Source organism: Myotis myotis, unplaced genomic scaffold, assembly GCF_014108235.1.
Source record: "Myotis myotis isolate mMyoMyo1 unplaced genomic scaffold, mMyoMyo1.p scaffold_m19_p_3, whole genome shotgun sequence".
In the NCBI taxonomy this organism is placed as follows: Eukaryota; Metazoa; Chordata; class Mammalia; order Chiroptera; family Vespertilionidae; genus Myotis; species Myotis myotis.
In genome coordinates, this window is record NW_023416335.1 from 159,593,463 (window position 1) to 159,665,551 (window position 72,089).

The window sequence follows — 72,089 nt, forward strand, 5'->3', positions numbered from 1 at the left end:
TAATTACTTCCAGAACATAGAAGCAGAGAGAAGAACAGAGTGATTTTGGTGGACCCTTTTCTGTGTGGAGAAAGTTCAGAAAACCTTTGGTTAGTTAAACCACCACTGGGTTCTCCCCTGGGACTCTATCCACACACTCTCTCTCCCCACATTGGAGCCTTTGATACAGGAAGGAAACAAACTCCCTTGAACTTTCCCATCAGCAATTTAAAGGACCAGACTCAGTGAAAAATGGGTGTTTTCAAACCCCAGGGTCTGTGGAAGGAGAAAGCTGAGAACTGAAATGGAAGCAGATGATGCACGGAGCCTGAGGTCCAGCTGCTCAGCTCAGAGCATAAGCGGTGAGCAGCAACTTCCCTCTCATGGGACAGCCTCTCTGGGCAGCTGTCCTGGCTCCGCCCCAGGTCTGACTGGGCAACCTGCCAGCTCAGCTCTCACTTCTGTAGCTTCAGAACTCATACCCAACCCAGTTCATCTGTTTGATGGACACACACATGTTCTGAAACTATTCTATCAGTGTTATCAGGTTATGTGTCTAGAGGATAATATTACTCAAAAGCAATTTTATTTGACTTTTCAATGGACAAGAGTTTTTTCCTAAAGCATTCTTTATTATATTGATAATGATTTCTTACCAAAGAGCTGTCATTTCATATTTTCATTTTCCATAACAAAGCGCACATAGTTACAAGAGAGGAGAGAAAAACAGTGTGTGTGCATATTACAGATTTCTAGAAGCAAGAAAATATTAGAGGTTATTTCTCTGTTTGTCAGAAGAGGAAACTGATACCCAGGGAAATTAAATAGCTATCGTATTGCGAGTGTTCAAGTCGGAAGGCTTGTTTGGTATAACGGTTTTATTTTTAACCAGGGGTGGGAGGGAGTGAACAAAGTCTTAAAACCTTCTAAAATCCTGGACCGCATTTACACAAAAAGGACAATTGGTTAAGTTTTCAGGATGCATGTGGAATATATGATCAGAGAACTTTGCAAGGTCTGCAATAAAAAGCATTTAATGTTTTCCAGGGATGGAAAAGGGTAGATGAGGGAGACAGCGGGAGAAAGAGAGAGAGACCCTACCAGGAAGAAGGCAAACACAGAATAGCCTGGGCTTCCTTCTCCTCCGAGGAATCATACATCAGCCTTGACTTTCAGCAACTACTTATAAAAAAGAAAACAATTCTTTTTAAAAAATAAATCAATCAATCAAAATGGAAGTTTTTTAACTAACAAAAATAATCTCTAAAAATTTGCTTGTGAAATGGCTTCTTTACTGACTGAGGCCATTTTGATATACAGCGTGCTGGGGGGAAACTGAAAGCATTGTCTTAAAGAGCCTTTTAACAGCCTTTTGCATTCCTCTCTCTACAGCTTTGGCCCTGCCTTTGGGTAGATTATCCCCATTTCACAGACAAGGAAGCGGAGGCCTGAGGTGTTAATGTGCCTACAACTACAGAGCCAACTACAGAGCCAACTGGTGCCAGAGTCTGACTTCAAAGTCTACTCTGTAGAAATATCTTCTGATATTCTCCTGGCTACAAAGTCTCCCATGAACACACCTGTGCTTATAAAATGTTCGCATTCGGGCCAGACCAATTGTTTCTTATGCTGAACAGTCCCGTGCCTCCGAAGACATTCTGCATCTCTGGCCCTCGGACACAAAATGGCAGGAGCAGCTTTCTACCACTGAAAACTAAAATGCCCTCCCGTATTGACAAACTCCCTCCAGGAGTGGTACCCTCCCTAACCCCAACACATTTAAAATAGCTGTTAAGGGAAATACTGAATTTCAGAAACTTAGGGTTTAAAAAATATTTAAACATGCCATTAGTTTAGTGTTTCTAATCAACTTGTACATAAAATAATAGTGATAAAGAGAACAAGAAAGGGCTAGGTTTGGTTTTGGTTTTTTCACTTGTTGACTTTTAGGTAATTCTCCTCCCTCCACCCCCCACCCCAGAAAAAAAGCATATATTTAGAACCTACTGTATAGTGGGAAATATGTCAGACATTTTCGTCCCTACATGAAAGTGTGTGTGTGTGTGTGTGTGTGTGTGTGTGTTAGAGAATGAGACAGAGAGAATGATTTTTTTAAATTTTGTTTTATTGCTTAAAGTATTACAAAGAGTATTACATATGTCTCCCCCCTCCCCCCGACATTCCCCTGGCCTCCCCTAGAGAATGATTTTTTTTACTTATATTATCCTTGAAAGAAATAATGTTTAGAAAACTTAACTTGCCAAACAGGAATTTTAATTAGGCTTCTTTCCACCATACCAAAGCTATAGCGTGGATGTCCAATGAAATTAGCAACTAGAAATGGAATTTGGGCACATGGTAAAAAGAAATCCAAGTGTAATTATAACCAAAAAATTAGAAAGAAAAGAATTAACATATAAAAATCAGTCACATTAAGCACATTAGAGCTGTGCCTTGTATAATAAATATTGTGATAAATATTTGCAGATAAATGATACAGGGAAGGAAACAGAGTGGGATGAGGAAAGAGAGATAGGGAAAACCTGGAATGGTGCAATATCAAACAAAGAAGAAATCCCACTAGCAGATATTGGAGAAATGGGGAGAAAGACAGTCAGTCCTGCTGAATTAGTCAGGGTGGAAGTGACTGAGGACTGGGGGGAACGTTTTGGAGTTTAATAAGGCTTCTTTGACTTGAAAGCCAATAAACTGAAGACATCTCCAGGGTATGATGGATTTTTTTTTAATCCAAATTTTAAAGGAGAAGGCAATCGTGTGTTTTTTAAGAGAAAAACTTTGAAGTCATTTGAACATAAAAACAAAGTGCTAAGAAGTCAACCCAGAAAAAAAGTGGCTTGTGACGGTATGCAGTATTTGAAAACAAGCTTCTGGGAAATTCACCAAAATGTGAAAGAGTTATGAAAACATCCATTTGGGCAAAGCGCCCTCTCAAGTGTGTGATAGGGCTGCACGCATCTTCTCTGAGATAAATGTGAGAGAATTTTCCAGAGATAGAGATCTAGCGTCATTTTCAGACACCTTCCCTCCTGGGGACAGAAAGCTTTATCTGCAGCAGTGGGATTCTAGTGATGTGGTAGGAAGACTTTCCTGTGCATACATCATTAAAGGGGCTGTACCTTTCCCTTAATAGGAAAAGATCTGCCGTTTGAGGGGCACCAAGGCAGCCCTCTGACGAGAAGGGCTCACTAGTGGCGAGCTCAATACTTTGTCAGATACTTTGCTCTTCAGTCAGCCTCCTGAGCTAGAGCAAAGGATGTGGCTGGGGTAGGAGGCGGGGACTGTGCATTTGTGTGTATATGTGCCTGTGTGTTTTCTCATTTCCGCTTCCCCTTTCAAGCTTGCAACTGCCGTTTAATGAGGACAGAGAGAAAAGTGCAATATGCAATATGATACTTTCTCACTGTCCTCACTGCAATCCCCATGCCTGGGAAAGGGTTGGCCCAGCTTTCATGACTGCTTTGCCTCAAATTCTGCTCTCTACCAGCAAACAGGTGAGTGCAATTTCCACTTTATTTAAGACTATGCTGATGTAGGATGATGCTGGGAGACAGCAGAAAACAGGTCAAAGAAACATCAGGCTGTGAAGAAAAGAGGAAAGTCAGGAGAAAATCTCCCGCACCTCTGACTCCAACCTTTAAAAAACTCATCATTGTGCCTCTTGGAACAGGGAGTCCCTTTACACTCTTTTTTTCCTTCCCATTACTAGAGAGGTACTCTTTCTGGGGTCACAAAGCATGGGTTCCTTTGATGGCCTGAATTAATATTTAGGAATGTTTCACCTTTCTCACCTGAGAAGTTTATCTCTGTGTCTTGCTGTACTCACTTTTGCTGTAAATTCAATGTGATTCTAACTTTGAAAGATTCTCCAGGTGAAAAGTTTCTTAGCTTCATTTCAGGTCCCATTCTAGCATCCATAACTCTGACTAAATCAATTTTGTTTTTTGTGGGTATGAACTTTCTTCAGAAATCATGGAACAAAGCTGTTGAGGAGATAAACTCAAGCAAGGTACACTGGGGTTACCCAGGAAGTTACACAATTGGACAGCACCAGACCAAATTAACTGGACCGCTCAAGATAGATAACTACCCGTCAGGGTTGGCTTTCAGCTGTACATGTCAGAGATGGGTCAATGAATATATTGACTACTTAATGGCCTACATAATCCCGGGCGGAGAAGGGTGGATTCTGCACTTTCCCAATATCCTTGTCTTAGTGGTATCCAGGCTGAGCATGTCACCACCTACATGAGTTTTGGGGAGGGTAGAAGAGTGGAAAGATCCACTATGCTGGGGTTTCCCCCATGCCCCTGCTGTGCTACTGAGCTCCCCAGTGTGTGGAAGAGAAGGGGTAGGTCCCCAAAACAGAACAAGGACAAGATAAAAGAGCCCCACAGGAGTGATCTGATAAGACCATGAGGATTCGGAAGAGATCCCCAGGGAAGGAACAGTGACTCCATCTACCACCAATGGCCTTGGGTAGAGAGGCCCAGGGACATTCCAGATAGTACATGGCAGTGCCGAGGACAGGAGGTCGGAGGTTGGAGGTCAGAAGCTTTCAACTTGTGTGTTCAAACTTCAAACTTAACCATGTTAGGCTTGAGTGATTAGAGAAAAAGATCTGGTGGGATTTTCCTGTAATATGAAGTATTACTAGGAAGAGTGCATTCTCTATTTCTACATATTATCAGAGATAACAAGCTAAAGATACAACATAGGGGACAGAAAGAGATCTAACAAATGATTTCTTATTCACGGGCACTCCAGGGCATTTAGAAGTTTTTTAGAACAATCCTAAGAACACTTGCTCACAACTCCTTTGGCCCTCTGAATGTTAGATGGAATCCAGTGAGGAAGCATTAGGCAGTGGCCATAGAGACCCAACAGTCATTTTTAGTTTCAGATTTATGATTCTTATTCTAATAGAAAATAGAGAGAAAGTTCGGTCCCAGCTCAGATCGTGACTCACAAGGTCCACTCTGAGCTGCAGTAAAGGAAAAAGATCAGACATTTATTTCCATTTGATAACTAACAACTCTTTGCCACTTGAAGGACAAGACCAAAGTGGGTATCCGGATACCCACTGTACTCCGTGCCCTAGCCATGTCCAGGCCTAATGCAGAAAAGCTTAAACACAGATTTTAAGGAGAAGAGACATTTCAGATATTGTTGGGGAAAAGAGGGAAGAATAAAAATTAATGCATGAGGGAAAGAGCTTCATTACCAAGGAAATAGGACTGAAGAATTCAAGATATGAATTCACAGAATGCAATGATCAATAAATCTGCTCATTCTCCCTTGTCTCTAGACCAGTGGTTCTCAACCTTCCTAATGCCGTGACCCTTTAATACAGTTCCTCATGTTGTGGTGACCCCAATCATAAAATTATTTTCGTTGCTACTTCATAACTGTAATTTTGCTACTGTTATGAATTGTAATGTAAATATCTGATATGCAGGATGTGTTTTCATTGTTACAAATTGAACATAATTAAAGCATAGTGCTAATCACAAAAACAACACGTAATTATATATGTGTTTTCCGATGGTCTTAAGCGACACCTGTGAAAGGGTCGTTCGACCCCCAAAGGGGTCGCAACCCACAGGTTGAGAACCGCTGCTCTAGACTAAGCTGCCTGTTAACCAGTCCAAATGGATTGATGTTTCTTTTTTTTAGTATTAGGGGGAGTTAATTAAATTTATTGGAGTGACATTGGCTAATAAGATAATATAGGTTTCAAGTGTACACTTTTATGATACATAATCTGTATATTATATTGTGTGCCCACCACCCAACATCAAACCATCTTCTGCCACCACATATTAGACTCCCTTTACCCTTTACTACTCCCCATCCCCTTTCCTCTGGTAACCACCACACTGTTGTCTGTGTCTATGAGATTTGTTTGTTTGTTTTTTTGGTTTGATGTTGGGTGGTGGGCACACAATATAAAATGTTTATTTTTTGCTTTCAATTTTATATCGCACATTGAGTGAAATCATATGGTTCATAATTTTTTCTGTCTGACTTATTTCCCTTAACATGGTATTCTCAAGATTCATCCATGTTGTTGCAAATGGCAGTATTTCATTTATTCTTATGGCTGAGTAGTTAGTATTCCTTTGTATATATATATATATATATCACATCTTCTTTAGCCAATCAACTATTGAAGGCTATGTCTTGATGACCATAAATAATACTGCATTGAACATAGGGCTGCATATATATTTGCAAACAAATGTCTCCTAATTTTGTGAGTAGGTACCCAGAAAAGGGGTTGCTGGGTCATATGGTAACTATATTCTTAATTTTTTGAAGAGCTTCTGTATGTGTTCTATAGTGGCTGTACCAGTTTACATTCCCACCAGCAGTGTAAGAGGGTTCCTTTTTCCCCACAACCTCTCCAACACTTGTTATCTTATTCTTGATGTCTTTAAAATCTATCCAGATGAATAAAATTTCATGTTTCCCAACACTGAGAGCACAGGATTACTTTCTTCCAAACGTACAACTGTAATATTTCCTGTAGCAGTTTGCAAGCCTTTTATAAAACTCATCCACCTTGTGGAAGTAGAAGTAAGAAAAATGCCAAGTAACATCTCATTTTTTCCCTGAAATAGATTGAACTGCTCTCTTAGACCATGAAAGTTCCAGAATACTCAAATGCTATTCTCGGTAAATTTTGTTCTGATGATCTTACAAACTGCAGTGGCATGAAAGAGGATTTGAAATTAGAAAAATATTTCCTATCTATGAAGCATGTAAGAGGACGTTGCAGTTGGGGTATATAGAATGGGGGGTAGTCAATCTGGCTTGAGGTAGAGTTTGTTCCATCCACAAACCGAAATGTTGGCTGTGCTGGGATTTCTGACAGCCCTTTGCCACGGTGGTGATATGTGTGTTGGTTGTGAATGTGGATAAGACGCAGAAAGTCTTATGGGCCCCATCATGGAAACTCCGTTTCCTTTTTCTCCCCTCCCACGCTTGTTTTCATTCTCAGTCCCAATTCACAGACACTGCTTGCGGTGTAGGAACAATACAGACAGAAGAAAAGTGAGGTCTGTCTGATACATGTCCCTGGGAGGAGGCCCAGAGTGATAAACAAAAACCTGGGGCAGGGTCTTAGAAACCAAGAATGGCAGGAGGAAGGCTATTGATATAGAGGAAGAAAGCATGCACCTGGAACTCAGAACTTGTAAGTCCCATTTATAACCATTAATATTCTACATGACTTCAGATAAGCCTCTCTCTTAATCTCTCTCTATATATATCTCTTTTTCTTTCTCTTTTAGTTTCCTCAACTGAAAAATGAGTGACAAGGATTAGATGATCTTTCTTTGGACATTAAGTAAGAATGAAGGACTGGGTCATTGCATACTTTTCATCTGTGCTTAACAGCAGCATCCCTTTCTTACCATCTGGATTTTTCACCCATACTGTATCCTGCTGCCTACTCTTTCCTTATTTTCTTATGCCTTAAAATGTTCCAACCTTAGTAAATGGTTTAGGCTAAGGGAAGATTAATAATAATAATAGCTACCATTTATTAAGCACCTCCTTTATACATCAGGGACTTAATATACTGGGTTGGGAAAAGTAGGCTTACAGTTGTGAGTATGCAAAACAGAATGTATTCTTATATTATTATTTATTAACTATTATATTATTTTCTATACAAACAGCTTCCCCACCCTGTATATTATTCAATTTTAACCCCCAGTAAACCAACATTTGATACATTATCTTTTTTACATATGAAAAAAGTTAGGTTTAGAGGGGATAAGTAATTTTACCAAGGATACATGCAGTAGGTAGACAGAACTGTGATTCCAAACAAAACTTATTCTGATTCCATGGCTCATACTCTTTTTATGGTTTTCCTTCTCAAGGGTTGACCATCACTTCTGAGCCTTTTTTAAATCCTCATCTAAACATATGTTTATTGATTTTTTTTAGAGAGAGAGAGAAAGAGAGAGAGAAAGAGGGAGGGAGAGAGAGAAACATCTATGTGAGAGAGGAAACAATGATTGGTTGCCTCCCATATGTGCCCCCACCAGGGATTGAACACACAACCTAGGTATATGCCCTGACTGGAAATCAAACCTGCAACCTTTCAGTGTGTGGGATGATGCTCCAACCAACTGAGCCACCTGGCCAAGGTTTTTCCTGGGCCTTTTGAAAATATTCCCATGATGAGATAACTGTACACATAGCTGATACGTATTTGGCAGGTTCAAATTGGTAGGCCCATACTAGTTGTTAAATATTAAAATATGTCCACACCAAATTATGACATTGTTCCAGGCCCTCTGAGTGTCCATGACCAATCCTTGCTATCCCAGCCCTTCCCACAAGATTCCGAGACTGGCAGCAAAAACTCAGTGCCACACCAGCCCTGACTCAGCCCCAGGGCAGTGACTGGTGTCAACTCTGATTGATCTATGTCATCCCATCATCATTGTTAAATGCTCTGAATGCCTCAAAAATGTCTCCTCTCAACTAGAACCTAGTTGGGCCCTTGCTGTTAATCTACTCCATAAGGCTGAGGAAGGCAACATTGCTTCATAATTATCTAGTTGGAGTCAAAAAGGGATATTATGCTATTAACCAAACAAAGGAACACCTCACTCACCAAGACTGTCACAAACCCAAGTATAAATTACTTTTGGTTTATGCTGCCTCTTCTATACAAAGCTGTAGAATGAAGAGTTTGTGTAACATGAAATGGAGATATTACTAAAATAGTTTGTCCTTTCCTTTATGCCAAATGCATTTACCACTGACACCTAAATAGTGATCTTAGGGTTTTGTTGTTATTATTATTATTATTATTATTATTATTATTATATTGTTAGTGGAAAGACTGTATCTCAAGTCAGACCAACCTGAATTTAATTCTCAACACTATAAGATCCTAAATATATGACCTTGGACAAGTCACATATCTTTTCGAGCTTCAGATAAAAATGATTAGTTCAAATGTGATTGTCAAGATTAAGTGAGATAGTTCGTGGGGAGATTTTATGAATAAAGATAAGGTACTCAATACATCTTGTTATGTGTTATGAGTTATTATGAGTACCTTTTGCTTGTTAGTATGTAGAGAAACTCTGGCTACATTCTTGAGAAAACAAAGACTAGAAGTATGTGCTGTTCTCAGTGTAGTAATAATAATATCCATAATTGTTTTCTCTGCTACTGATAGACCACTTCTGGTTATGATTTTTGTTCAATATTCATTACCAAGCTCTTAAACCACTCCCTAATATTAAACCACTAGAGGTTTTTTTTTCCTCTTGTTTAACTTCAACCCTGTCTGCTACAAATTCTGCTTTTTAATATAACATCCTCAGAACAGAGAATTCTCTCCTATTCTGCTTGGTTGTGATCATATTTCCGAACACTTGGCAGATTGTGGAGAAATATTTGGGGAGTGAGCCTTTCAAGAAATGTAAGGAAGAGGAAAGGACAAAGGGCTGATAATAATAGCAGTGGACAATAGTAAGACTTTGGGGTGATTCAGGCAAGTAGCTAGAGAAGCAGTGTAGACTTTTGTTGTTTTCTTTTGCAGGGGGTGGTTATTAGGAATGTCAGAGAAAAGATATCACAAGCTTCAGATTTCCATCCTCATAGAAAATAGATTAAATATATCATTATAACATAAACCAGCATTGAGACGATTGTAGAAAGAAATTTTGACCAAGAAATGAAAACTTAGAGAAATGGGAAATTCTAGGAAACATTTTTAAGATAGAAAAATTTGATACTTTAAGCTTATAAATTCAGTCACACTAGTGTGACCGTTATATTACATTAACAAAGGATTGACTTGACTATGCCCCCAGCCTTTTTCCTCTTTACTACAAGGTATACAAAATATATACATTAGGAGTTGAGACCATAGGGAAAATCAGGAATACCTGTCCAATGAAATATAAGAATAATTTTCAGCACCAGTGTGATTCTTGTTCATATGTAGGTATAGCATTTCCTGAGCTCCTTTTGTTGCAAAGACTGTGAGATGCCCTAAAATAAGATTTAGGGAACAGACCACAAGAAGAGGTGGATAATGAAGAAAAAGGTAACCACTTATCTCTTGTTTATTATAATACTAGAGGCCCAGTGCATGAAATTCGTGCATGGGTAGGGTCCCTAGTGGCTGCCGCTGCTGGCCAGGACCTCCCTTTCCCCAGCTGCCTGCCACTGCTGCCACTGGCTGGGGCCACCCTATTAGGCTTTTATTGTATAGGATGTGTGCTAGTTGTTAGAAATGGATAATTGAAAGCAGATGGCTTGAATAGGACTTCCAAGGGTAGACAAAATTTGTTTGGAAAGAGAGAAAGATGGATGAAGCTATATAAGCTAAAGCAGAAAAGTTTAAGTACTGGAGGTCAGTGAGCAACACCTGACTGAATCACACATGTTTGAATTCCTTCTTAGCCTCCCTCATCAGGCTCACAACTTTCCTGGGTCAGTGAAAGTTGGAAATCCAGAAACCCCATAAGTTAGTGTTCATTTTAAAGGAAAGTTGCCAAATGGAAAGTAAATTCAGGGGCTACTGGACTATTTTTTAATTCTTATGGGGGAAACTATACAAATGCACTTTTTTATAGGTATCATTCCTACAAATATTTCAAATTCAACTAGAATAAATCATAAACATTGGTATTGGTGGCAATACAAAACTTCAAGTCCCACCAACTTAATTTACTTTTTAAGTATGTTTTTATTTATGTTTAGAGAGGAAGGGAGCGAGATAGAGATATAGAAACATCAATGAGAGAGAAACATCGTCAATCCACTGCCTCCTGCAAGCCTCCCAATGGGAATCAAGGCTGCACTCAAGCATGTGCCCTGGCCGGGAATTGAACCAGTGACCTCTCGATTCCTGGGTTGCTCAACTGCTGAGCCACGCATGCTGGGCCCACCAATTTATTCTTTAGAAGCTAAAACCAATGCACGAATAGAATGATTCAGCAACCTCATCCAGAGACATGTTTGTTGCAGCGGCAGTGCACCAATTGCAAGGAACGTTTCACAGACAAGCAAAATTGGCAAACAAGAGTAAGGCTCTTGGCTTCAAGTTCTGGATGGCAGAGTAGGAAGATCCTGAGCTCACCTCCTCTCATTGACACCAAAACTATAATTACATATAGAATAGCTATCTCTGAAAATGACTTGAAGACTAGCAGAACAGGTTTTCTACAACTATGGACATTAAAAAAAAAGCCGCATTGAGACAGGTAGGAGGGATAGAGACAGTCTAGTCAGGACCCATGTGGTGACTGATCAGTGGAAGGAATAGCACAACTCCAGAGGTTGTCCCCAAAGAGTGAAGGGTCTGAGCATTAGCATGGGGAACCTCACCAGGAAGAGGATCCCCCATAGCATATGGCTTTGAAAACCAGCAGGGCTTACATCTGGGAGAGCCAAAAGGTGGTAGGAAACCCAAGTTGTGCTCTTTCTGAGTCCTGGCACAGAAAGAGCAGTTTGAAAAGCGCTTAGTTTATGCATGAAGGTGATATATTGGCCAATTTTAGGGTGTGTGCTGGAACAAGGATCTGTTGAAACTTTCTCCTCAGTCAAAAGGGGCCACTATTTCCTCTTTTTTTTATTCTCCTTCCACCTAACTGGTCTGACACTGGCCGGCAACATTTCTGATACTCTCCATTAAACTTGCTAGCACTATTCACCTCACACTGACATTTCCCTGAGGACTTATCCAGGCTGTCATCTCTCCAAAGCAGTTCCTTCCCTGCCACACCCAATGGGTAGCCCACTGGGCACCAGCACAACAGCAGTATATCTGCACTAGCATGTCTGGACCTCAGAGCCAGCCACACAGAAGGCTTGCCCTGCACACCAGTGTGCCCATAACAGTAGTGACCAGACCTCACAGCCAGCAGGCCAGGGACCAGCCTCCCCTGCCAGTGTTTCCATAGAAGCTGTGGCCCAACCAAAATAGGAAGCCACACTAATCCATTCAAGGAGCATCTCTGGAGCACCTGGCTCTGGTGACAAGGGGGATTCCACCACTGAGTCCCTCAGGACACCTTCTAAATAAGACCACACTTTCAAAACCAGGTGATGTAGCTAGCCTACCTAATACATAAAACAAACAGTCAAAGTGAGGAGAGAAAAGAATATGTTCCAAACAAAAGGGAAAAAAAAATACAAACCCCAGAAAAAGAGAACTAAATGAAACTGAGGAAAGCTGTCTACCAGAGAAAGAGTTCAAAGTAGTAGTAATAAAGATGCCCACCAAATTTTGCAGACAAGTGGATAAACCCAAGTGATAACTTCAACAAAGAGTTAAAAATTATTTTTTTAAAAAGGACCTATCATAACTGAAGAATGTAACAACTGAAATGAAAAATATACTGGATAGAATCAACAGCAGATCAGCCAAACCAGAAGTATGGATCAACAATCAGGAATACAGGATACTGGGAATCACCCAATTGAAAGATCAAAAAGAAAGAAGAATTTAAAAGGATAAAGATAGTATATGGGACCTCTGGGACAGCATTAAATGTTCTAACATTTGAATCATACGGATCCAAGAAGGAGAAGAGAGAGAGAAATGGATTGAAAAAACTATTTAAAGAAATAATGGCCAAAAACTTTCCCAACCTGGAGATAGAATCAGGCATCCAAGTTCAGGAAGCACAGAGAATCCCAAACAAGATAAACCCAAAGAGATCCATACCAAGACACATTATAATTAAATTGTTAAAAGTTAAAGATAAAAAGAGGATCTTAAAAGCAGCAAGAGAATAACAACTAGTTACATTTTAAGGGAATGCCCATAAGACTATCAGCTGACTTTTCAACAGAAACTTTGCAAGCCAGATGGGAGTAGCCCGATGTATTTAACATAATGAAAGGGAACAACTTATAATCAGGAATACTAGCAAAGTTATCATTCAGAATTGAAGAAGAGATCAAGATTTTCTCAGACTAGCAAAAACTAAAGGAATTTATCATCACTAAACTGGCATTACAAGAAATGTTAAAGGGAATTCTTTAAGTGGAAAAGAAAAGGCTGAAGCTAGAAATAAGAAAATATATGAAAGAAAAAAATAATCTCACAAGTAAAGGCAAACATATAGAAAAGGTAGTAGACCAACCACTTATAAATATAATATGGAAACAACTAAAATTGCAATAAGTACCTATCTATCAATAATTACTTTAAATGTAAATGGACTAAGTGCTCCATTCGAAAAACATAGGCTAACTGAATGGATAAAAAACAAGACCCTTACATATGCTGCCTATATAAGACTCATATCAGGTTGAAAGACACACACAAACTGAAAGTAAAGGGATGGAAAAAGATATTTCATGAAAATGGAAATTTAAAAAAAGCTGAGATAGCAATACTTATATCTGACAAAACAGACTAAAATAAAGGTTATAACAAGAGACAAAGAAGGACCCACCAATTCTACTTCTGGGTGCTTATCTAAAGAAAAACAAAACCTAATTTAAAAAGATATAAGCACCCCTACATTCACTGAAGCATTATTTACAATAGCCATAATATGGAAGCAACATAGGTGTTCATCAGTAGATGAATGGACAAAGAATAATTGTATGTATGTACACGTAGTGGAATATTATTCAGCCATGACAAAGAATGAAATCTTGCCACTGCAACAATATGGATATACCTAGAGGTTATTATACTATGTGAAATAAGTCAGAGAAAGACAAATACTGTATCATTTTATTTATAATGTGAAATCTAAAAAACTAAACAACTGAATAAACAAAATATAGATACAGAAAAACTGATAGTTGCTAGAGAGTGGGGGGATAGGCAAAAACGTAAAAGAGATTAAGAGGAAAAATTTATAGTTATAACATAAGTCACGGAGATGTGAAGTACAGCAGAGGGAATTCAGTCAATAATATCACAATAATTTTGTATGATGACAGGTGGATACTGGACTTTTCATGGTGATCACATTGTAAGGTATATAAATGCCAAATCACTATGTAATACACCTGAAACAAATATAATATTGGATGTCAACTATACTTTAATTAAAAAGAGCTTTACATTCCAGAATGAAAAAGAAAATCTAATTGACTTGCCAGAAGTCAATTAATTGCACACAATGATTGAAAGGATACCCAAGTTTCCTGATTCCTAGTCAGTGCTCTTCACATTGCACCAAACTCCATTGTACATATAGGTGTATGTTTTTGTATGACCTGTTTGGAGAAAATATCTCCATTCCCCTCTCTCTATTACAAGGGGCCACAAGGCCTTCAAAGGTGCCATCTTGATAGTGTGTGCAGCCCCATGTTTCATTTCTTTCTAACACTCTCACTGCTGATGTACTTGTCTGATAATCATTTGCTGCTTCCTCCAGATTCCCACAAAGAATACCCCCTTTCTTATCTCCCAGTAGTACTGCTTCCTGCTGTTACCACTAACGAGACAATTCTATTTCTCCCTGTCTCATAATATCATTGCACTTAGAGTGTTTCCATATATCACCCCCATGAACAGGTCTCTACAACCCAAGTGTGGCAGAAATTGAGGAAAATTAGCTAATTAAATTCCCTAGTCCCATGCCCAGTTTGCCACAGTTGAAAAGATTAGCATAGATATACCTTGCATATTTTATTTCAGACTTAAGACCATTGTTGCTTTTTTCAAGAGAAGAAATTATTCAATTCTCACCCAAATTGCTTAGAAAATTCTATCATTCTCAATAGGCAGTAGAGTCCTTAAGGTGCCCAGACTTCTTGTTGTCCTAACTATAGTATTTATTTATAAACCTTTCTTTGGAACTCTTAAGCATTGAGGGTTCTCTTTCCAAAGGAATTTTCCTGTAGGTGTTTACATTAAGTAAAACTTTTCTGCATAGGACAGAGAAACAAATCAAAATAGTTAAGAAAATAACAACTTCTGTTCACAATTATAGGAACTTCAAGAGTAGAAACAAGTCATAGAATAACCCTCACATTCATCTTTTTCTCTAACTTGTAGCCCAAAACATTTTTGCATGCTTAGTAAACACATAATTACAAGCTTATTGTCCACAGTTTTGAAGCTGATCTCCCTTCATGTATCTATGATAATTCTATAAGATGCTGGGCTCCTTTGGGGAATAATCACCTACTAAAATTATTCACTCATTTAGAGAATAAGTATTTATTAAGCAACTGCTATGAGTTAGATTCTGCTTTAGACTTTAGGGACATAACAGTGAAAAACCCAGACAAAAGTCTCTGTCCTCATGGAGCTTATGTCCTAATCAGAGGAGTAAACAATAAATTAGCTTAACAAATAAAATGTAAGTATTTTAGTGATAACAATGAAGAAGAAAATCAAGCAAAAAAAAAACTCAGTGAAAAGTGATTATTGTAGGCTCTGCAAACCAGGCCTGACTCTACAAACTGAGAAAGTTGTTTAAGAGCTGAGTTTTGCAGGTTAAGTTTGCCAAAGTTGAAGGACAGGAGTGGGGGAAGGAGTGAAGAACATGAGAAAAACCTAAGATTAATAAAAATATATATGTATAAGCATTTTCAGGGGGTAGAGGAGAAATTAGCTTATATGAGTATGATGAAGTTTCAAACATGTGGGAAGAATATAGAGTAGATTCATATCACAGAGGATGTTGAAACTCAAGTTGAGGCCTCCATCTACCATCTCAATTAGTGAGATTCTGACACTACGCTAAGCTAGAGTGTCCTGATTGAGAAACTGAGACCAAAAAGAGGGATTGAATTTTCCAATGCCATACCATTAGCAAATGGCAGAATATAAAGTGTGGATGTCAATATTCCTCCCTTCCTCCCCTTCTTTCTTTCTTTCTTTCTTTCTTTCTTTCTTTCTTTCTTTCTTTCTTTCTTTCTTTCTTTCACTTTTTTCTTTCTCCCTTCCTGCCCTCCTGCCTTCCTGCCTTCCTTTTAAATTCTCTTAACCATCAAAAGGTTTCTTCTTGTAAGCTAAAGAGGTCTTGTGATTTAGGTGAAGTTCATTCGCTGTGGGAATTAAAGACATTAGGCAAGTCTGGGCTCACTGACAGCAACCCATTCAACATTTTGGAGGTGCAGACCAACTAGGTAAATAAACTCTGATATGGCTTTTTCGATTCTTTCTCGTGACAGTTTCAGCATCTTTTCATCACTTCACAGCAGCTCTGACCAAAGGACAAATTATCTCTGCTACCCTCTTTGTGGTTTCCCTGTGTCAAAAGCATAATTAAATCATTTAATTCCCCCTAAAAGGCACAGGCAGTGGACAAAAGGACAGGTGCCCAGAGTTAACAAAGTTTCATAATTCCAACTGTTGTTGCTCTTTGGAAAAAAATAATCTTGGGTTAGACCCGAAGTAAAAGAATTTAGATCAGGAATTCTTTTTCTCTGCATAGGTTTTGTCTGTAACAAACAGAGGCTTTCAAAGCAATTTTATAGTCCTAGGAAAGTATTTTATGTTCTGGTTATTCTCTTCAGAAATAGCTATTTCACTGCCTAAATCGTTAAATGCCTCACTAATGATTTTGTTTTTAAATGTCTGGAAACTGGCAGTCTCCTTATTTTTTTCTTTTATTTCTTTCCCTTTACTCCAACAGTTAACAGTGTAGCTATGATAGTGAAGGTGTTATGACAGCTCCAGGGAATACAGGGACAAAGCAGTAGAGGACAATGGCTCCCCTTCCACTGATTTACTATTTTGAGTGTGGCAGGTAGGAGGAGGCAGGAGGACAGAGCATAAGCCAATAAATGTTCTTTCACCTTGAGTCCTTTTAAGCTCTATTTGGACAATTAAATGATTCCTCTCTTCTTTCTTCTTCTTTGAATAAATGGCTAGCGCTATCAGAATGAATCTTTTGGAAGAATACAGAGGAGTTGGTTAGGCAGTGCTAAAAGAAATATAAATACACTAGAGGCCCGGTGCACGGATTCATGCACCAGTGGGGTCCTTCAGCCTGGCCTGCACCCTCTGGTAATCCTGGACCCCCCGGGGGATGTAGTAGTGCGTGAAGTGGCAGGCAGCCAGGGAGGAGCCTGAACCCAGGCCAGGCATTGCACCACTCCTGCTCATCCTGGCCCTGCTGCGCCTGCTGCCACCTGGTAGCAAGCTGCTGGGGAGGTTGAAGAGGCTTGTGCCGGCGCTGCTGTGGCGCTTGCTAGCCGTGAGCCCAGCATCTGGCGCCTGTAGGTCAGCTGAGCAGCACTCCTGCTGTGGGAGCACACTGACCACCAGGGGGCAGCTCCTGTATTGAGTGTCTGCTCCCTGGTGGTCAGTGCACATCATAGCAACTGGTCAAGTGGTCGACCAGTCAAATGGTCAACCGGTCGCTAAGGGTTTCATATATATAGATTGATGAACTAGGGAATTAACTTATAGCTATGGAGAAACCCAAGTTCACAAAGTCAAAAGTGATGACCCTGAAGGTGGTGACTGCTAATTGCTTGAGGCAAGCTCTCCTTATTGTTTTTATTGAGAGATTCTCCCCCACAGAGAAATCCTATGTGGACCCCCTAATATCTAAAAGAGGAAACAAAACAAAGCAAACCCAGAATGACTGCAGTTAGGGTGGCGTCCTGTTTGTGAGACCTTAGAAAAGCTGTTCAACCTTTGAGATCTGAGACTTCTTCATACACCTTTATGAGGATTAAGTAAAGTGAATTTTATACATTAAAAATCTATATTTTAATGTCAGTGGAAGATTCTGAGGCAAAATCCTTAAGGATTAAAGAAAAAATGTTTTTCTGATACACAATTTCAGCTAACGTGAGAAGTAGCAATTCTTTAAGCAGGAAGAGCTTTTTTTAAAATATTTTATTGATTTTTTACAGAGAGGAAGGGAGAGAGATAGAGAGTTAGAAACATCCATCGATGAGAGAGAAACATTGATCAGCTGCTTCCTGCACATCTCCTACTGGGGATATGCCAGCAACCCAGGTACATGCCCTTGACCAGAATCGAACCTGGGACCTTCCAGTCTGCAGGCTGACGCTCTATTCACTGAACCAAACCGGTTTCAGCAGGAAGAGCTTTTTTAATGCCCCTTAAATCATATGATGTTTGAAGTTTCTAGACTTGCTGATTTGAAAGATTGCCCTGGGGTTTGGATTGTTCAGAGCATTTTTCTTTTCTTTTCTTTTCTTTTCTTTTCTTTTCTTTTCTTTTCTTTTCTTTTCTTTTCTTTTCTTTTCTTTTTTCTTTTTGAAAATGGAGGAAGGGCTAGACATCTCCTTCCTCCTCCCAAATGGGCAGAGGGGTCATGTCCTTTGTGCGGATCTGGGAAGATGGGAGGTCGGGAGATACCCTGGAGTGGTGGTTTCTGGGCAGAGGATGAGGGAGTACCACTGTGCTTCAACCCTCAGGGCAGCATCACTGTGACAGGAGACCCTGAAGTCTAAACCAGGGCCATGGAGGGCTCTGTGCTGAGCCCCACATCCTGGGAGAAAAGACGAGCCTGGCTCCGTCAGAGCCGTCACTGGCAGACCCAGGTCCTGGAAGAGGAGGCTGCAGCTGCCCTGCAGGATGTCCCAGATCCAGAACCTTCCAGCCTGGATGATGTTTTCCAGGAAGGTAAGAAGCAGTCAGACATCAAACAGACTTCCACATTGTCTTTGGTAGGAAAAACGTGACAACAGGCACAGACCTACAGTGTGGGCAGTGGGTCCCTTGTTTAGGCTAGTTCCTCAGGGAGGCTCAATTTGACTGGCTTAAATAAGTTTAAAAGAAGAAAGGTAAAGTAATACAAAATATGAATTATGGGAAATGGAGGCAGGCATGAGATTAGGAAACAGGAAGAGGCACAGTTTTGCATCATCCTGAGAAGCTGCCTGTAGGACCTGAGGTTAGGGTTCTCTGAAAATGGTTTGGAGTGTTTATTTTGTCTGTGTAACAAGGTTACACAACCTGAATGCCTGGACTCTGGCCACAACTCTGTCACTAACAAGCTATGTGACCTTTATCAAGTCACTCACTTCTCTAAGACTTACTTGAATAATTTAAATAGTAATAGTACCTTTCCTATATGCCTCTCAGAGCTTCTTTGAGGTTCAAATGACACTACAGCCATAGAAGAGAGAAAATCTTATATAAGTAACCCCATTCTTGTTTATTTAGTAGAAAACACAATTGCAATATTGTGCTCTTTTTGTTTTATTTAAATTTTTTTAAGGGGAAGGATCCACCCTTATTCCCAAACCTTGGGGGAAAGAGAGTAGTGGGCTTGATATACTGAGCATTTTCCAGATTCCTGAGAGGAAAGGGATGGGGTGGGGGGAGGCAGAGAGAAGAAATATCCATTTTTATACATGGGTATATTCCTCTCATATATTTAAGAAAAAGTTTTTATGGGGAAAAAAAAAATCATGATTTTGCTTATATAAGCCAAATTGAGAATGGGGTGAGTTGTAGGGGGGAAGTCTAATTTCCTTCCGTTCTCACAGTGATCTGATGTCTGTCTTTCCTAGGGAATCCAATCACTAAGATTGAGGACTGGCTGCAGGACTGTGGGTAAGTGCTGGAGATACAATGGGATTGAACACAGCTGATGGGTGGCTATGCTAATAGGCACTGACCCATGGAAACTCAGAAACAGGAAAATGGGTTTGAATTGGGACTAATGTTTAAAAGTTAGATTAAGAGAAAGCGGGAGTAAAAGAGTTTGGAGTGAGTATGGGCAACTCTAGGATGAAACTAATTTATGGTGGAGGTCTGGAAATATAGGCTGGATTTGGTCGAAAGCCAAGAATGATGGAAATCTGTAGCTTTGGGAAATGGCTGGGCTGAGTTCCAGGTCCCTTCTTTACTGCTTTTCCCTTACACAGAAGTCTAACACTCTGTAACAAAAGAGGTTAGAAACCTAATTGTTCTTATGACCAGAGGTTGTCATTATATTGTTTATTTCTACTGTAGAACATAGGACAAGGGGCTAAGAGTTTACTCCAGTCATTCAAAGCAGTAAAGAACTGGAGCAAGTACTTCAAGGCAAAATATATTATCTCTTTCCTCTGGTTTGATTCCTGGGCATGGCCTCTGGTTTGATTCCTCTCTCTCTAAAATCAATAAAAATATTTTTAAGAAACACTTTTAAATATGAGACCCCCACACCCTATCAGCCTGTACCATTTTAGGCTCAGTCTACCCAGAAACAGAAGAAAAGCTTCTGTGACCTATTTAAGCCCGATCACTTGTGTGATAATGAATTCTCAGAATTTATAACTCCTGCCTGTTCATTATTTCCTTTCCAGGAATGGTTCAAGTTTTACGTAGACTTTACTCTAAACTCATCTATTAACATATACAAAAACCCATCCTTGCTTATTTGGTAGGAAATAGCACTGAATAATCCAATGTTGTTTATTTTAACTATGACCCAGAAGTTAATGCCAAGAAGGATTTATTTTGTGTTTTTGTTGTTTACAAAACATATCATCCTTATAGTCCTAATCTGGTTCACAACTCAATGACTTCCAAGTCAATTAAAGGTAATAAAAATATAGAGAAGCAAAGTGAATGTAGGGATGAGGACATTTGCAAGTTTTGGTGTGTCCTAATATTAAAAATGCTTCACTAGGCCCTAGCCAGTTTGGCTCAGTGGCTAGAGCTTCATCCTGTGGACTAACGGGTCCCAGGTTTGATTCTGGTCAAGGGCACGTGCCCAAGTTGCAGGCTCAATCCCCAGTGTGGGGAGTGCAGGAGGCAGCCAATCAGTGATTCTCTCTCATCATTGATGTTTCTATCTCTCTCTCCCTTCTCCCTTCCTCTCTGAAATCAATAAAAATATATTTTTTAAAAATGCTTCACCAGATTTGTAAAAGAGAACCAGTTGTCTCAGTTAACATCTCATTAACTACTATTGTTTTATCAATTCAAGTCAACAATTATTAACTGTGCATTTGCTAACTGTCTGATTGTCTAAATCAGTGGTTCTCAACCTGTGGGTCGCGACCCCTTTGGGGGTCAAACAACCCTTTCACAGGGGTCGCCTAAGACCATCGGAAAACACATACATAATTACATATTGTTTTTGTGATTAATCACTATGCTTTAATTATGTTCAATTTGTAACAATGAAAATACATCCTGCATATCAGATATTTACATTACGATTCATAACAGTAGCAAAATTACAGTTATGAAGTAGCAACGAAGATAATTTTATGGTTGGGGGTCACCACAACATGAGGAACTGTGTTAAAGGGTCGCAGCATTAGGAAGGTTGAGAACCACTGGTCTAAATGATCTAGGGATGCCAAATAGTTTAAAATGTGCTCCTTGGCTTCAAACACACTATATTTTACTTGAAAAGAATAAATTCACAGAAATATAAGATTGTAAACTTCAGAAATCACCTTTCCCCACCTGTATTCTACGAAGATAAACTCTGATACAAAACATATGCTGAAAATGTAGCCTGATAGTGGAAAAACTCCAAGATTGGAGCCTAATTTTGTTTGCTAATTGTCTGTGTAAACAACTGTAAGCAAACAACTGAAATTCTTTCTATCTCAGTTTCCTCATCTATAAAGTGGAGAACTAGAATAATAATTTCAAAAGTTTCAATAGTTTCAAAAGTTTTCAAAGATGTAAATGACATGATGAATATACAAGAGCTGTATGCTCTGTAGTAATATCTGAGTGGTAAGGTTTCTAAAGTAGGAGCTTTATGCTATTTTAAAATTTCACAAAATAAGTCTGTCTATCATCTGTCTATCTATCTATTTATCCATCTCATTATCAGAAAGGTATGTCCAGAAGTGATTAGCTCCAGGATAGTGGTTACCTCAAGGAAGGAAGAAAGTAGGAAGGAATGGGGAGTCAAATGAGACTTTAATTATATCTTTAACATTTTATTTATTTTTTATTAACAGAGATATGAAGCGAATATGACAAAATGTTTACATGTGTGAAAACAGGGTGGCAAGTGAAAGGGTATCTGTCACATTTTTTTTTACTTTTCTGTGTGTTGAAAAAAATTCAATATCTAAACTTCCAGAGCATAAATGTGTTACTTGTAATCATCAGAGGCAGGATCGGGAGCCCCAAAATCATGTATGGACTTCAGTTTAAAATCTCTGCAAACTTAATCTATGGAAATTGCTGGGAGTAACTAAACATAGCCACATGCTTCTTCTCATAATCCAATCCACCTCCTTACTCTTTCTTGATTAATTAGGTATATAGGAGAACAGTACTTCGGCTCTTGTACTTCAGACTTGAAATGATGCTAAGGGACCTTTCAATAAAAAGGTGAAGAGAGAGGTGCAGTTTTGGATCTAGGCCCCAGTCATTGGTATTATGTCTTCAGCAATAATCCATGAAAGGCCTTGGATTTAGGTAATGAATACCATGTTTCAAATTAGCATGCTCAGTGAGAAGGCACCAATAAATCCAGGCCCACATCCATATGGCTGCGGTAGATCCCACATACACAAAGAAAAAGCTACTGTCTGGGCCAAGCCAGCTCAGCCAAGGTTTCAAAAGCCTGAGTGAGGGTGGCGAAGGATGCAGAAATGACAGATAAAGAGAATAAGCTGGGTCTAGGCCAGGGGTGGGCACACTTTTTGACTCGAGGGCCGCAATGGGTTCTTAAACTGCACCAGAGGGCCGGAACAAAAGCATGGATGGAGTGTTTGTGTGAACTAATATAAATTCAAAGTAAACATCATTACATAAAAGGGTACGGTCTTTTTTTCTTTTAGTGTTATTCATTTCAAACCGGCCGGATCCGGCCCACGGGCCGTAGTTTGCTCACGGCTGGTCTAGGTGGATCTTCCTGTGCCTGGCTGAGGCCACAGAGAGAGATATGCAGAGGCAAGCTGAGCCTTTATGTTATAGCCAGAGGTAAACAAGGTAGTGGTCACCATAGTTACAATGTTCTTGTGAGTTTCACTTGTTTTGGCAGCTCCACACCTCCCACAGCCCATTAGATACCTAGGAAGGATCTAGGGAGCATCATAAGATCAAGCCAAATTATGTGAAGGGGAATATGTCCTCTAAGCTGGGACTTGTTTGTGGCTTTGCCAACAGGTCAGTCTGAGGCTTAACCCTATAGCCGCGCCCTACATCTGTCAGATCCAGAGACAGAGAAGCATTGAACAGACCATCAAACCTCAAATGGAAGACAGAAGAAGGTGGGGGAGGAGATAGAGATCAATCAAAGGGCTTATATGCATGCATATAAGCATAACCAATAGACACAGAGACAGGGAGGGTGACGGCATGTGCTGGGAGGGCAGCAATGGGGGGAAAAGGAGACATATGTAATACCTTAATTAATAAAGAATATAATCAAAGAATAAAAAAAGAAAAGAAAAGCCTACTGTCATCCTGGGCTAGTTCTCATATAAAGAATATGGACATGTCTGCCAGGGTATAACTAGAAAAGAGAAATATAGGGTGAACACCCAATGAACACTTGTATCTAAGGAATAGTAGCAAGTTTTCCTTTGGAGAGACTAGAAATTTTATCAGTGGTATTTTTAATGTAAATTTTATTGAAATGTAGCATACATATTAGTAGCATTTCTTTTTCTAATGTAAATTTAATACAATTCAATGGCTATACATTTCAGTTATGCTAGATAAGTAAATCTAGATATCCACTATACAGCAAAGTGCTTATAGTTAACAATATGGTATTGCACTTCAAAATTTATTAAGAAGGTAGATCTCATGTTGTATTCTGACTTCAAAAAAGCACACAGGGAAAGAAGGAAGCTGAGAGTTTGGGATATGTCTGCTACCTTGATTGATGATGGTATCACAAGTGGTTGCATATGTCCAAACTTATCTCATTGTATACATTAAATATGTGCAGTTCTTTAAATATTAATTATACCTCAATAAAGCTTTTAAAATAATGATATACATTATATTGAAGTATAAACTAATTACTGAAAAATAAACAAGTATTAAATAGATAGCTCAAGGAATTTTCTCAAAGGGAATACACCTATAAAACCTGCAGTGGGACATTACCAGCACTCCAGAATCTCCTTTCTGTCCCCTTCCATTCATACCCTGCTTCCAAGATAACTAGTAGCCTGACTTATGGCATCATAGATAAATTTTGCAGTCTTAAATTTATATACATGGAATCATATAATATGTACTGTTTTATGTGTGTTTCCTTTGTTCAGCATTATGTTTGTGATGTTCATCCATGTTTTGCAAGCAGCAATAGGTCGCACTTTTTATTGTTGCATAGCATTAAATTGTTTCTTTATCCTACAATTTAGCTATTTTATAATAATTAGAGATTTGTGTCTTTCATTTGTGGGTTATTATGAAAATGATTTCTTCTGGTAAACATATTCAGGTATTTCCATTGAATATATGCCCAAAAGTGCAACAGTAGTGTGCTTTTATTGTAGTTATAATAATAATTGTCTTTAATAGCTGCGTTACTGTGTAGCTACAGCACAAACATTCAATACAATAGTAAATCTCAGTATTCTGGTACTTGACTATCTTGGTTATCTTCATGTCTATGTTTCTCCCTCTCTCTGTTTCTCCTTATTATTACAGCAATCCTTTTAGCCTTTCTTGCAATTCTGGTTTGGTGGTGATAAACTCCTTTAGCCTCTTTTTGTCTGAGAAGCTCTTTATTTCTCCATCTATTTTGAATGATAGCCTTGTTAGATATCATTACCTTGGTTTCAGATCCTTGCTTTCCATTACCTTGAATACTTCAAGCCATTTCGTTCTGGCCTGTAGAGTTTCTGATGAGAAATCATCTGACAGCCCTATTAGAGCTCCTTTGTAGGTAACAAATTGTTTTTCTCTTACTGCCTTTAAGATTCTCTCTTTGTCTTTAACTTTTTTCATTTTAATTATGATGTGTCAGGGGGTGGGCCTGCTTTTTCTTCTTGCTTGGGACTCTCTGTGCTTCCTGAACTTGTGTGACTTTTTTTACTTCACCAGGTTAGGGGAGTTTTCTGTCATTATTTCTTCAAATGGGTTCGCTAATCCTTGCTTACTTTCTTCACTTTCTGGCACTCCTATGGTGCAAATATTATTATGTTTCATATTGTCCCACAGCTCCCTTAAGCTGTCCTCCTGTTTTTTAATTGTTTTTTTCTTTTTGGTTCTCTGATTGAATGATATTTTCTACCCTGTCTTCTAATTCACTGATCCAATCCTCGGCTTCCCCTAATCTGTGTATTCTACCCAATGTGTTCTTTATTAGTGCTATGTCATTCTTTATTCCTGACTGGTCATTTTTTCATAGTTTCTATGTCTTTTCTCATGATGTTGAGCATCCTTATAATAATTATCTGAACTCTATATCTGATAAATTTCTTATCTCCATTTCATTTAGCTCTTCTTCTGGAGAACTCTCTTGTTCTTTCACTTGGAGTTTATTTGTTTTTTTGTCTCCCCATTTTGGCTGCCTGTTTGGGTTTGTGTCTGTGTATTAGGCAGATCTACTATGACTCTGAGACTTTAGTGTAGGACAATATCAGACACTGTTTGTGACTGGCAGGACTGGGCCTGTTTGGGTTCTTCTTGCTAGAGGCCAGACACTGTTTGTGACTGGCCCTGAGTACTATTTGGAGCTATCAGAGCTATCAGCAATTCACAGCTTGTGGCTCCCTCTGCTAGGGCTGAGTACCTTGGAATGGACCAAGATGTGCACCAATGTCTGCCTTTCCTAAGCCCAGATCCAGAAGAGGTCAGGAAAAGACTCAAAGCCTCCAGACTGCCTCTTCCTGCAGTCTGATTGTTTTTTCATAGTTTTAATGTGCCTCAGGCTATAGGACACAGCCAGGCATAGACTCCACAGGGTGGGGTGAGAGGTTTTCCAACAGGATAGGTCAATTGCTCCAAAAGCTTCCTGGCTGGTAAAGGTCTGTCTGAAAAATATGTCCTCTGCAGTGTGGTGGAATGATAGCACAGAAAGCCGGGGTGGCTGCCTTCAGAGCTCTAATCCCAGAGCCCCCAGCCCTGGATTCTCCTCAAACAGCTCTAGTCCACTCTGCCCTCCCTATGCCAGAGCCCAAGATGAGTGGCTGCACATGAAATTTTGTGCATTGGCCCTTTAATAGGGTGCCTGCATTTCCAGCTGTCTCTGGCTGGCAGATAGCAACCCCTCTCCTTTTCACAACTAGATGTTATGTGGGTACCTTTCTCAGTTCTGGTGCACTGGGCTGGGGAATCCAGTTTGGGGTTTAGACCCCAGAGTTCTCCATGTGAATACCCCACAGCTGAGCTATCCCTCTGGAACTTCAGCTGCTGTCTGTGGGAGCTTGGCCAGCCCTCTTGTGCCTCCACACTTCCTATCAGTCTGTATGTGGTCTCCACTTCTCGTCCTTGGTTATCTGGGCTCTCTCCAGCTAGTCTTCAGTTGATTATTCAGAATGGTTTTTCAGTATTTTAGTTATAATTCCAGTTTGGTCCTGGATATTCCAGTGACCCAAAGAAATCTCAGGCTATTGGAGCATCACTTCATGAAATGTTTAATAATAGCAATAATTCCAATTTGGTCCTGGGAAAGTGTCAGTGTAGCTGCCACTTAATCTGCCATGATTTTGGGGCCTCCTATACTACTTATCATAGTGTTTTAGTAGTAATTGTAAATATTTATTTATACTAACATTTGTAATATTACATATACAATGTATTTTTAATATTATATTAAAATATATGTATGTAGCCCTAGCCAGTGTGACTTAATGGTTAGAGTGTTGAAGGGTTATGGGCTTGATTCTTGTCAAGGAATGTACCTCAGTTGCAGGCTGGATCCCCAGCCTTGGTTGGAGAGCATGTGTGAGGCAACCAATCAATGTGTCTCTCTCACATCGATGTTTTTCTCTCTGTGTCTGTGCTCCTCCCTTCTACTCTCTTTAAAAATATCAATGGAAAAAATATCTTCGGATGAGGATTAACAACAATAAATATATAATATATATAATAATGTTATATGTGTAATAAAATAATGGTTTAAGTATAATATTACATATTAGAAAGAAAAGTATATATTTTTAGTTCAAGTTATAGTATTAGAGGTACCTATTCTCAATTAGCTTGGGTATATCATTGCACATTTTATATCATATCATACCTTGATGAACTGTTTTTTTCATAAGGACATAAAAAATACAGAATTTGGAAAACAGGGTTGATTTTTTTCACTATTAAAAGCAAAGTACCAGTAAAAGATGTCTAAAAATATACATAATGATTTATTTTATAAAACGTTAAACACAACTAATCTACAGATCTTCAATTAGTAAACCCATTGCTATTATTAAGCACTTCATGAAGTGATGCTCCAATAGCTTTAGATTTCTTTGGATCGCTGAAGACTGATCAAGGCGAGGCCTCACTAAAGACCACTCCAATGGAATGGATGCACTCCAGTCCATTTCCCTGATAACTCACTTTAGCAGGCCTTCTCTGCTCCAGCCTCCATATGAGATTACATTAAAAGCATCATGTGCAACTTCCATTTTAAAACTCCCAGGAAAGCAAACTCTATAAAACTCACAACACATCAGTGCTTGAAGTGGGCTTAGAAAATAATAATATCTAGGCATCCAATCCTCTGTGTAATGTTTGAAAACATAACAGCAGCAAGGAGCCAGGACTAGAATCCAGGTACTCTGGTCCCAGTTCAAAATTTTTCCACAGGCTACTTCACTCACCAGTTTTAGACAGAGAATTTCTTCCTTGTTTATAAAATTGAGTTGTTTCTCACTAACATTTATGCTGATCTCCATCTGTTTTTCTTCTGCAGATGGTAAATGTTTGATAAGCTCATATCTCAAAATGTAAAAATATAATCTCTAACCAAGAGGCAGTTTCTGCTGCTTCCTGAAAGACATGATATTCTGCAAGAATATGACTCATAGAGAAGAAAGGGCGGTGTGGGTAGATAAGATGACCTCCTAAAAGTTTCTTTAAAATCTCTATATTTGCTTTTGTGATGTAGAAATTATGCACCCAAATCCCTGCTTCTGTAAATGTATTTCTCCAGTTTTGTTTCTATATCCCTTACTTAGGACTACTGGAGAATTGTTGCTAAGCTAAGGTTAGACAATGTGGTCAGTACAATGGCAGCACTGCAGTCCCAGCTTCTCATGATCACCTCCATGAATTTGTCAAATAACCACTATGTCTTGTTTTCTTCAACATAAAATCAATTTAAATACTACTGACTCTCATCATAAAATTATGTGAACCTGTGGCACATATTTGAATGTAAAATGTAGTGATTTTAACCTATAAAATTATTTTTGGTTTTTAGCTACACAGAAGAAGGGTTTTTTGAGGAATCTGGACAGTCAATCTACAATGGTGAGTATAGACTCTGTCCTTTCTTCTATTGTTCTCCTACCTGGATAGCGATATGGCTGTATGTGTTTATGTGTCTGAGTGCACACCTCCATGTACTTATTATTTGGCAGCGAATTGTGTACGTGACTATGTGATGTAGGGGACAGGTTAATTACAGATGAAGTCTATGTGATTCTTTCTGAGTAAAAATATGAGTGTAATTTTTGAGGTACTATATGTATGTACAGCTTGGGGTAGTTTTGCAAACATGTCGATGTCTGGTGTGACTGGGGGAGGGCGGGTAGCTGTGGGGGTGTTTAAGCCTGATTTTCTGTGACCTTGGCCTTATTATTTGACAGGGTGCCCCAGCCAGAGAACCAGCTTTGAAGATGACTTGACCCTTGGAGCAGAGGGTAAGTAGCACAGCTCTCTGAGGTTGAGATTGAATAAGACAGTATACATTGGATTGATTAAGGATAGGATGGAAGGGAATAACTGCAGAACAAAGCAGCCCATTCCTGGCATCTTAACCGTAGGGAAAGAGCAATCTCAATAGCATCTAATGTGAAACTAAGAAAGCATCACATGCCCAAAAATACTTCTGCACCAACCTATTAGTATGTCTACTGGTCTACCATTGGAGCTTTCCTTTGGAACCTGGAAAGATAACATATAAAATCACGATAATATTGGCTGCCCAGACATCTTCAAAACGGTTCTCTGTGTAGGAAACCCAATGTAGCCTCAGTACTGAGTGTGAGAGAGACTGCATTGCAGGAAGATAAGGGCTTGAATAAAAGACAGAGGTATAGCAACCTACTACTATCTCCCGGGATCTGAAGGCTCATATGGTGTGATAGAAAGTCTAGCCTGGAGAGCTGAATGACTCTATGCTTCTCGGAACAGAGGAACTCTCATCTAGAAACCATTCATGGTTCAGAAGTTCAGAGACTCAGGGCCAATTTTTCTCTTCTATATAAGTCCACCTTCCAGGCCTGTGTTTGATTGTCTTTAGATAAATCCATAAAGAATGGAATTCATGGGGTAGTGGCAGAGATGAACAGAAGGGGACTAAATTTTAAGTCCAGAGGAGCAGATTCAGTGGTTTTTATTTTCCCTTCTAACTTTCTCTTTACCGTTCTGTTCCTTGACCAGCCACACTGATGGCCACTAATGGCAACCTCTTCTCCAGGTAAGTATAAGGTCAGCTGGAGCTACTGAATTGGGGTAAGTATCATAGTAAAAAAAAAAAAAAAAAAAAAAAAAAATTAAAAACAAAGAGCTAAAAATTTACAATAGAGTGAAATTTCCTGATCAGGAATGAAGTCATAGACTGAATTTTCACAGTACATGGTTCAGAGGTACCCAGCAGGGAGTGACTATGCCCAGCAGGGGTGTCTTGCAGCCAGGGTGCAAACTGCTTACAAGATTCCTATGACATCATCTCTGATCCCTGCAGGAATTTCCTGGAGACAGGCCGGCCCTGCCAGCTACTAGATCTTGGCTGCAGTATGGCTTCCAGCAGCATGACTGGTGGGACCAACAAGACTAGTTCAAGGTAGGTACTGGCAGGGGTAGAAGGATAGGGAAGATGAGAAACAGAAAAGAATGGACCTGAGAACTATTGCCCATTTTTTCTGGCATATCTTTCTGGAGCTTTAATGAAATCAAATACTTGAGAAGTATGACCATATTTGCTTCAAGAATAGTGAGGAACACTGAGGAATCTACTGCTCAGAGTTTGATGCTATGTGTGAAATAACAGGTGTCTTTCCACTGAGCTTTATACTGCAGGAGGTGTAATGGTACCATCATGGTTCCTGGACTTAGTATTACTAAGTGTTCAATAAACAATCAATAAATGTATTGATTAACTGACTGATTTATTGATTGAATAAAGCAGTAAATATTGATTCATTCAGGCAGATTTCTATCCCCTAATGCAAACCAGGCAATGACTGTATGGCATTTTAAAAGATGAAAAAGACAAAGAGCTTGCCCCCAAGAATTCAACAATCTAATAGAATGAACAAAATAACATGCAAATACCTGTAGAACAAGATGGAAAGTGATGAAAACTAGTGTGGTATAATTAAAAGTGGGAAATTCAAGTCAAAGTTTTTGTTTTGTTTTGTTTTTTAAAATTGATTTCAGAGAGAGGGAGGGAGAGGAAGCGAAAGATAGAAACATCAGTGATGAGAGAGAATCATGGGTCAGCTTCCTCCTGAACGCCCCCTACTGGGGATTGAGCCTAAGGCATGTGCTCTGACTAGGAATCAAACCATAATCTCCTGGTTCATGGGTGATGCTCAACCACTGAGCCATACTGGCCAGCCTCCAGTCAAAATGTGAATTTGAGACCTGGTTCGGAGACTTATTAGTCATATTACTATCTTTAGTGACTTGTCCTTACAGAGCCCTAGCCCTGGCCCACACTCCAGTTCAATTAAATCAGCATCTCTTGAGATAAGACTCAGACATCTTCATGTTTTAAAGCCCCCTGACAGTGATTCTAATATGCAGCCCTGGTTAAGAACCAATACTCAGACTTAGGCCCACAATTCAGATAAGGAAACGTGAGACCATGGAAATAATATCAGCACTTAGATAACAAACATAATAGTACAGCCAGGGATCCCAATTATCCAGCTGTTAATTAAATAAAGCTTCCTATTTGGATCAAAAAGCCCAAAATCTTTTCTGAAGAGAGTGAAAGTGTTTATTCAAAGTCTCAAGTAATCCACAGCCCTCCTACCCCATTGTTGTTTGGGATGCGTAGTTATTGAGCTCTGTGTCACCCAGCCTGATGGAACACAGATTTGAATGCAGATACATGTTGGTGTCATGAAGAGAGAATATTTGATCTTCTGTACTGCAGGGCTTCTGTACTGAAAATGGAGCTACAAATGGGTCCACCTCTCAAAATCAGGTTTTGAACATCCCTCACAGTGGGTCCTCAACTAAGGTTGTTTTGTTCAATGCTCTTTTGTTACAACATTGATGAGATGACATAGGAACTTAACAGTTGTTTATAACAATTAGCCTATGGTAAATTTGATTTCACTATATGTTGTTTTGCTTAAAGTCACAAAACCTATCAATAACATTCAATGAGGACATACCGTATTGAAAATTTTTTGCCCTCAGAGTGAGGATAAAATGGGTTTTATGTTCCCTACACACATATTCTCTAATTGTCCCCCACAACTGCTAAGGGTAAACTGGGTGGCAAGTTGCAAAGCACTTGGCAAAAGCCAGCTATGTCATAGTATGTATTTGCAAGTGGGAACTGACTGGTTAATAACACAACCACAGATTTCTTTGTATCTGTACTCACTTTAATTGTTCAAATCCTCTCATAGTGAATTTTCATTCACCTGTAATCAGTTATTCAAAGTCCTATGATAGAATTTCATTCAATTTTTAAATCAGAGCTGTATTGCAATTCCCATGTTTCAGACAGAAAATTTACGTTCAGAGAAATAAAAGTTTTTCTCAAAGTCAAAGATACTTGGATTACCCCGTCCCTCAAAATCGCTCCTACTTACCCAAATTCCCTTTTTTTCAGCATCTCTGAGATTCTGGAAAAGGTGCAAGAAGATGCAGAAGATGTCCTCTTCAATCTGGGCTTTGGTCAGGAAGACCACAAAGACACTTCTCGGATCCCTGCCCGATTTTTCACCAACCCCTCCCAGGCCAGAGGCATCGATTTCCAGCTCTTCTTGAAGGCCCAGGTGCAGAGGATTGAGATGGAGGACCCATGCCTCATGCTGGCCAGTGAGTGTTCCCACAGACCCACGCTCTGCTTTCCCCTGAACCTCCAGACAGTGATCAACGGATCCAAATCCTACTTTCTCTCGATTAGCTTCATGTGATCCTTTGTCTCTTGTGTCTATTTTCCCTTATATTGTCTTCAGTGAAGATGGATAACATTGACATCTTCTCATAGTTTTATCCTCCAGAGAAAGAATGGCTCGGGGATATTTATTTTAAACAAGCGCACAGATGATTCTTATGCAATCCTTAGACCACATCTAGGGAAACAATAATTTAAGTTATACTGATTTCATAGTAAGGAAAGATATGAGAGGGCGCTTCTACCATGATGAGGTATAAAGCATTCTATTTAATTCCATATGTTAGAATATATTTCAAATTATATTCTGCTACACTGAAAACAAGATGGTGTTTCTGACAGTGATGTTTCAGATTCTTTGTATCAGATTCAACTTAGAGGTTTAGTAAAACTAGACTCCTGAGCGACTAAAACAAGAATTTTGAGTGGGAGTAGTTTCACACCTTAGAGGATTCTTCGTCACACTCTTCTGAGGATAGTTTATTGAATTTGTTGTATGTACCAGGTACATAATTATATGTTAAATTCTGGAATAGCAATAGCTAGACAAGAGGAGCATGACTCTTGCCTTCAGGAAGGTTACAATTTAATGACTTTATGGTTTATCACAGTGCTTTTCAAACATGGATGTGCACATGAATTACCAAAGGATATTGTTAAAATGGATGGGATATAGTCAGATTCTGTATTTATGACAACTTACCAAGCAATGCTGATGCTTCTGGACTACTGGCCACACTTTGAGAAGCAAAGGTCTAATAGAAATGATAGAGTTCATCTAAATTCTCTACTCCAGTTCATTGCCTAGTCATTGCTATCCCTCAAATTTGTTGCCTTCTATAACCCTAATGTTTTATTACTAAAAAAAAATAATAATGTTGATTTTATAAAATTATTTTTTGTTTCTTATCATGTTTTTGATCTAAAGCAAACACAGTGCTAGAGGTCATTGTTTAGAAAATACTGACAACAGAAAGATATGCTAACTCAAGATATAGAAATGTTTCTCAGACCAAATAGAATTAATTTTTGGACTAAAGTAAAATAGCTACTTGGTGTGGGAAGTCAAGAAATCAGGAAAGTGGAAGGACACTTAACTTTGGATGGTGAACACATAATACAATATACAGATGATGTATTATAAAATTGTATACTTAAAACCTTTGCAATTTTATTAACCAATGTCACCCCAATAAATTCAATAAAAATTAAAGAAAAATCAAGAAAGGGGCATCTGAGTGTCAAAAATCTAAATAGGAGAAATGCTAATGGGGAAATAAATTAATACCTTCTTTCTGGATTTTAGGTTTAGGAAGGCTATTGAAGGGAGAAATTTAAGAAATAATTTGCTGATAGCCTCCCAGACTCACTGTTTTCAACCCTTGTACCCAGGCAGATTTAAGCAAGTGCAAACACTGGCAGTCACTGCTGATGCCTTCTTCTGTCTCTACTCCTATGTGTCTAAGACACCTGTCCAAAAGTTCACACCACCCCACATGTTCTGGAATTGCAACCCAACTGATGTGCCATCCATCAAGATTCTGGCCCCAGAACCTGAGCCTCACTCACCCAGAGATCGCCTCCGGAAAGCCATCTCCAAAATGTGCCTATATACATGCCCCCGCATTCAGTTATCACCACCCCACAATACCTCCAAAAGGAACAGTTTGGACCAAGTGGTGTGGGAAGTGATGGACAGAGTGAGAGGAGAGAAGCTCATTCTTCAGCAAGACCCTGAGTTTGGACCAGGCTCACAGGAAGGTCCTGTGCCCCCCATCAGGGGTACAATGCTGCCTACTTCTTGTTCATGTGTCCTCTGCCCTAAAGAGGAAACACAGCAGGGAATGTCCACAGTGTGCGAACCACTGCAAACTCTGCATTCTGACCCCAAGATACCCTACTGCACACATTCTCTGCCCAGAGAAAATCTACAGTGGAGGACAGATCCTGCACAGGTAAAGAGAGAGTTGTGGGGTCCACAGGCCACCAATAAGGAAGTCCACTTGGTCAAGGATGAGACTTTCTGGAAAAGGAAGAGCAGAGCAAGGAAGAGCCTGTTTCAGAAGGATCCCACTGTCAGGAAGGTTAACTCATTGGATCTGTCCATCGTCCAACAGAAATGGAAGCAGAGCCAAGAGAGGCCAGAACTGCGCCGATCTCTAACCCATCAGCAGCAGGACACTTTTGACTTGGAGGAGGTGAGTAGATTGGAGATGGGGAAGAGCCTAGCAGAGAAAGGCTCTGAATTCTTGTCCCTGGGTAAAGGAAATCCAGGCTCCCTACCCTTATCAGATATACCAATTCTTGAATTACACTCTGAGTCCTTTGGGAATGAGTTAACATAGAAAGAGGAAAAGAAATAGGCCCAGTTTCTTAAGAGCATTCAGGTCTCCAGAACTGCTTTTCTCATTCCTCATCTTATCTGAGCTTCCTGAAGTTTCTCATCAAGCACACTTGTGGGATCCACACAAGAGCAGAGGTCAGTCATACACTAAGCTAAACACTATTAAATAAAATATTTTCTCTTCTACCTTTACAAATATGTAACCATAAAGACCTGGAAGTCCAGGTTCAAATCTAGAATTCTCAGACTCTTAGGACTTCTATAGGAAAACATGACAGTGTGGGCAGAGCCACTCTCCAGCCCCTGGCCTATCCTCTTCTCCTCCCATACCAACATCTGTTCTGACCCATCAGGGATTTCATACACAAGTGTGTGAACATTCCAACCTGCAAATCCAAATGCCTCATACCCCTTATCCCCACAAATAGCCATCCATTGGCCATCACTCAGGCCCAGGAGTGCATATACTAATAAGGAGATGGCTCATGAGAGGACAGACACCAGGTACAACCAGTGCAGTTCACTGAAGCAGGCTTGAGCCATTTGAACAGTATATTTGAGATTCCGGATAACTGGTGTATGGTCTAGAAGGGGTAGTTTAGGATCCAGGTGAGCACATCCCCTAGGTCTGCCAATTCTTTACTCCATGGACTCTCAAAAACTCAGGACTCATCTTGCCTAGGACTATAGTTCTGCCACCAAATACAAGGGTTTCTTGGCAAAGCTCTCAAGTCTTTGCCACAACAAGAAGCCGTGATGATTCAAAATATCATTTGCATGTATGTCACCTCTCACTGAATGTAGAGCGCAACCTCAGCTCCTGCCTTCCTCACTACCGGCTCTTGCCAAAGGAGAAGAGACCAAGTCTCTCAAGCCTCCTTCCCCTACAGCTGCCTGACATCCTGCACCTTTCCCCACCAGTGGCTCTGACTAGTTCTGCTGGGATCTTGGTTACAGGTGCAAAGCAACAGTGAGGACGACGAGGAGACATACTTGGCCAGCAGACGCACACCCCCTCACCTTTACCATCCTTTTGTTGGCAAAGACTCAAGAAGTAAGTCAGTCTTCTCTCTCTCTCTCTCTCTCTCTCTCTCTCTCTCTCTCTCTCTCTCCTGGCTGCATATCATAATCACTTGGGAATATTTTTTTAATACTCACAATGAAGAGTCCCACATCCTGAAATCCTGATTTAATTGGGATGGCATGGAAACCAGTGGCTGATATTTTGTTTTTAAGCTCCTAGGGCAATTCTATTATGGGTAGATAAATACTTCTCTAGATCCGTGATTCTCAGACATTAGCATTAGAATCATCCAGAGGATTTATTCAAATACTAATGGCTGGGCCCCAATTCCCAGAGTTTCCGATTAAATAGGTCTAGACAGGGCCTGAAAATATGCATTTCTAACAAGTTCCCAGGTAATGCTGATGCTGCTGGTCTGGTGATCGCAGTTTGAGAACTGCCGCTCTGGGGGAAATCCTACAGAATCTTAATATTAAAAACATAGTCTGCAGGCCAGAAGCATTGACATCACTTGGAATTTTGTTAGAAATTTGGAATCCCAGTCCCTACCTGATGAATCACCATTATATCAAGATCCATAGTGATTCTTCTGCACATCGGAGTTTGAAAAGCATTGTAGGAGTTTTGTAACAGGTGAGGAACAATCATGGAGATTTACATGCCAGCACCTACATTTTTAGCTACTTCTTACTCAGCCCACATCATAGGACTTAGGGAAGACTCCTCAGTGTATCTCACAGCTTTGTTCATTTAGGCTCTGAGCTCCTTTCTGCAACAAGGGTCTGATGTCGAATCTCACATACGTGGTTATTGCCACTAAAATGTCTTTCCTCGTGATGTGAGTTTTGAATATTAACCCTTTCAGAGGCAACCCCTATACATTTGAACATTTGGGCTAAAGATTTATTGTTTAAACTAGGTGAAACTTAATCTTCTATAGTTTTTACCACCTGTATCTCAGGACCACAGAGAAGATGGCATCGGGGATAATGACTATTCCAAGATAGTAGGAATTGAAACCTTTCTTGAATTAAGTAAATGAATAAGGATTCATCTAGCTTGGAGTTCCCTTCATTGTGCATATCTTAGAACTATTTACTGCACTTCCTAGCACAATACCATTTTTGTTAAAACTCCAAAATTTCAGTGTTATTAGCCCATAATCACAAAGATCTCTACAATTCTCTTTTAATTCTAATAATCTGTGGCTTGGAGCCCTAATGGCTCTTCTTTCTCTCTTACCCATTACCTTCATCTCCAGGTATACAGATTAGTGATTCACAAAAGAGGTAAATATCAGGAGGCAGCAATATGTTATACACAGTTGAAAAAAATTTAAGACATGGAGTCAAATGACATACCTCATATTAGTTCTTGCAGAAATCACTTTAGTTTTGTCCTATGAAATAGGAGAATCTCACTCACACACACACACACACACACACACACACACACACACACACACACACACTGTAGTCCCCCTTATCCATGAGGGATATGTTCCAAGACCCCCAGTGGATGCCTGAAACCATAGATAGTACTGAATGCTATATGTACTATGTTTTTTCTGATAATATATACCTATGATAAAGTTTAATTTATAAATTAGGCATAGTAAGAGATTAACAACAACTAATAATAAAATTGAACAATTGCAACAATATACTGTAATAAAGTTGTGGGAATGTGGCATTATTAAGTAAAATAAGAATGGCTTGTGATACCCTGACAGCTAATGTGATAACTGAGATGATTGCTAAGTGATTAATGGGCAGGGAACGTTTAAAGTGTGGAGACTTTGAACAAAGGGATGTTTCATGTCCCAACTGGGATGGAGCAGACAGTGAGAGATTTCATCACACTATTCATAATAGCGTACAATTTAAAATTTCTGAATTTTTTATTTCTGGAATTTTTCACTTAATATTTTCAGGCCGCTGTTAACCATGGGTAACTGAAACCACAGATAGCAGGGGACTACTGTACAGAGCTTGGCTCAAGTGCCACTTATCCAGCAGATGTCAGCCTTGCACAAGAAAATACCAAGATGTCCGGCAAAGCAGGCCACAGGGAGGATCTATATAGTTATTCCAGGGAGGAAGTATTTCTAGAAGTTACACATTTCACATAAGTTACTAGATTCCATTGTCTGCCATGGTGATGCAATTTCATTACAGCAAAAGAGATTGCAGTTAGAAATGCTGTATTTTACTTACTCTAAGGCGTACCTTTTCCACATTTTAATCTCTCAAGTGGAATGGGTCTTAATAATTGCCACTATCAGCCTATTTAATTGTCTAATGTTTTTGCCTCCTTAGTGAAATATAAAATAATTATAAATCTTACAAATGATGGCTTATCCGAGTCAATAAAACAGTGTAACTTTAGACATTAAATGCACTTAGTCTCTCAGATAAACGAGGAAGTGATTTTGCAGATTGTCCTTTTATGCCTCTCTTGAAGAATGAGAAATCCCTTCACTGAAACAGTCTTTGGCTGAGACAGGGACCACAGTGGTTCTCAATCTTTCCAATACTCTGTGAGTTTTCTTAATCGTCTTTTCTCAAAGCTATGAAGTATCTCCCTCAATCATCCTTAAGAGATCATAGGAAAGGGAAGATAACCATGAAAGCAGCTCAGTACTGCCAACATTAAAGACTGTGTGAGAAATATGGAAGGGAGAAATTCACTTACCACCATCAAAGGCAGAGATAGGTGGCGCAGTCCTGGATCTACTGAAAAACAACCCCACTCTGTCTCTTCCAGGGTCTGTAATTATTTCCAAGAGATGAATTATCACCCAGGATCTCTGTATTCAGTCCCAGAAGTTAATCTACTACTGATTATCAGGCATGGGAGGGTGTGAACATGGGTAGGAAGTGGTAGCCGCACCCAACCAGCCACTGTGTCCAGTTTGTAGTTCTCATTGCACAAAGACACTCACTTAAAGAGGCAAATACCAGTTCAAATCCGGCTCTATAGAGCTTACCGCCCAAAATCTCAAGGTTTCTTCATTTATAAGATAGAATTCCTTTTTTTCTTCTGTAATTAGTACAAGGGCACCTTTTCTGTTAAAAAAGGATCTGGTCCCCAGCTATCAGCTTTCTTCCCCTCCCACTCTATCATTTAGTCTCTACCAGAGAAGTCTTACTCTTCCTCGAAGTTCCTGGAAAAGGATGGCCCTCATCATTCCCCATCATTTGCACAATGCTCAGAATTTTCCAATTCATAGCCCTTTTATTGGTGCCCTATTGCTGAAATTTAAACCATTTAACCTTTACCACATTTATAAAAGGCAGGGCCAAGGAGGTTTTTAAATTTTCGTTGTTTGTTTCTTTTACCAAATTTGAGGTAGCACAGGCCAACAGGTATTCTATTTGTGAAGTGAACATGTATGGAGATGGGAGGTTTCATTTTATGGTCAACTCTTCTGGTGGCAGTGAGAGAAGAGACAGGAAGGGTTTGTGGGGAGGGCTGGTACAGAGCATAGGATAAAGAATAACTAGTGTGACATAATCCTATAGGGGGTTATTCTAAGTGCTATCTGTGTGTGTGTACTTGGTGGAACCTATTGGGCCAGGTAACTACAGACTTGCTCTTTGGTGTAAAGCTTTTCCATATAATATTTAACAATTTTATATATATATATATATATATATATATATATATATATATATATATATATACTGGACAGTTAATTTTATGCCAAAATAAATTCCTAAAGAGGAACTACTAGATATGAAGTACAAGGAGAGATGGGAACAAGGAGAGGGGAGGGAGAGAGGACATTGTGAGAATATGACAATTATTTTTCTGGCTCAATTATAATTCTTACCAAGATTGTTGTGTGCCCATTGGGGAAATATAGTCAAAGATAAAATCTTCTCCCACCCCAGAAAACCTCTCCAAAAGGTATAAGAGAAAGAAAAAAGTTTTTATTTTTAAATAAACATTAAACCAGAACATGATGTGCATCACAGGCAATACACGAACGAGGTTGTAAAGACAGAAAGAAATCTGACCTGTCAAATAACCAAACAAATACAACCCATTACACTCATGTCAAAATAAACAATGACTAGTGCTCTTATCAGAGAACTCAACAGCACCATCTGTCATACATAGTTCATCTGGCATTTACCTGGTAACTGGGGTGGCCAACTATGTTAGCTAATTGCCTTTATCCAAAGGAATAATAAAAGTTCTCCTATCTTTTTTTTAAAATACATTTTATTGATTTTTTTAGAGAGAGGGAGAGAGATAGAGAGCTAGAAACATCGATTAGAGAGAAACATTGATCAGCTTTCTCCTGCACATGTTCCACCGGGAATGTGCCTGCAACCAAGGTACATGCCCTTGACTGGAATCAAACCTGGGACCCTTCAGTCCGCAGGCTCTATCCACTGAGCCAAACTGGTGCTGGCAAGTTCTCCTATCTTTATGGTAGAAGATAGTTTTATGAGTTGGAACCAAGCCCCTAAGTTAGACTCCTACACTCCCATGAAGATCAGAAGTTTACTTTGATTTAACTTCATCAGATGACATGGGGACATAGAAAAATGAACTTCCCAGAGGATGACATTTCCAGGTGAATCTGGACAGATGAGTAAAGGCAGTGGGAAGAAGTAGAAGAAGCAGGACATTGGTATCCTAGTTAGAGGGATAACATGTTCAAAGGCAGACAGGAATGGAAAGCCATATCTTCAGAAACTACATCTTGTGCCTAGTGGGAGAAATGGATTATATGGGAGAAGATAAAAATTAAGACTAGGAAATCATCTATGTCCTTGATGATTACATTTCAAAGCAATGGCTTCCTTTGGGAAAGATATTTCTGGTTTGTAAAGGCGGCAAGAGATTTAGTTAGCCTTTTAAAAAGTTTTACAGACATTTCAAAGAGACAAAGAGTTTACAAATTTTCTAAAGAAATACACTTTAAGAACAAATGTGAGAGGGGAAGAAGCCTCTTTCACAACAGGGAAAATTAAGCTTATTTTTTATGTGTATTTGCCATTTCACCTTGGTGAGTCTTTTCTCCTCCTTGGCCTTCCCTTTTATCTGTATGGCCCATCCTTCTTTAGAGCTGTGGAAGGCAGAAGGATGCTGCCTCTGCATTGCATAATGCTCATTTTCTGTCATTCATTTCCAATGTTTCAATGGTTTACCAAGGCTACATCCAGGGCTGTGGAGCCATGCCACTTCAGGTCAGCGTTCACATAGACTGCAATGTAAGCACTGCTCTTGGAGGTGTGCAGAGCAGAGGCCCCGGCTCCATCCATACTATCTTACCCAGCCCTTCAGATAGAAACTACCTTCTAGTGAGTATACAGCACTTTCAGAGATATTATCTCATGTAAGTCTTAGAATTACATAGACTGTTTGAGAAGAAAATGACTAAGCAAGATCATGTAACTACAGTCGTTAGTTAATATCAGAATCAGTACTAGAATTCAGGTCTCCTGACTCCCGAATCAATGCTCTTTTCATGAAGTCACACTGCCCTGAGTACACAGGACTTTGGATTGTGGTTGTGGGTGAGAACAAGCCTCACTTCCTGTGCTTGGATCTGCCCTGTCCCTTTGAGCTTTGTCACCACTGGTTTTGCTTTTGTTCTCATAAATTCACTGGCAACAAGAGTATTATATAGATTAAGCAGGAACACTCACAAGATACTTGTAGCTCATAGTTTCATGAAAGACATGGCAGGAAAATCAAAAATTACTTTTATCTAACTTCATCAGATGACATGGGGACATAGAAAAATGAACTTCCCAGAGGATGACATTTCCAGGTGAATCTGGACAGATGAGTAAAGGCAGTGGGAAGAAGTAGAAGAAGAGGCAGGGCATTGATAGCCTAGTTAGAGGGATAACATGTTCAAAGGCAGACAGGAACGGAAAACCGTATCTTCAGAAACTATATCTTGTGCCTAGTGGGAGAAATGGATTATATGTGATAAGTTAAAAATTAAGACTAGGAAAGATTACTAGAAAACAGATTATGAAACAAAGTCTTCTATGTTATTTTAAATATTTTTATTCAGTCTAGGGAACCACTTAAAAGTTTTACAAATGAATTATATGATTAGATTTCTATTTTAGAAAGATCTAGCAGAGATATGAGATATGGGCAGAAATAGGGAGCCAGTGGAGGAAGGGAAATCATTCAAGAGGGGAGAAGAAGAGTGAGATTTTTAATATATACAGTGGCTAAACCTAGGAGATGGGAGGTGAGGGAAAGAAACAGAGAAATTTCCAGCTTTTTTCCTTGAGTGACTGCCATAAAATATCCATCAGGAATGAGAATGCAACTAAATAATGATTAGGAACCTTGATAAGACTTTTTATTTATGTGACAGGGCTTAAAAATATTAATGAAAGTGAATAGGAAATTATGTAAATAAGGTAGGTAAAGGGGTCAAGAGACTCTAACAAGTGTTTTTTTGCTTTTGGTCTTTGGTTTTGTTTTGTTTTGTTTTGTTTTAGGATGGGGAAGGTTTAAACATGTATATTTGCTGAAGGGGAAGAATCAACAGGGTGGGAGAGACTAGGGTTCAGGAGGGAAGGGAGAATGATGACCTGAGGTCACTGGAGAATTAGATTGAGTTGAGAGCCAAAGTACTTTGGGGTGGGGAGTCGGTTAGTCATGAACTAGAGGTGCAGATCTTTGAGATTAGAGGAAAGGAAAAAGGACAGGTGTGAATACAGTTACATTGGTCATTTGGGGAAGAAGCCCAGAAAGTTCTGCCTATTGGCTTCTCTCTTTTGCCTGTTAAGGTCATCACTGAAAGTGTGATGCCGGGAATTTCAGGAAGATGGTAAAGATTTGATTTGTCGCTATGGAGAAAGGATGAGAAATAATTATGAATATAAACATCTATTCGCAATTGAATAGGTGAATAATGTTGAGGCTCAGTTCAAGGTGCAGGACATGGGTTTGCAACGGTTTTGTAATTTTCTACAGCAATGCTCAGCAATATATATAAAATAATAAGAATAAAATATAGGGATACTTTTATAAGTATAAACAGAGGTGAACATTCCAGATATCTCACTTCATGGTGAGAAGGGCAGAAAGCCAGTCACATGACTGCTGCTGCTGATAACAATTGTAAATATTACTTATAGTAGTGAGAAGCATTTCCACAGGTGGGATATGAAAGTTTCTATTAGCACCAATACCCAACATTGCCTTAAAAATGCATGATGTGTTTCCTTTTCATTTGCATTGCAGGCCTTCTCCACCACCACAGTGCATGCTCTGACAGCAGTGGCTTTGTAGAAGAGCCTAATTCCCACCTCTTCTTGCAGGAGGTGGTATTGCCTCCAACCTCCAGCTCCTGCTCCCAGATCTTACAAAGTCCTGAACTCAGTGGGAGAAAGGCAGCATGGCACACAGGAAAGGAGACCAGACTGAGAGACTTGGAATCTACGTCCTGATGCTGTCATAAACTGAACGCACAGAGAAAGACCTTAGGCATGTCTTCATTCCTCTGCGTGTAGATGTCTCTCCTATGTAGGTATTAGAATACATGATATGGACAGTGGTAAACTACACAAAGACTTAATTTTCTCCCAAGTTTTGACACTGCATAGGACAGTTAGAGGATTTAAGGATGATGAAGTTTGAGAGACAACAGTTGCTACTGGGATGCTCTCAAAGGGCTCAAGCTAAGTGAGAAAGGAAAAATCCCACTTCCATACTCAGAAACCTTGGTGCAACCCACAAGGGAAGTCCCCCTGAGCCTCTACTCATTCTTATGTGCTCTCCATTAAATTCCAGAATGTCTTCCACATCACCCGAGTCCTGATTTTCTTCTTGAGGCCTCATCTGAGGAGATCCACTTACAGCCTCCCCCTTAAAATCAGCTTCTCCCTCTACCCCAAACTACTTTGTATCTTCATAGGAAGAGATGAGTGGAATTCAGAGTCTCTCTTCTTGGCCACTGCAAAAAAAAAAAAAAAATAAATTATTTTCTGCTGACAGAAAACAATACAAATACAAATAAAATATTTTCAAATCTTGCTATGTTTCTGGAGAACTAAAAGTCATTGTTTCTGTTGGATGAAAAACGTTGCCAAACGTTTTCTACAAATGGCTTGAGCACCTACAGGGCTCTACAGTAAGGCGGTATGTGGTGCAAACATCTTAGATACATTGCTCCCCAAGAACATTTTAGTAGAGTGGGAAAGGTCTCTCTCTCTCTCTCTCTCTCTCTTCTCTCTCTCATACACACACACACACACACATTTTCAGTCATGTATGACTTGGTTGCATAATAAGTTGCAAAACGGCAAAGAACAGAAGATAGGAATTTGAGGGAAATCATATCCATCCATGATGAGTGTTAAAGAAAAAAAATCACACTAAATACAGCCAGCTGACAGAAGTTGATTTTATTCTGATACTATTGCCAGCATAAATGAAATACGGATACCTAGCTAGGTGGAAACAACAGGCCGTGCATTTTGAAGAGCTCGGATGGGGGAACCTTAGCCATCTGTGTTCGGTGATGGGCCTAACCCCAAGGAAAGGTAAACTTCGGGTATCTTCATGACAGGAGGTAGTATTACAATCTGGAGCCAGGGCCTCCCCGCCCCCACCACTGAAGCGAGGCCCCCACCCTTCCACAGAAACAGACATAGGACACTGTCTTCCTGATGTTCACATCGCAGAGACAGGATTCTCAGGTCCTTTCCTGGGTTGTTAAACCGGAATGAGGCAGGGAAACATTTACATCTCAAAGGGACAGAGAAAGAATTGACAGTAAAATTCTCTAAAGCCAGGGACTAGCGTCAGGAAAAGCCTGTCCACGCTTTAGTCAAGCTGAGGGACGCTTAAGGCCGTCTTGGTCATGAGAGTGAACAGGACCTGTGATTTGTCACCTAAAGAGCCTAAGAGACTAACAGCACATTCGACCCCATCGCCTGGAGGAAATGGGCTGGGGCTGCGGAATGAGGCAATCCTACATTCAGCTTCGCCAGAAGCTACCCTTAGATAGCCTAAGGAGTGGGCTGGCGGGAGTGGGGACCGCATTCCGGAGGGGGGGCAGCATTCCGGAGGGTCGGGGGGGGCAGCATTCTGGAGGGGGGGGCAGCATTCCGGAGGGGGGGCAGCATTCCGGAGGGGGGGGCAGCATTCTGGAGGTAGGGCATGGCCCCATAACCTCCTTGGCTCCCTTTCTCGGTGCTCACAACCCTGGAGTAACTGATGGGTCCACACGGGGGATGCCAGGGAGGAAGGAAAAGAAACGAATTCTGCCTCCACGCCGGCTCCGGGCAGATTCTGACGGACTTGGACAGTGAGTCAGACTCCTCTGCGGAAGGTTCTATTATTAGCCCGGGAACAAAATTCCGGCTCCGCTCTCTGCCTCAGGTGCCTGGCTCCACCTCCTCCCGAGGAGGAGCTCCTCTGCCAGCTCCCCGGCCACACACTGTCCCTGTCACGAATGGGGCGTGTGAGACAGAGCTCCCAGGTAATAGACCCCAGGCCAAGCTACTGAGCCCGCCTCGCTGGCACGGGGGAGGTGTGTTGGGGGAGGGTGTGCAGGGGGAGGGTGTGCTGGGGGAGGGTGTGCAGGGGGAGGGTGTGTTGGGGGAGGGTGTGTAGGGGGAGGGTGTGCTGGGGGAGGGTGTGCTGGGGGAGGGTGTGCAGGGGGAGGGTGTGCAGGGGGAGGGTGTGCTGGGGGAGGGTGTGTAGGGGGAGGGTGTGCTGGGGGAGGGTGTGCTGGGGGAGGGTGTGTTGGGGTAGGGTTGCTGGGGGAGGGTGTGTTGGGGGAGGGTGTGTTGGGGAGGGTGTGCTGGGGGAGGGTGTGCAGGGGGAGGGTGAGCTGGGGGAGGGTGTGTTGGGGAGGGTGTGTTGGGGGAGGGTGTGCAGGGGGAGGGTGTGCTGGGGAGGGTGTGCTGGGGGAGGGTGTGCAGGGGGAGGGTGTGCTGGGGGAGGGTGTGTAGGGAGAGGGTGTGCTGGGGGAGGGTGTGCTGAGGTAGGGTTGCTGGGGGAGGGTGTGCAGGGGGAGGGTGTGCAGGGGGAGGGTGTGCTGGGGGAGGGTGTGCTGGGGGAGGGTGTGTTGGGGGAGGGTGTGTTGGGGTAGGGTTGCTGGGGGAGGGTGTGCAGGGGGAGGGTGTGCAGGGGGAGGGTGTGCAGGGGGAGGGTGTGCTGGGGGAGGGTGTGTAGGAGGAGGGTGTGCTGGGGGAGGGTGTGCTGGGGGAGGGTGTGCAGGGGGAGGGTGTGCAGGGGGAGGGTGTGCAGGGGGAGGGTGTGCTGGGGAGGGTGTGTAGGGGGAGGGTGTGCTGGGGGAGGGTGTGCTGGGGGAGGGTGTGTAGGTGGAGGGTGTGTTGGGGGAGGGTGTGCAGGGGGAGGGTGTGCTGGGGGAGGGTGTGCTGGGGGAGGGTGTGCTGGGGGAGGGTGTGCAGGGGGAGGTTGTGCAGGGGGAGGGTGTGCTGGGGGAGGGTGTGCAGGGGGAGGGTGTGCAGGGGGAGGGTGTGCAGGGGGAGGGTGTGCTGGGGGAGGGTGTGCTGGGGTAGGGTTGCTGGGGGAGGGTGTGCAGGGGGAGGGTGTGCAGGGGGAGGGTGTGCAGGGGGAGGGTGTGCAGGGGGAGGGTGTGCTGGGGGAGGGTGTGTTGGGGTAGGGTTGCTGGGGGAGGGTGTGCAGGGGGAGGGTGTGCTGGGGGAGGGTGTGCTGGGGGAGGGTGTGTAGGAGGAGGGTGTGCTGGGGGAGGGTGTGCTGGGGGAGGGTGGTGCAGGGGGGAGGGTGTGCTGGGGGAGGGTGTGCTGGGGGAGGGTGTGCTGGGGGAGGGTGTGTTGGGGGAGGGTGTGCTGGGGGAGGGTGTGCAGGGGGGAGGGTGTGCAGGGGGAGGGTGTGCTGGGGGAGGGTGTGTAGGAGGAGGGTGTGCTGGGGGAGGGTGTGCTGGGGGAGGGTGTGCAGGGGGAGGGTGTGCTGGGGGAGGGTGTGTTGGGGGAGGGTGTGCTGGGGGGAGGTGTGTTTGGGGGAGGGTGTGCTGGGGGAGAGTGTGCTGGGGGAGGGTGTGCAGGGGGAGGGTGTGCTGGGGGGAGGGTGTGCTGGGGGAGGGTGTGCAGGGGGAGGGTGTGCTGGGGGAGGTGTGCGGGGGAGGGTGTGTTGGGGGAGGGTGTGCTGGGGGAGGGTGTGCTGGGGGAGGGTGTGCAGGGGGAGGAGTGTGGGGGGTGTGCAGGGGGAGGGTGTGCTGGGGGAGGGTGTGCTGGGGGAGAGTGTGCTGGGGGAGGGTGTGTAGGAGGAGGGTGTGCTGGGGGAGGGTGTGCTGGGGGAGGGTGTGCAGGGGGAGGGTGTGCTGGGGGAGGGTGTGTTGGGGGAGGGTGTGCTGGGGGAGGGTGTGTTGGGGGAGGGTGTGCTGGGGGAGAGTGTGCTGGGGGAGGGTGTGCTGGGGGAGGGTGTGCTGGGGGAGGGTGTGCAGGGGGAGGGTGTGCAGGGGGAGGGTGTGCAGGGGGAGGGTGTGCTGGGGGAGGGTGTGCTGGGGGAGGGTGTGTTGGGGGAGGGTGTGCTGGGGGAGAGTGTGCTGGGGGAGGGTGTGCTGGGGGAGAGTGTGCTGGGGGAGGGTGTGCAGGGGGAGGGTGTGCAGGGGGAGGGTGTGCTGGGGGAGGGTGTGCTGGGGAATGGGGAGGGCAGAGCGTGCCGCATTTAGGACAATTGGATTGGACACGTGTCAGGGCAGTGCTCAAGGGAAGCGCGCCCCTGCAGTCCTCATGAAGCTCCAAGATTCGCTCTGCTTTTCTTTACAAGACATGCTGCCCATAAGGAAACCGAGTTCCCTGTGAGCCCAGCAGGGAAGGGGTGCCTACTTCCATTCCCACTGGGAAACACAAGCCTCACACTCCCAGAATATCACGGCCTGAAAGGACTACTCGTGGTCTGATTGGAAGGCCCGAGGAAGGAATGAACCAGACCAAAATCACATGCGGCAGCCAGAGGAGGGGCGGCCCTGGACCTGAGTGGAGGACTGTGTTCTATTAGTTCCCTTCTCTGGTGGAAGCTTTACCACACAATCCTCTTTCCCCAACACCCTTTCAGTGCCGATTCCTCTCTGCCTTCACTCCTACCTACATCACCCCCATTGCCAGCCTGGATTGTTTGGTGTGGACGAAAGGGACCACATGCTAACCTGACTAGCTCAGGGAAAGCCTGCATGGCAGCCTTGCAAACTCAGAGACCTAAAGTAACCACAAAGGATGGTCTGAAATTAAAACTTTTTTAAACTAAAAACTGGTTATGGTGGGTAGTCATGTCCTAGGCCAGTATCTTCCCTGACAGAGGTCAGTCTTTACCTTAACTGAGCCTATTGTCTTTTTGCATCTACAATAACATATGGTTGGAACATCAAAGGAATTTTTCTTTATCGTGACCCCCTGAAAGCACAGGCACCACTCTGCAGAGACCACAAATCTCCTCACTGTTCTTGAGTTAATCGTTGTCTGTTAACTATCCTGCACCCACTTAAATAAAAGATGTGTCTATCATTTTACTTTTTGTCCACTCCCAGAGGTCTCCCCGCTTTGCTTTCTCCCACCTCCCTGATCTATCACCAATGGATTTCATGTAACCCACTTAGTCTCCTCTTTTGATTGTAATGTATACAACAAGGTGCAAAGCTGCCATTCTCCAGAGCATCATCTCAATCCGTTGAGAGTCTGCTTCCCAGCAATTGTCCACAGTTTGGCTAAAATAAACTCACACACAAAAAAAATTTCACAGGTTTGAGTGTTCCTTATGTTAACATGGGGAAGTCCTTTGGAAGGAAGAAAAGTCAATTTGGGAGATAAGACACACGTAGGAAACAGGCTGGCGCTCATACTTGTGGCCTCACAGAGCAAAGTGGCAGGTGTCCATGTATAAATCGGAGTTCTTCAGTGAGTACTAAGAGGCCAAGCAAAGGCAGAATCATTATAGGGAGCTGGTTCAAAGGAAAGCAATGTGGGTAGAGAAGGCTGGAGATGGCTTTTTTAAAAATATTTTTTTATTGATTTCAGAGAGGGAGGGAGAGGGAGAGACAAAAACATCAATGATGAGAGAGAATCATCGATTAACTGCCTCCCACACGCCCCCCCAGTGGGGATCGATCCATCCTGCAACCGAGGCATATACCCCCAACCAGGATCAGACCTGCGACCCTTCAGTCCGCATGCTGACACTCGATTCACTGAGCCAAGCTGGCCAGGGCTGGCGATGGCTTTTGTGAACTAAAGAAAGGCCTCTGGAAACTGTTGGGTGGAAGAGGGGAGTTGGGTGACTTTTGGAAGGGAGGATCACATGTACTTTCTGGAAAGGACATAGGCTTCCAGAGTTGGGTGGGAGTTAGCCCTTCCCCAGCACCTGGTTCTAACTAGATTCACAGCTCAAGAGTGCAGTGAGGATTGAACCCTAAACCTTGGGGCCCTAAACTCATGTGTGATTCAGGCAAGGTGTTTTACCTCCCTAAATTCTCAACTATAAAGTAAAGACATAAAAATACCTGTTCTGCCTAGTATATTGGGCTGGATCAAATAAAATAATGGCATGAAAATACTTTTAACACAGTAATATTTATTCTAGGAAGAATTCAAACAGACAGAAAGCCCTGAATGACAGCATCACCTTGTGAAGAGGTAGGACTAGAATCCCACTCACTAATGTGTGACCTTAGGTAAGTTACTCAATTTTTCTGTGCATCATATTCTTTTAAAAAAAAAAAAATCTTTATTGTTGAAAATATTACATATGTCCCTTTTCCCCCCATTGCCCTCTCACAACTCCCTACCCCCCTCTGTGCCTCAGATTCTTAATCAATAAACCATGGATAATGTCCTAGTAAACACTGCACCAAAGTTAAACAGGCAAGAAAGACTTTATTCATGGCTATTCCAATAGGGGAGAGAGGCCAGAACTAAGTTTGAACTCATCTCTGCTGAAGCAAGGGTGATAGAATTTTTAAGAGCTGGAGTGAGCCAATGAAAAAGTACTGGAGGACCTTAGGAGGGATTATAGGCCATACCTGATAATTGGCTTCATCCAAAGGAAAAATCTCTCTCATATCTTTATTACAGGAAATAGTTTTGCAATTTGGACCTAAGCATGTTCAGATGTTAGGCTCCTAGCCTCCCATAGAAGTTTGGAGATAAGAACGCTAATCATTGAGGATTACACTTCAAAGAGATGGTTCCCTGTACTGGAGAAAGACCCCCCTGGAGTTGTAAAACTGGCAAGACACTGGGGGTGGACTGTGGGGAAGATTTACGTCTCAAAGGGGCAGAGGAAGAATTTACAATGGCAAGTTTTCTCAAGTAAATGCTCTATAAAAATGGAGGTCAAACGTCTAGAGTCAGAAAAAAAAAGTCTAAAGTTGAAGGGGATAGTAAAGTCATTTTGTTCAACAACAATAATAATAATAATATTCATTTCATGAGCTTAATGTGAGCATCAAATGAGCTCCTCTATGTAATGAACAGAGAAGCATGCTGGCACTTACTAATCACAAGAGAAGGGCTTACAATTATTAATATCTCAGACTTCTTCCATTTCTGAAGTTCATTAATTCTTCTTTAACACAGGAAATCAATATTCTCTCATGAAATAAATGTGTCAAATACCTAAGCATCAGTTTGTATTTAGGAGGTTTTCCAAAGTGAACTTTCAATCTCCAGCCACCTTCCTGCCCTCGCTCAGCATAAATTCAGCTGACTGTTCTAAAACATGCACAGCTACTAAGGTCTCAGAAAATATAAACTGACTTTATAGTTTTTATAAACCAAACCAAATTAAATATGTGGATCTTCTAGGAGTGGATAAGGCTGATGTTGGGTGCTTGTTAAGATCTAATTCAAAATGACTGTATTACCTGTTGATTAACATGACCAGAACGCCTATACCCCTCTTTGTTGGTATGAAGATGGGAATTAATAGTATGGATGTGGCCAGGGAACACACGCCTGCTTGTTCCATCTTTTCTCAGTGCTAACTGTATGGGGACATGTTTCTATATAGGGCTATGACAGGAGAGCTGAGCTTGGATGGCAAAAGACTCCAGACAATTTCAGTGAAACTTCTGTGACAAGCTTCTATCCTAAGAACATTTCTGAACACTTCCAAGCTCTTTCTATGAAGCCAGCATCCCAAAACCAGGTAAAAATAGGACAAAGAAAGAAAATTTTAGGCCAATATCTCTGATGAACACAGATGCTAAAATCCTCAACAAAATCCTAGCAAATCGGATCCAGCATTACATTAGAAAGATCATACACCATGACCAAGTGGGATTTTTTCCAGGGCTGCAAGGCTGGTACAATAACCGCAAATCAATAAACATGATACATCACATAAACAAACAGAGATAAAAATCACATCAATTGAGCAGAAAAAGCAGTTGACAAAATCCAACATCCTTTCTTGATAAAAACCCTCAGCAAAGTGAGAATAGCGGGATCATACCTCAACATAATAAAAGCTTATATGACAAACCTACAGCATCATACTCAAAGGGCAAAACTAAAACCATTTCCCCAAGAAAAAGAACAAGACAGGGATGCCCACTCTCACCACTCCTGTTCGACATAGTACTGGAAGTGCTAGTCATAGCGATCCGACAAGAAGAAGAAATAAAAGGCATCCAAATTGGGGGGAAAAAAAGACAAAACTGTCATTATTCACAGATGACATGATATTGTACATAGAAAACCCTAAAGACTCCATCAAAAAACTATTAGACGTTAAGTCTAAATGAATTTGGTAATGTAGCAGGATACAAAATTAACACCCAGAAATCTATGACTTTTTTATATAGCAATAATGAACTTACAGAAAGAGAATTTTTTTAAAAAATCCCATTTACCATTGCAACAAAAAAAATTAAGATACCTAGGAATAAACTTAACTAAGGAGGTAAAAGACCTGTACTTGGAAAACTACAGGACATTGAAAAAAAAGAGATAGAGGAAGATATAAACAAATGGAAGAATATATTGTATTCATGGATTGGTAGGATCAACATCATTAAAATGTCCATACTACCCAAAGCAATCTATAGATTCAATGCAATCCCCATTAAAATACCAACTGCATATTTCACAGACCTAGAACGAACTCTCCAAAAATGGAATAAAAAAAGACCCCGAATAGCTGCAATCCTGACAAAAAAGAACAAAGTAGGAGGGATCTCACTACCAGATATCAAGCTATATTACAAAGCCACTGTCCTCAAAACTGCCTGGTACTGGCACAAGAACTGACATATAGACCAATGGAACAGAACAGAGAACCCAGAAATTGACCCAAGCCATTATGCTCAATTAATATTTGACAAAGGAGGCAAGAGCATACAATGGAGTTAAGACAGTCTCTTCAATAAATGGTGTTGAGAAAATTGGACAGATACATGCAAAAAAAAAATGAAACTAGACCACCAACACCATACACAAAAATAAACTCAAAATGGCTAAAGGACTTAAATGTAAGACAGGAAACCATAAAAATCTTAGAGGAAACCACAGGCAGCAAAATCTCAGACATATGTTGTAGCAAAATCTTTACCAATATGGCTCCTAGAACAATGGAAATCAAGAAGAAAATAAATAAATGGGACTACATCAAAATTAAAAATTTGTACACAACAAAAGAAACCATCAACAAAACCACAAGAGAGCCCACTGTATGGGAAAACATATTTCCCCGTGTTATCTCTGATAAGGGTTTAATCTCCAACATTTACAGAAAAGAGAAAAAGTTACAATCCAGGAGAAACCAGCCATGAGCTTCAAGTCATCCTCTCCCAGTGGAGTCCTGTGGACAGTGCTTAATTCTGCAGCAATGATGTGTGACAACATGCATGGACTATTGCCAGCCAGGAAAGCTAACATGAGCCTCAATGTACAGGGATTTTATTGGAGGTCAGTCATGTAGGCATGGTATACCCATGTGACAGACATTAGTTATTAATCTCCAGCAACCCCACAGATTGAACTGATGCTGTTTTTTTGTTTTGTTTTGTTTTGTTTTAATATATTTTATTGATTTTTTTCAGAGAGGAAGGGAGAGGGATAGAGAGTTAGAAACATCGATGAGAGAGAAACATCGACCAGCTGCCTCCTGCACACCCCGCAACCAAGGTACATGCCCTTGACTGGAATCGAACCTGGGACCCTTGAGTCCACAGGCTGATGCTCTATCCACTGAGCCAAACCAGTTAGAGCCTGATGCTGTTTTTATTGGGGGTCAGTCGTGTAGGCATGGAGCACTAGGTGACTGACCTGAGACACATAGTCTCTAGCTCCTGTGAAATCAAACTGATTCACTGTGGCCTAGGCCTCAAGGGAGTAGAAACAGGCATTCACCATAAGTCACATTGTTAGGAAAAACTATTTGACTAGGGCCCAAGTTCCCAGGTATTCAAAGACAGGTTCCCAGCATATTCCAAGGTCTTGAATGTTATCTCCCAAGAATCAATCAAAGGCCAGTCCTTTCTTTAGACTGTGCAGGGCTTGAACACACCAAGCCTGCTGAGTTAACCTTTCATTGCACACTTATAAAATGTATTCTTTCAACAGGATGTTTCTGTGAAAGTTAGCCATGCTCTGACATGACACAGCTTGTTTGTTACTGAAGCTGTTATTAGCTGTGAAGGTGCCTATGAGACAATCCAGTCATTGGTCCTGGGACCTGTAACTTCCCTTCTGGGCTGCAATCACCTCCTATGTTAACTGAGGGCATAAAACTAAAGGGGTTTTTGCCTAACTGTACCCCACAGACCCTGGGCAATCCCCTAAGCACCCTGCAGGCGAGCAAGCCAGGACTGGGGAGTATGAGCAGAGCTCTGGGTCCCCACCCACCAGAGCTTGCAGAGGACCTCAGCTTTCAATTTCTTCACATACCACATTTCAGAGTAAGATTTAATTCTAAACAGAAGATATTAAGGGGGTTTATTTCCATATATATTTTTAATGTTTATGACATTTAAATGCTCCAAATATTATTTTTTAACACTGGACTTTTCAATGTGGTGTGATAATTCCATTTGAATAATGCTTTCTATATAGAGTATTTTTAATAAACATAGAATATTAGGCACATCTATAATTAAAATGTCCAGCATCATACTGTCATTATCACATTTATTGTTATACGGTATCATAACTGGACAAATAACTGCAATTCATTTAAAATACTTTCCCTTTATGTGACATTTATGTGGCATTTAAGTTATTATGTGCTGCCATATAACACTGAATAAAACTATTTTGCCTATTTATAAATGCAATGAATGCCTGTTTATAAATGCAATGTATGCCTGATGTTGAAGAAAAGAAAAGCTTGCTTATGACAAATATCATACACTGGAGAAAATGTGCATCACTGAGGATGGATCAAGCCAGTTTCAGAGAAACGGGCCTGCTGTGTAATTGCCAGTCAAGTTGCAAAGCATCCCCCATCCCAAATCCCAAACAATATATCCGGTGCTTTTACTCAAATAAGATGGTCTCTGAAGAGAAAAGAAAACACTTGCTAGTCAAACTGAACACTATACCATATTTAAATCTTTACTTTCACCTCCTAAATTTTTCCCTTTTCAAATTGGTTCCTTTGGATGTTGGTGGGGATGGTGGTGGTAGTTGGTTGATTGGTCATTTTTTAACCTGCAGTTAAAAAATAAATAAATCTTTCTAATATTTATGTATATTTGTGGAGAAATGTACATTGGTCAGGACTAGATGCAAAAATACATTTTTTCTCTAGGCTAAGCATGGCTGTACAGGGCTCCACCATTACCAGTAACCCAGTTGTCTTCTATCTTGTTACACTTCCATCCTTATCATCTGGGTTCTACATTACCTCCTGAAGATCTCTCTCCCACTTCCCGCTGGCATGCCTTCATTTGGCCAGGGAGGAAGGAGAAGGGGGAAAAGAAGGGCACTCCCTCTTTCCCCTCTAAGGACACTGCACAGCAGATGCACCAACCACTTCCATGTATATACTCTTGGCCAGAACTTAGTCTTGTGGCCATAATAGCAGCAATGGCAGCTGGCAAATGATCTTTAGGTCCAGCAGCCAAGTGTCCAGCTAACATTGAAGATTCCATGTCTGAGGAAGAAGGGAAGAATGATTATTAGGGAATAGCATGCAGTCTCTACCACCAACTGCCCCTTAGGCCACCCAACTATTTGTGTACCACCCTTTTTCTCCCTAAAGGGCACACATGCACCCTATTCAAAAAAGACAACAGTCAAGTCCCAACCAGGCACAGCCTCCAGATCAAAGTCCAGGATTTCTGAGTGGTTAACTTTTTCTTAATTAGGACTAGATATAGCTCACTGTGATCTGGTGACCTGTAAGCTATAGGACCTCATCTGCCCCAAACATACCCAGGAGGCAATGAAGGAGTAAAAATGAGATTAACTGCAATTAAGTTTATGATTTGGTAAACAGGAGGAGTCACTAGTCCAACAATCAACTAAACCCATTGTTTTTTGGCAGTAAGTAAGCCCTTATTTTGATCACCTGACTTCCCCTGGTTCTGCTCTTGCAGAACAGCTCCCTGGTCCACTGCCCTGCTCAGTCTGTTCTTCCTTGCTCATCTTCCACAGCAAAAACAAAGCTGCACCTTAGAAAGTACATTCATGTTCTGTTTAACGAGGGGGTACTTTCTGAGAACTACTTTGTTAGGTGAGTTTGTCCTTGTGTGAACATCACAGAATGCACGCCTAGGCTGTATGGTGCAGCCTATTGCTTCTAGGCTACAGGCATGGTACTGTATAAAACAACGCAAGCTTACATCAAGCACGAGAGAAATGACACAATCCAGAGATGCAGTAAACACAAGATGTATGAGGCTGCTGCCAGCATGAGATAGCATACTATTTTTTGGCAAAAATATTTTATTCGTAGAAAGAGTACACTCTAAAATAATAAAAAGTATAGTGTCATAAATACATAAACCAGTAACATAGTCATTTATTATCATTATCAAGTATTATGTACTTTACATAATGGTATGTGTTATACTTTTATATGACTGGCAGTGCAGCAAGTTTGTTTATACCAGCATCACCAGAAGCATGTGTGTCCCCTACACATTATGATGGCTATGACATCACTAGGTGATAGAATTATTGGCTCCATTATAATCTTACTAGAGGCCCAGTGCATGAAATTCGTGGATGGAGGGGGGGGTCCCTCAGCCCGGCCTGCACCCTCTCCAATCCGGGACCCCTCGGGGGATGTCCGACTGCTGGTTTAGGCCCAATCCGGCAGTCCAACATCTCTCACAATCCAGGATTGCTGGCTCCTAACCACTCACCTGCCTGCCTGCCTGATTGCCCCTAACTGCTCCTCTGCCAACCTGATTGCCCCTAACTACCCTCCCTTGCTGGCCTGATCACCCCTAACTGCCTCTGCTTCGGCCCCCGCCACCGTGGCTTTGTCCAGAAGGACTTCTGGAAGGATGTCCGGAAGATGTCTGATCTAATTAGCATATTACTCTTTTATTAGTATAGATGGGGATCACTGTTGAATGTGCTCATAACTGTATTGACTTCTTGGGAGCTACACAACTTCCCACTGTTTGTGGGCTTTATGGATGGAACAATAATGGACTTTTACAAAGTTGTGGGGTTTTTTTTAATCAATATAATTACTTCAAAAACTTAATAGAGATCTGATCTTTTTGTATGAGGTAGATTCCAGATATCTCACATGCCAATATTCCACAAGCAAGCATGTCTACACATAGTTTTAAAATCGGAACACTCTGGTCTGTACTCACTGGCCTCCCTGTCTGTGCCTCTTTCTATCAAGCTAATGGCAGCTATCTAGAAGTCTTCAGAAAAAAATAAAAAGCGGTAGCATAAAGGCAGCATCCTTTATCTGATCTAGGCTGCTGTACAGGGCTCCAACTGTCTGGCAGAGAACCCGTAACAGAGGTGCTAATAATGCCTCGGGGCCATGGTTTTATCTTCTGCTTAGACTGCCTTTTCACATCCCCTGAATATAACTGCTTCATTTGGGGATACCATAGTGATTATCTTTTCCAAACTTCAAGACTCCTAATTCCAGACTTCAGTCAATTTAAATTAAAAGCCTCAGGCAGAGAGCATTTCCCAGAGAGTTGCACCTCCTCCTGTCTCAGCTTGCTAAATGGTGAGCTCTAGCCTGAATTCACCTCCCTCTTAGGACTTTGATGAAAGTGGCAAGCAGCAGCCAACCCACACTAATACTGCACTTTCCCCATCATTTTCACTAATACCACATTAGTTGGCAGGCATTAGTTAGCTTCCCAACTGGGGCAATTTTTCTTTTCAAATGTGTTGTCATGGAATAATAGTAGCCATCAGGCTTTTTTCTTGCAAAATTCAGGTCCTTGCTGCCCACTGGTCAGTCAGTCACCAAGCTAATGTCATATTTTTAGTTACTGCCTGCTGGCATCTTCCCATTTCCAGGTACCAAAGGATTGGATCCAGCAGGAAATAAACAAACAGTGGCTTAAACATGCTTGACATATCCTTTATGTCCTCTCTCTCTCTCTCTCTCTCTCTCTCTCTCTCTCTCTCTCTCTCTCTGTCTCTTTCTCTCTCTCTCTCTCACTAAGCCTCCATCATAAGGGACCCAGGGTTGGTTTTTTTTAGCCTATTGCCCTACTGACCTCACCATGCATTTAGGGACTAACTTGCAGTCCCTAAGATGACTGTTCTGGCCTCAGTTATCATGCTCACATTATAAACAGCAGGAAGAAAAGCAAAGAAAGGAGAAAGGTGTGCTCCATCTTTTAAGGAAACTTTACAAGTTGCACAGTACCTTTTCCACTTACCTCATATTGGTCACATTTAACCACATAGACACACCTTGTCTGCAAGGGAGGTTGAGAAACATAACTTCTCTTCTGGGTGGTCATGGGCTCATCTAAATTCAGGAGTTCTAATATTGATAAAGAAGGAAAGAGTGGATATTGGAAACACCTAGCACAGGGAGGAATGCTTCTTTCCTGTGTTTGCTGCTTCCTCTCATAGGGATAAGGTTCTGCTTGCTCAATACTTCTGACCCCTCACAGCACTTTCACTCTCTCCTGGGGCTGGGCAGAGCGGTTTCTCTGATTTGGGCATTTAAAACATGTGACAGGGCATGCTTAACCTGCCTCCTTCCTCTCACCTCTCTCTTGAAATTAAGTTACTTGCATAAAATACATAATAAATTCTGCCACTTCGTGTACCAGATTTTGTGAAAGTATTCCACAACACAAAGACCCATGGGAGTTCAATACAGCCTTTCTTTGACTGGGAATAAATCTGTCTAATCCTGGAGATCAAAATTAGGAAGTTCACTTGCCTGTGTGTGTGTGTGGGGGGGGCATACTCTAATATCAGTTTTATCAATAATAAAGCTAATGATTTCATCTCCTTATGTCTTACCTTGTCATGTCTTACCTTATCTTGTCTTTCTCTTAATTGGTTCAGACCCTATGGCTATAAAACAATAGTACTATTTGTTTGACCCATTTTTAGATAGCATAAATAATGGATGTTCACTGTGAAAATTTCAATCAATATAAGCAAGACTAAGAAAGAAATTAAAGATCAACAGAAGTCCAATCCCACCATTTAAGATCGTCATTATTTTCATTTTATAACCATATTTCATATACGTCTTTTTTGCATATGTATATATTAACATGTATTATAATTTCACACAAATGGGCTATCATGCAATTTTTATTTTATTATCATTTTTTGTAAAGTAACCAATTTAAAAATCACCCTGGACAAATTCAAATGGGCAAGGACGATTTTATTTAAGGCTATTGCAATAGGGTAGAAAGGTTGGAACTCAGTCTGAGTTCAAATCTACTGAAACAAAGGCCTAGAAAGTTTTTAAGGGCTGGAATGAAAGAAATCACAGGCTGTCTATGTGTTTGTTAACTGACCTTACCCAAGAGGAAAGTAAGCTTTCCAACATCTTCATGAAGGCTCCAACCTCCAAGAGAGAGAATGATGAGGGCTCTATCTTCCATAATGATTACATGTCTTTGAGAAAGACAGTTCTGGCTTACAAAACTGACAAAACCTTTTTTAAAGTATTTACATCTCAAAGGTGCAGAAAGAATTTATAGTTGTAAGAATTACAAGTTTTCTAAAGCCATGCTCTAAGAAAAGGGGTTAGAGTCCAGAAGAATCCTGTCTATAAATGATGTCAACAACGTGACCAAACAGGACATCTCCCTCTCATAGCCCCTCTCAACAATAATTTGTCAACCATCTATGGACAAGAGTGCCTTTGTGGGAGCTTTGGGATCCAGGTAAGAGGCTATGAAACCCAGGTTCCATTCAAGACCTAGGAGAGCCATTTTAGGAAGGCAGGCCCACACCTGGGAGACTGACTTTTCATCCATGGTCCCAGCTCCAAACCCAGAAACAGCTTCCTACCCCTGAGAAGTCAGCTACAGCCTCATTTGACTTGGTTTTATCACCAGCACCATACCCCAAGGTGCCCCAGAGGAGTCACGCATACTCATATATCGGGTAATACGCACACAGAAGTGGGACCTGGCCATAGATCCTGAAGTGGCCCATGAACCAACTCCAGCCCCTCTACACAGTTGGTGTGCAAGCCCCTGGAGGCAAGCTGACCAAACTGGGTTGAACAGTAGGTTCTGAAAGGCCCTAAAACTGGCCTCAGGCCTGTCCCAGTCACAGTCCATAGCAGTCTTGCTGGATGGGGACCCAGCAGGAGACACTCCTGTCCATGCCCTCGGAGGTCCTGAAAGGCTCCCAGACTCAGTTCCAACTCCTCTAGCCGTGATCAAGAGGCAGTCCAGCCTACCCAGGGACCTGGGAGAGACAAGCCCATCCATGCTCCAGAGCCAGGTCTAAAGACATCAATCTTGGCTGTAGAACTTGGGGCTCAGGTTCCAGTCCCTTTTAGTCACAGTGCAGGCTCAGTCTTACCCAGGGACCTATCCATTGACTAATCATTGAGGAAATGCAAATTAAAACCACAAGATATCACCTCACACCTACTAGAATGAGTGTTATGAAAAATACAAGAGATAATAAGGGTTGGCGAGGATCTGGGAAAATGACTTGAACAGAGACTTGAAAAGTATAAATGAAATGGACAGGTATAAGGTGATGAAATCTAGAAATCTGCTGTACATTTTGCCTTTAGTTAACAATGCTGTATTATATACTTTAAATTTTGTTAAGAAGGTAGATATGTTAAGTGCTCTTACCACAATTAAAAGATTAATTTAAAAAATAAATTCACAGAAGAAATGCAAATGTCCAATAGACATATGAAAAAAAGGTCAACCTCACTGTTAATTAGAGAAATGAAAATTTAAAAAAATGAAAAACCATTTTCATATCCAACATATTTGCAAACTTTTAGAAGTCTGATCATGTTGAGTGTTGGAGCAATGAGAAAGATCAGTACCCTGTGGCACCACCATTGCAGAGCATTTGGTTCCACGGGACTTTGTGGTTCCACACTTGGTAGTGCACATTAACATTGAAGATGCTCATACCACACACCCTATCACTCTAACCCACAAGGAGACATGAACCAAAATATCCTGATGGTATTCTTAATAAGAGAAAGAATGGAAAGCCAAACATCCACCAGCAGAGGGATAGAAATAGATTGGCTACATTCATACAATGGAACTCTGGGCAGTGGTTTAGATAATGAACTAGAGAGACATTTATCACCAAAGATAAGTCTCAAAAATATAATGGGAAGTTTAAAAAAGCAAGTTTCAGAAGGAAACAAAGTATGAGTTTAATATAAAACTACGGACCCCATGCACAAATTCGTACACCTTGAAAAGAACTGTGGGTTGCAAGGCTGTGGTGGGCACAGGGATGGGTCTTGGCCCATCTTCTGTGCTCCCGCCCAGCCCCTCCCGCTGCAGATCCCAATCCCATGTCTGCCAGCAGCCCCACTCCTGCCGCCACGACTCCTACATGCTGACCAGGCCATGCCAGCCCGTCAGCGGGTGCTCACAGTGGCTGCTGCCTCAATCACCCCTCAGGAGCAGGGGGAGGTGGAGAAGCCCTGAGGGGCAATCGGGCCGGCAGCCGCGGCCGCTCACAACCACTGACAGTACCAAGCAATCGGCGTCAGCGCCAGGCACCTGCAGCAGGTGTGAGCAGCAGCTCCGGTGCAGGCAGTGGGTGAAAGCAGGGTTGACGCCAGCAGCAGGTGTGAGCTCCAGGCAGGACCATGGCAAGCAGGAGCAAAGAATTTTCAGTAACCACCAGAGGCTCGCCCCAATGACAACGACCAGCAGGGCCCCGCCTTAATCTGGCACCCCAGCTCACCTGCTCCACCATCCCGCCACGGCCAACACCCACCATGTTCTGTGCTTTGCATAGAACAACCACCCCCTGGTGGTCAGCACACATCATAGCGACTGGTTGTTTGGTTGTTTGGTTGTTCGGTTGTTCCACCATTTGGTCTATTTGCATATTAGCCTTTTATTATATAGGATTTGAAATCTGTAAAGCAATACTTTATAATACTAATAGACACATGACTATTGATAAGGTTAAAATTATGTAAGGGAGAGATAAACATTAAATTAATGGTAGTGGCTAGTTTGGGGTGGAAATGAAGAGCATTCAAGGTGCAATTAAACTTCATTTACTATTTAATGTTTTAATTAAATACACATGCTGTTAAATTTTAATCTAGGTGGACAGTGGGTATGTGGCTTGGGTGTTCACTATCTTTTTTTATTATTAATTTTTATTGTTGATATTATTACAGAGGTCCCTTTTTTCCCCCTGATAGCTCCCCTCCACTCGGTTCCCACCCCACCCCAGGCCCTTGCCACCCGATTGTCTGTGTCCATAGGTAATGTATACATGCATATAGATCTTTGTCTAATCTCTTCCCACACCCTCCCCAAACACCCTTCCCTTTAAGAACCATCAGTCTGTTCCATTTCCATGCCCCTGATTCCATTCCATTCACCAGTTTATTCTGTTCATCAGATTTTTTATTCGTTTGATTTTTAGATTCAGTTGTTGATAGATATCTATTTGTTGCCACTTTGTTGTTCATATTTTTTATCTTTACCTTTTTCTTCTTGCTCTTCTTAAAGAATACCCTTCAGGCCCTAACCAGTTTGCCTCAGTGGATAAAGCATCGGCCTGCAGACTGAAGGATCCCAGGTCCAATTCCCATCAAGGACATGTACCTTGGTTGTGGGCACATCCCCAATAGGGGGTGTGCAGAGGCAGCTGATTGATGTTTCTATCTTTCTATCCTTTTCGGTAAAATCAATAAAATATTTTTTAAAAAAGTACCCTTCAGCATTTCATATAATACTGGTTTGGTGGTGATGAACTTTTTAGCTTTTTCTTGTCTGTGAAGCTCTTTATCTGACCTTCAATTCTAAATGATAGCTTTGATGGCTAGAGATGAATAGCAAGAACCTACAACTGAGGTTCTTACCACTCCCTTCTGGCCTGCATAGTTTCTATTAAGAAATCAGCTGACAGTCGTATGGGCACACTCTTGTAGGTAACTAACTGCTTTTCTCTTGCTGCTTTTAAGATTCTCTCTTTGTCTTTTGCCCTTGGCATTTTAATTATGATGTGTCTTGGTGTGGTCCTCTTTGGGTTCCTCTTGTTTGGGGTTCTCTATGCTTCCTGGACTTGTAAGTATATTTCTTTCACCAGGTAGGAGAAATTTTCTGTCATTATTTCTTCAAAAAGATTTTCAATATCTTGCTCTCTTTCTCTCTTCGTCTGGCACACCCATAATTCGGATGTTGGTACACTTGAAGTTGTCCTTACACTATCATCATATTTTTGGATTCTTCTGGTTGGGTGTTTTTGCTTCCTCATATTTCAAATTATTGATTTGCTTCTCAGAATCCTCTAGTCTTCTGTTGAATCCCAATATATTATTCTTTATTTCAATCAGTGTATGCTTCATTTCTGACTGGTCCTTCTCCTTTTTTTTTTTTTTTTTGGCATTTTTACTAAGACCCTTGAAAGTCTCACTAAGTCCCTTGGAGGTTTCTAGAAGATTCTTGAGTAACCCTATAACTGTGGTTTTGAACGCTATATCCAGTAGTCTGCTCTCTTCCATTTCTTTCATTTGTGATGTTTCTTTGTCTCCATATTTTGGCTGCTTCCCTGTGTTTGTTTCTGTGTATTGGGTAGAGCTGCTAAGTTTCCTTGAGTTGATAGAGTGGCCTTGTGTAGTAGGTGTCCTATAGGGCCCAGTGGCTCAGCCTCCCCAGTCACCTGAGGTGGACACTCTAGGTGTACCCCTGTGTGGGCTGTGTGCACAGTCTTGTTGTAGTTGAGCCTTGATTGCTTTTGTTGTCATTGGGAGGAATTGACCTCCAGGCCAATTGGCTGTGGGGACCTGTTGCAACTCCAGTGGGACAGCTCCTGTGCAGGAGACACCCTTATGGAGCAGGACTTACTTCAGTGGGGCTTTGGTGCTCACTGAGTCTGTCCCTTGAGTGTGTAGCTTATGGATGTGTAGAGTTGTAATTAGGTATGGTCTGATGCTGCCCCCTGGGTGCACTGGCTCTTGGGTCTCCAGGGAGGTGCAAAGTCAGCCACTGCCTGAGGCCACCCAGGAACTACAGAGAGATTTGCAGATTCCTCCTCTTTGTATTGAGTTTGGAAGTACCCAGGCAAGGCCCAGCAGTAAAGCAAGGCAGGCTGGTGCTGGTGCAGGATCTTGGGCCTTTTATTGATAAGTTTGGGGCTCCCTGACCCAGCTGCAGCTTGACAGGTTTTTAGCCAGAGAAAGGACAGGCCATTCATATGCAAAAGCCGTTGCACACAGCTTGGGTGGAGATGTAAATTGGGTGGGGTGGGGTCTCAGGGAATCACCAGGGTGGAGCAAACAGAAATGGCTGCCAATCAGCCCTGCAACCGGGGAGGTCCCAGCAAGGAAACAATGACCACTGGGAGCACCTCCCACTGGAAGAAAGCTGCCCCCATGTTCCTGCCCCAATGCCAGACAGTCCAGTTTCTCCTCGTATGTGTCTGGTCCCCCAGAGCCTCGACCGGCATTGGAGCTCAGAGGAAACAGGAGTCTGTACGTTCAGTTAATGGTGCCAGACTTTTATGAGGAGCAGCTGGGTCTCCAGCGGTCTGTGTATCACTCAGCCCCAATCCGCACTGGTTTTTACAGTCCATAGTTCTTGCTGCCTATAGGGACTTCTTTTCCCAGCTCTGGGACCCTGGGCTGGGAGTCTGGTGTGAGGCTGGGACCCATTGCTCCTCTGGGCAGCCTCCACAGAGGCAATCTCCCCCCAATTAGTCAGTCACCGGTGACTGACATGGCGCTTAACATGTTAAAAAAGCAGCCCACATGGGTGCCTGGCCAGCCCGTTCTGTGCCTCTGCACCTCCTACCAGTCTCAGTGTGCTTTCTTCTTTACTTCTCTAGTTTTAGGACTTCCATTCAGCCAGCTTTCCAGCGGTTCTGGATGATGGTTGCTCTGTATTTTAGTTCTGTAATTTTGATGTGGTTGTGGGAGGTGGCAAGTACAGGTATTTGCCTATGCTGCCATCTTGGTTCTCCGTGGGTCAGATTTTTTTATATTCTCGGGTGTTCTCTATCTTATTCTACTCTTTTCTATTTATTTGAAGTATTTCACAAACTATATTAGTAGCAATCAATTTTAAATATCTAACAGGATTATCAAAAGTTAAATTCGCACAGCCATTCATTTTTCACATGAAAATCTAGCTGTCTATCAGCGCCCTCTGCTGTTCCAAATAGGCTATGGCAATAATTGACAGCAAAAATCAACACTGAAGAAGCCAGAGGGGTTCCCCACACACTTTCTCCACTTCTCCAGCAGAAAGCAGCAGCTGCGCCAGAACTATCATGTTTGGGAGACGAAAAATATGGGAAAAAAATACAGTTTGCGGAAAATATTCTATACGGGTGTTTCTCCCAGTCCAATGAGGAGCCAGGAGATGAAGGAAAGTTGTCTATGCAAGGCACATGCAAAGAAGCCAGTCTCAGGACTTCTGTGTGTCAGTGTGTCTAAGGCAAGAGAACGCAGGAATGGGATGGAGTGGAGGTGGGTGCTGACTGAGTGAAGGTCAGTGCCAGGATCTGTGCTGCCAATAGCCTGAGAGACATTTGATCTAAACTCTTTATTTACAAACTAGAGGCCCAATGCACGAAAATCGTGCAAGGGGCTCGGTTCCCACCACCACCACCTCAGGGGCTATCTCTGCCTCTGCCCCCGTCGCCGCGGATTCATCCAGAAGGACACCCAAAAGGAATCTGGTCTAGTTAGCGGATTACACTTTTATTATTATAGATGAGGAGTTTGAGCTTCAAAGAGGAAGAGTTCTCTTCCTGAGCCACCCACTGACTTCAAGTCACATGAAAAAGAGCACTCAGGGAGAGCAGGAATAAGACGCATGATGGTACTCTGTCCTTGTGTGTGAGCCATAGCTAACTTCCCTGATCATTTCTATGATGCTGCATTCAAATCCGATTAATATGCTCCCCTTTTCTACAATCCTCACCGTTACTGACCTTATGTGCAAAAGGGCTATAACAGAATTGTCCTCCCCTTTTAGCTGGGAACTCTGAACTGCTTAGGGTTTTGGCCCAGCCAGTGTTGCTTAATGGTTGAGCATTGTCCCATGCACCAAGAGGTCGCCAGTTCAATTCCTGGTCAGGGCACATGCCTGGGTTGGCGGCTCAATTCCCAGTAGGGGGGAGTACAAGAGGCAGCGATCAATGTTTCTCTCCCCTTGATATTTCTATCTCTCCCTGCCTCTCTCTCTAAAATCAATAAAAATATATTTGAAAAAAAGAACTGCTTAGGGTTTTGCACTAGAAAAGAGAGGTTGACAAAGTAGTCTGCCAAAGAGGCCTGCCTCAGTGTGTTTCTTATGACTGCTATTACAAATTACTGCAAATTTAGTGGCATAAAACAACGCAGATCTTATAGTTCTGGAGATCTGGTGTCTAAAATGGGTCTCACTGGGCAAAGTCAAGGCATCTGCAGGGCCAAATTCCTTCAGAAAGCTCTAGAGGAGAATCCATTTCCTTGCCTTTCCCAGTTTCTAGAGACTGCCTATATTCCTTGGCTTGTGGCCCCCTTTCTTCTTCAAAGCCAGCAATCACATCACTCCAACCTCTGCTTCCCACCTCCTTCTTTTACTCTAACTCCCCTCTTCTCTCTTTCACTTATAAGGACCCTTATCATTACACCGGGTCCACCCAGATAACCCAGGATAACCCCCCATCTCAGTGCCAGTTGATTAGCAAACTTCACTATCTGCAACTTTAATTCCCCCTTGCCATGTGCATAATATATTCACAAATTCTGGGGATTAAAATGTGAACATCTTGGAAGGAGGGTGATGAAAAAAAAAGATAAAAGGGAAACACCTATGTTAGAGACTTGGGAATAGGAAGGTGTGCTGAGGGGAAGGCAGTTATTTCAACTAAGAATTTCACAAATGGAACTAATTTAGGTAATAAATTAGGTCCATGTGCAGCCAAAGCAGTTGAGATGAAACTTATTAGAAATGAGGAGGTCAAAGAACTGGGAGGCTCCAGAAAAATGAAAATTATCTAGGACGTTGGCAGGATGTAGGATGGAAAGCAAAACTGTGATCCAGGAGCCAAAGTCTTAAATAAAGGAAGGGGAGTCACTGGGAGGGGGGTTGATGAAGCCTTAGGAGAGCAAGGGTGTTAGTGAGCCACAGGGTCTGGAAACTACAGTGCAGGCCTAGGGGCCAGCAGGTCTCTGTGCTCCGGAGCACCACAGGCTGCCCTGCAGCTGCCTCCCCGGGGAGAGGGGCGCCTAAGAACCATGAGTTGTTCTCTTTGAGGTTTTCCATTTAAATGATTTCTGCTTTGGTACCTACTAATTGCCTCCAACATGCTTTTGGTTTATTTGATTTTATATTCTAGTCTCTAAAGTTAAATGTTTAGATCTTTTACTTTCGATATATCTCATTTTTGCAATAAAAACCACTAAAATAATAAAGAATTCTCTGAGAACTATTTTGATTCCAATCCACATTAAGATGTGAAGTGCTCAAGTTGTCAGTTCCCAAACAGCCAGTAATTGAAAGTTTGGTTTTCCTTTTGACCAAGAGATATTTAGAAAACTGCTTTTTAAAATATTTCCAAGTGGTTACGACATTTTATTATAATTTTTAATTCTACTTATATTGCATTATTTTGGAAAATGCGACCTGTACATTTTCAACCTTAGGGATTTGTGGAGCTGTTTCTTTAGTGCCTAGCTAATATTGATCAGTGTCCCACATTTAATGCCCTGTGGGAATTGGAAACAGGTTCATTCTTTGTTCATTGTGCACAATGCCATAATAAAGCTTCTTTGTCCTATACTCAAATCTATGTGTGGGGTTTTTTTGAGACAGGAATTTTTAATGTTTCCTACTATGATTGTTTTTTTTCTTTACATTTTTGACAGATTTTGTTTTATTTGTCTCAGTGCAAAGTGGTTTTGATACATAAAGTTCGTGACTATTGGAAAAACATACCCCTTTTTTTCTATATAAAAGGCATTCTTTGTTCTACTTAAATATCTTGGCCTTGATTCTACTTTGTCTGATATTTACATGGCTAACCTTGTTTTCTTTTGGTTAGAATTTACCTTGTATATATTTATTCTTCCATTTATTATTCAACCTTCTGTGTCCATTCACTTTTGGTGCATTGCTCATAAAAATCATGCAACTAAATTTTACTTTTCGACTCTGTCATCTTTTTTTTGGGGGGGGGTGGCATTATTCCTTTGTTTTTTGTGGGGGGTTTTCCCCTTACTGACCTTCCCAAGATCAATTGAGTTTCGAGTTGCTGTTTGTATTTTTCTTCTAATGATTTCAAGAATCTGCATATCAGTTAGTATTTGACTCTACCGAATAAAGAAGAACCCTAAAATAGAAGAACTTAAAAACATATATTCTCACACATAACAGAAGTTTGAAGTAAGGCAGTCCAGAGTGTAGATGGAGGCTTTGCTGTCACAGGGACCCAGGCCCCCACTCTCTTTGCGCTCCACCATTCATAAAAAATAATTTCCATTCTCAAAGTCATAAGGTGGCTCCCACCATCATGCCCAAGTTCCATGCAGCAAGAAGAAAGGGGGAAGGGCAAAAAAGGCCATGTCTCAATTGAACCAGCCTCATTGGAGGAGCCTTTCCTGAGGCTTCATACACTCATAAATCATCAGTCAGACCATGGTGTGCAGATGTGACTGCATCTATTTAGTATATATTTAGTATTTACCTAGCTGCAAGGGTAGCTGGAAAACATAGCCTTTTAGCTGAGTATAGATAGCATCACCTCATTCTAGTCTAAAGAAAAGGGTAAAGTATATTAGATAGGCAACTGAAATATTTGCCAATATTTATATACTTGGCCATTTTATTAGCTGTTACATTTAAATTTTTTTAGCCCTTCCATTGTCATCTGTGGCATTGAGCATTCTTGTCCTTTTCCCCCCTTTTTTATTAAATTTATTGGGGTGACACTGGGTAACAAAATTATACAGGTTTCAGGTGCCCAGTTCTACAACACATCATCTATACACTGTCCATCAAGTCAAGACTGCCCATCCCCATTTATCCCTGCTATACCTTCCTCCACCTCCCCTCACCCCATCCCACCCCCGGCAATCACCCCTCTGTTGTCTATGTCCATTAGTTCTTAATTTTTTTAACAAAGATCCTATATAATGAAAGTCTAATATGCTAACTGTCTGGTCGTCTGTTCAACCAATCAAAGCGTAATATGCTAATGATATGTGAAGAACACTCAACCACTCACTGTGACATGCACTGACAACCAGGGGGCAGACAGTCGACCAGTCGACCAGTCACTATGATGTGCACTGACCACCAGGGGACAGACGCCCCAACTGGTAGGTTAGCTTGGTGCTGGGGTCTGGCCTATCAGGACTGAGCAAGACAGACCGGACACACCCTAGAGCCCTCCCGCAGTCCCTCCCTGGCTGGCCAACCTCCCGTGTCTCTCCCTGCCCCCAGTCGTGCATCAGTGGAGTCCCTCAGCCTGGCCTGTGCCCTCTTGCAATCTGGGACCCCTCGGGAGATGTCAGAGAGCCGGTTTCAGGCCAATCCCACAGGCCAAACAAAGGGACCCCACTGGTGCACGAATCCGTGCACCAGGCCTCTAGTATTTAAATAAGCATTTCTCTACAAATATGAACAATTAATCACTATGATCTCCCCTCAAAATAATATATGTAACATTTCTTTAATTTCCTATCTTTCCCAATCATTCCTCCAAAATAATAGTAAAATATTATTTCCATAGTATGGTCAATTATTATACCACTTGAGGCCTGATGCACGAAATTCGTGCAAGGGGCTCGACCCTCACAGCCACAGCTTGCCTCAGCCCTCACAGTCCCCGCTTCGTCCAGAAGGTCGTTCGGCCATCTGGTCTAATTAGTATATTATGCTTTTATTATTATAGATATATTCATTATAGGAATCAATTCTTAATAATTGTATAAAATACAATATTAACAAGTAAATGTTAAATGTTAAATCAATTGATCCTTAAATTAAATTATTATTTTACTGATATAAGTAATTTTTAAATTAAAAATAATTGATTGAGTTATTTTTAAATTAAATTTAACTATGTTATAATAGTTTCCTTGCTTACCAACTATTATTGTAATCTTCTTTTTGAATTTTTTCTCTGTTGAGAGTAATTTTTTTAGAACTGGTATGGCTCTGTTATTTGTATTTAATTCTTGTATGATATTTTCTAACTATAGAAATTCAGTTTCTCAGTTCTTTTTCCTCAAAACCAAGTAGCCTCTGCTTCCTGTTCACTGGCATTTAATCTCATAGGCAACAGGTGTTATGCCATTCCAGTTGGCTTTTCCTTGCATGTAATTTTTTTATGGAAACTTGTTAAATTATGCTTAGCCCTCAATTTCGGAATCTAGACATTATACATAGCTATTCTTTCCTACTCTCAGTCATCAGTTTGACCGGAAGTATTAAGTATATCTTCACTTCTGAAATTTTTATTCTCCTCCTTCTTATCCTTCATAGTCTGATCTAATCTTTTAACTTTTAACTTCCTCTTAAATAGTTATTTGATCTTCTGGACCTTTCCATCATGTTTTTTATCTTTATTTTCATAATTTCTATCTTCTTGTCTTTTCAGTCTATTATGAAAGCATACTCTGATTTCTAAGTCAGTGGTTCATTTTACAGCCATGTCTTCCATTTGGAACTTTCTTTTGATAAGCAATTCTTTAATTTGTAAGAACACTTTTGCCTATGAAGGAGCCCTTGATATCTGAATATAATGTCCTCTCAACATTTTCTGAAAATGGTAATTATAATTTTTAAGGGGTTTTTTTTTCCCCCCATTTTTCTGTTTCATCCTTAGCTAGTTATCTCATTGATTCTTTTTGGCCCTTCTATTTTATAATGTTAATTTCCCTCAAATGTTTGCTAATGCTTTGCTTCAAATGACAGGCTAAGTTGAATTTATAGGCACCAGGCACGGGATCCTTCAGAGTTTGTACAGGAGGACTGTCTCTCCCTGGAGTTAACCAACTGCAGTCTCAGGAAATGGGGACAACACAGCTGGAGAGAGCGTGTGGATGAAGAGCTAGCAGACAACCTGGGGACGACTTTGCTCTAAGCAACTGGCTTTAGAATATCTGGTTGTTCTGTAACACAGTCCTTTTCTTTCTGTGACCACTGGGGAGATGCAGAGTTACATCAGATTGCATGGTGCCTCCTGCTGATGAGACACTCGCTGATCCTGTCACATGGGCCTGAGAGCAAACCCTTGAACCAGCCACTCTGTGAACAAGTGAGGGTGGAAGAAGTGACCCAGCTGTTCCAGGGAGAGTTATTTGCTTAAATGCCCCTGTAATCACCTCTGTGGCCAGCTTTTCCCCTGTACTTTCTAACTCCTGACTTAAAAGTCCACCCAGGTTTCTCTGGTAAGAGCTTTCATTTCTGTAATGGCCCTCTCCACATCTCTCTTGGGTTGCTCTTATTTAGAACATAATTTCTCCATTACCTGATCACATATGCTTTCTTTTTAAATTAAAGAAACAATAAATGTTTATTTATTCAATAAACCTTATTGAATGATCTAATATACCTATCTTTTTTTACTTTTTAGAGAGGAATGGGAGGGAGGGAAGGAAGGAGGGAGAGAGAGAGAGAGATAGATGACAGGGACTAGGGCCAGAGATTGAAACTGCAACCCAGGAACATACCCATTAATGGGAATTGAACCCGAGACCCTCTGGTGCACAGCCAACACTCCAACCACTAAGCAACACTGGCCAGGGATGCCTGTTACATTTTTTGGTGCTAAAAAGACAGCAATGAACAAGACAAAAATTCATGTCCTTGTGGAGCTCACTTGTACTAAGTCAACACTACAATGATAGAAAAAAGTCATAAGGGAGAACCAAGATGGCGGCATAGGTTAACGCCGGAGTTTGCTGCCTTGAACAACTACTTCAAAAGTGAAACTAAAAGACGGAACGGACATCACCCAGAACCACAAGAACGCTGGCTGAGTGGAAGTCCTACAACTAGGAGGAAAGAGAAACGCATACAGACACTCAGAGGAGGCGCAGTGCTGAAGTCAAATTCTGAGGTGCGGAGTGCGCGGAGCGGGCTGGGGGCGGAGGGCATGGTTGACGTTTTCAATCAGGAGGGAGTCGCAGACTCTGAGCTCCAGATACGGGCGAGTCTTTAGGGACCCAGACTCAAACAGGAGAAGCGGGACTGTCTGGCTTCGGTCAGAGCGAGTGCAGCTTTCTCTCCGAGGTTTGCAGCGGTTGCTGGGACTCAGAGAGGCAGAGCCCCTGGGGACAGGACTGAGAGCCGCCATAACTGCTCTCTCCGGCCCACCCTGTTGATCCTGTGTGACCCGCCCCACCCAAGCCCTGCACAGAGGCATTTGCCGGATAGCCTCAGGCAAAGGCTAGATTAGCACCTCCCTAGAGGACAGAAGTTCTCTCACTGCAGACACAGCTGATTCTCACAGCCACTTGGCCTGGAGGTCAAACCCGCCCTGGTATTAGCTACAACAATCAAGGCTTAACTACAAGACTGCGCACAAAGACCACTAGGGAGTGCACCAAGAAAGCATAAGAAAATGCGGAGACAAAGAAACAGGACAAAATTGTCAATGGAAGATATAGAGTTCAGAACCACACTTTTAAGGTCTCTCAAGAACTGTTTAGAAGCCACCGATAAACTTAATGAGATCTACAATAAAACTAATGAGACCCTCGATCTTATATTGGGGAACCAACTAGAAATTAAGCATACACGGACTGAAATAACGAATATTATACAGACTCCCTACAGCAGACCAGAGGATTGCAAGAATCAAGTCAATGATTTGAAATGCGAGGAAGCAAAACACACCCAACCAGAGGGGCGGAATGAAAAAAGAATCCAAAAATGCGAGGATAGTGTAAGGAGCCTCTGGGACAGCTTCAAGCGTACCAACATCAGAATTATAGAGGTGCCAGAAGATAAGAGAGAGCAAGATATTGAAAACCTATTTGAAGAAATAATGACAGAAAACTTCCCCCACCTGGTGAAAGA

At 41.6% G+C, this 72,089-nt stretch overlaps 2 protein-coding genes across 9 annotated transcripts; one reads left to right on the top strand and one right to left on the bottom strand.

Moving 5' to 3' along the window:
- The first annotated feature begins 3,335 nt into the window (after positions 1 to 3,335).
- Positions 3,336 to 43,459, top strand: TESPA1 (thymocyte expressed, positive selection associated 1). 8 transcript variants are annotated; one of them, XM_036300380.1, is made up of 13 exons: positions 3,336 to 3,491; positions 7,001 to 7,195; positions 7,293 to 7,348; positions 18,358 to 18,565; positions 19,459 to 19,501; positions 28,242 to 28,291; positions 28,630 to 28,683; positions 29,426 to 29,462; positions 29,730 to 29,828; positions 31,839 to 32,047; positions 33,519 to 34,324; positions 35,428 to 35,524; positions 42,728 to 43,459. In XM_036300380.1, exons 4-13 carry the CDS (start codon positions 18,403 to 18,405, stop codon positions 42,931 to 42,933), a joined length of 1,764 nt encoding a protein of 587 aa, XP_036156273.1. In that variant the 5' UTR covers positions 3,336 to 3,491; positions 7,001 to 7,195; positions 7,293 to 7,348; positions 18,358 to 18,402; the 3' UTR covers positions 42,934 to 43,459. The 8 variants fall into 8 exon arrangements, 7 of the variants coding, with proteins under 7 accessions (XP_036156273.1, XP_036156272.1, XP_036156274.1 ...); XR_004966201.1 differs by lacking the exons at positions 7,001 to 7,195; positions 7,293 to 7,348 and having other exon boundaries at positions 42,728 to 43,009; positions 43,277 to 43,459; XM_036300379.1 differs by lacking the exon at positions 7,293 to 7,348.
- Positions 43,460 to 45,047: 1,588 nt separating this feature from the next.
- LOC118649560 (basic proline-rich protein-like) lies at positions 45,048 to 47,007 on the bottom strand (the record flags this gene model as incomplete). Its single annotated transcript, XM_036296752.1, has 5 exons — positions 45,048 to 45,231; positions 45,592 to 45,735; positions 45,771 to 46,004; positions 46,144 to 46,455; positions 46,682 to 47,007. Coding segments are annotated over 5 exons (1,200 nt in total), but the record flags the coding sequence as incomplete, so codon positions are not given.
- Between the last annotated feature and the right edge of the window lie 25,082 nt (positions 47,008 to 72,089).

Coding starts and splice junctions, on each gene's coding strand:
- TESPA1 (XM_036300380.1), top strand. CDS start 18,403: ATGGAGGGCTCTGTGCTGAGCCCCACATCCTGGGAGAAAAGACGAGCC. Junction 28,684..29,425: donor CTTGACCCTTGGAGCAGAGG/GTAAGTAGCACA, acceptor TTCCTTGACCAG/CCACACTGATGGCCACTAAT. Junction 34,325..35,427: donor ACACTTTTGACTTGGAGGAG/GTGAGTAGATTG, acceptor TCTTGGTTACAG/GTGCAAAGCAACAGTGAGGA.